The sequence below is a fragment of the Rana temporaria genome, chromosome 10 (assembly GCF_905171775.1).
Source record: "Rana temporaria chromosome 10, aRanTem1.1, whole genome shotgun sequence".
NCBI classification, from domain to species: Eukaryota; Metazoa; Chordata; class Amphibia; order Anura; family Ranidae; genus Rana; species Rana temporaria.
The window spans coordinates 11,573,216-11,645,304 of record NC_053498.1 but is presented as its reverse complement, the minus strand read 5'-3'; the positions used below and the strand labels follow the sequence as shown (position 1 = coordinate 11,645,304).

At 42.8% G+C, this 72,089-nt stretch overlaps 2 protein-coding genes across 2 annotated transcripts; both read left to right on the top strand.

Moving 5' to 3' along the window:
• Window positions 1-10,345: 10,345 nt before the first annotated feature.
• On the top strand, window positions 10,346-35,702 carry LOC120916319 (phospholipase A2 inhibitor and Ly6/PLAUR domain-containing protein-like). The gene is made up of 5 exons (XM_040327224.1): window positions 10,346-10,451; window positions 25,041-25,157; window positions 26,090-26,239; window positions 32,394-32,543; window positions 35,143-35,702. Exons 1-5 carry the CDS (start codon window positions 10,400-10,402, stop codon window positions 35,343-35,345), a joined length of 672 nt encoding a protein of 223 aa, XP_040183158.1. The 5' UTR covers window positions 10,346-10,399; the 3' UTR covers window positions 35,346-35,702.
• A 10,087-nt stretch (window positions 35,703-45,789) lies between these two features.
• On the top strand, window positions 45,790-64,954 carry LOC120916320 (phospholipase A2 inhibitor and Ly6/PLAUR domain-containing protein-like). The gene is made up of 5 exons (XM_040327225.1): window positions 45,790-45,897; window positions 56,769-56,888; window positions 58,917-59,066; window positions 61,486-61,626; window positions 64,202-64,954. Exons 1-5 carry the CDS (start codon window positions 45,846-45,848, stop codon window positions 64,402-64,404), a joined length of 666 nt encoding a protein of 221 aa, XP_040183159.1. The 5' UTR covers window positions 45,790-45,845; the 3' UTR covers window positions 64,405-64,954.
• The last annotated feature ends 7,135 nt before the right edge of the window (window positions 64,955-72,089 follow it).

The window sequence follows — 72,089 nt, the reverse complement described above, 5'->3', positions numbered from 1 at the left end:
TGCAGCCATGTCCCTCTAGCCATGTCCCTCTAGCCATGTCCCTCACATATGCAGCCATGTCCCTCTAGCCATGTCCCTCACATATGCAGCCATGTCCCTCTAGCCATGTCCCTCACATATGCAGCCATGTCCCTCTAGCCATGTCCCTCACATATGCAGCCATGTCCCTCTAGCCATGTCCCTCACATATGCAGCAATGTCCCTCTAGCCATGTCCCTCACATATGCAGCAATGTCCCTCTAGCCATGTCCCTCACATATGCAGCAATGTCCCTCTAGCCATGTCCCTCACATATGCAGCCATGTCCCTCTAGCCATGTCCCTCACATATGCAGCCATGTCCCTCACATATGCAGCAATGTCCCTCTAGCCATGTCCCTCACATATGCAGCAATGTCCCTCTAGCCATGTCCCTCGATGCGGCGGCGTGATTCGGCGGCAGCGGCGGGGGGGGGGAAAGGGGGGGGAAAGTATTCTATTTAGGTATCGGGGGTATTTGCGTGAGTACGAGTACTCCCGCAAATACTCGGTATCGGTCCCGATACCGATACTGGTATCGGTATCTGGACAACCCTAATCTTTACCCTAATGCCCTGTACACACGACCGGGTTTTCCGACGGGAAAACTGCGAGGAGAGATTTTGGCTGGGAATCCCGGCCGCGTGTATGCTCCCTCGCAGTTTTTTCGACGGGAAAACTGCCAAACCCGCCGGCCAAAAAAAAAGAGAACCAGCTCTCTTTTTTCCCGCCTGGGATTCCCAACTGACTTTTTTCCGTCAGAAAACCCAGCCGTGTGTAGCCGAAAACGGACATTTTTGGTAGTTTTCCTGAGGGGGAAAAACTCAGATGGAGCATAAAACACGGTCGGCATTCCCGAGGAAAAGCTCTCATCTGAGTTTTCCCGAAGGGGGTAAAGTAGTGGGTCAAAATAAAGAGAGGGTCCTCGGTTTCCCCCTTTCGGGATTTTCAACTGACCTTTTCCCATCGGGAATCCCGGTCATGTGTACGCGGTATAAGACAATCATAAAGCCCTTTTCCATCCTACAACAGAAATTCAATCTCCCATCCTCTGAATTACAAATAAACAGCAGGCGATTGCGCTGCCCAAATAATAAAATAATAACTGTTATCAATCCTCAATCAAAAAATGACAAGTAACATCAAACGTGCCGGGTACATAAATAAAATATTAGTGGAAAAAACTTAAAAAGCCCAAATCAAAAGAAAAAAAAATGAAAAACAGAAGAAAAGAGTCCCAAAAATCCCCCAAAAATCCTCCAGTAAAGTATCTTCCCCTGAAGAAAATATTGCATAAGAATTTCCTGGATCTCCTCCGTGCCCCAGCAAAACATTCAATAGGGCGCCACCACCAAGTAAAATGGACGCTCATCTATGGGCCAACACAGATTTCACCGGGGATTTCACAACGATTGACTGATGGAGGTTTCCTTGAAGGTTCGGCAATGGGTTTTCCACTTCAACAAGTCAGACCGGTTGTGCGGAAGCAAACAGTGATACGGGCATACCAGAGCAATGCGCGTGACTCTATTGTTTCTGGTTTAAAGCATAGATGGTGTGCATAAGATGATGGAAAAAAGTACGAGGAAAGATTGTAGCTAATCACACATAGCACATGATACACAGATTGACACTATAGGTCAGTGGTCTCCAAACTGCGGCCCGGGGGCCGAATGCGGCCCGGGGGCCGAATGCGGCTCAGGGCCCGGATGCATCCCTTTGCTTGCTTTTATCTGGCCCTTGGAGCACTATTTCGTCCATTGACACCAATTATGGGGCTCAAGTCCTCCCAATGACTCCAACGATGGGGCACAATTTCTACCAATGACAGGGCACAATTCCTTTCCAATGAAACCAAAGACGGAGCACAATTACTGCCAATAACACCAACAATGGGGCACAATTCCTGCCAATTCCAGCAATGATGGGTAAAAATTTCTTTCCAATGACACCAAAGAAAGGGCACAATTCCTCCCAATGACACCAACAATATGGCACAATTCCTGACAATTACACCAACGATGGGGCACAATTCCGCCCAATGACACCAACAATGGGTCACAATTCCTCCCAATGCCACTAACGACAGGGCTCAATTCCTCCCTCCTCATCTTCTAAAAGGACAACGACCCTAAGCACACGGCCAAGATTACAAAGGAGTGGCTACGGGACAACTCTGTAAATGTCCTTGAGTGGCTCAGCCAGAGACCAGACTTGAACGTGATTGAACATCTCTGGAGAGATCTGAAAATGGCTGTGCACCGACTCTCTTCATCCAACCTGAGCTTGTGAGGACCTGCAAAGAAGAATAGGAGAAACTGCCCAACAATAGGAGTGCCAAGCTTGTAGCATCATATTCAGAAACACTGGAGGCTGTAATTGGTGCCAAAGGAGCTTCACCAAAGTATTGAGCAAAGGCTGTGAATACTTAGAGCCCATTCACACAGGGGCAACACGACTTCCAGCACGACTTTAGGAGGCAACTTGGACACGACTTGAGTATGAATTAGCAGGCAACTTACAAGGCAACTTCAAGTTGCCTTTCAGGACAGTACAAGGCAACTTCAAGTCGCCTCCAGGACAGGAGGCTTTCCAGTGGCCAATCAAACAACAATCAGCTCTGTGGGAGGGAGGGAGGGAGGGAGGGATTTTCCTGAGAAATGTATGTTATCTTCCTGTATTGTTGCTTCAGTTAAGACAGTGATCCAACTTCTGAGGTGACTTTCATTGAAATCAATGGGTACAAGTTGCCTACAAGTCGCCTAGAAGTCGGATTGAAGTAGTACAGGAACCTTTTCTGAAGTCGGAGCGACTTCAGTAGTGTACATTAAGACGGCTCCCATTCACTTCCATTCATTTTCTCGACCGCACGACTTGGGGCAACTTGGGGCGACTTGAAGTCAGATCCCAGGTTGCCCCAGTGTGAACCGGCTCTTAGTGTATGTACGTGGGATTTTGTTTTTGTTTTTACATTCTTAATAAATTTGCAAAGAATTCTAACAAACTTTTTTCACGTTGTTATTATGGGGTGTTGTTTGTAGAGTTTTGAGGAAAATAACGAATTTAATCCATTTTGGAATAAGGCTGTAACATAGTTACATAGTTACATAGTTAGTCAAGTTGAAAAAAGACACAAGTCCATCCAGTTCAACCACAAAAAACTAAACAAACAAAATAAAAAACACAGTACAATCCCATACACCCAACTCCATACCCACAGTTGATCCAGAGGAAGGCGAAAAACCCCAGCAGAGCCATAATCCAATTTGCTACAGCAGGGGAAAAAATTCCTTCCTGATCCCCCGAGAGGCAATCGCATTTACCCTGGATCAACTTTACCATGACAAAATGCGGAAAAAGTGAAGCACTGTGAATATTTTCCGGATTCCCCAATAAGGGAAGTCAATTTAGCTGCAGCAAACCACACACAAGGGTTTTCTTTATTCATTGTTTACTGTATATGGTTTGTATTGCGCCAGCGACACACAATACACAGGGTCACACTGCATACGATTGTTTCCAGAGTTAAACTGTTGTATATTATTTCCTGATGGAAAGCATATTACAGTATACCTTACTCCTCTGCTGCCATTGTATTATTTTTAAAAGGTCAATCAAAACTATTGCAACCATTGGGTTCTCAAATTTCCTGCTGGGTTCAGTAAATGTGCAGGAAGCCGAACTTAGCTCAGTTTGTACCACGTACCTGGTGACGACTGGAATGTTGTGGAGGCCTCTTTTGCACCTCCTGGCCAACACTCCTGTAACTGGAGACAGAGGGCTAGATTCAGCAAAGAATTACGCCGGCGTATCCATAGATACGCCGCGTAAATTCAAAGCTGCGCCGGCGTATCTACTTTTTGTATTCAGAAAGCTAGATACGCCGGCATTAGCCTAAGATACGACTGGCATAAGTCTCTTACGCCGTCGTATCTTAGGGTGCATTCTGACGCTGGCCGTTAGGTGGCACTCCCGTCCTTTTCGGCAGAGAGTATGCAAATTACCTAGATACGCCGATTCACAAACGTACGTGCATCCGGCGTTCGTTTTTTACGTCGTTTGCGTAAGGCTTTTTCGGCGTAACGTTGTGCCTGCTTCTATGAGGCGCACTCAATGTTAAGTATGGACGTCGTTCCCGCTTCGATTTTTGAATTTTTTACGTCGTTTGCGTAAGTCGTTCGCGAATAGGGCTGGACGTAATTTACGTTCAAGTCGAAACCACGTCATTTGGAGCAATGCACACTGGGATATGTACAGGGACGGCGCATGCACCATTCATAAAACACGTCAATCACGTCAGGTCATCACACATTAGCATAAAACACGCCCCCCCTTCCACATTTGAATTACGCAGGCTTACGCCGGCCCCATTTACGCTACGCCGCCTTAACTTACGGAACAAGTGCTTTGTGAATACTGCACTTGCTCCTGTAAGTTGCGTCGGCGTAGCATAAATACAATACGCTGCGCCGCGTAACTAGGCGCGCAGGTACCTGAATCTGCCCCACAGGGTGTGAGGGCACAGAGTGGCATGAGTGCCGGAGTAGCTGGCAGGTGAAGTCTGCTCTTAGGTGGATGAAGCTAAGGCTTATGCTCCGTACACACGAAGGAAGGCAAAAGTCCGATGTGAGCTTTTGAATGGAAATTCCGACCGTGTGAAGACTCCATCGGACTTTTGCTGGCGGAATTTCCACCAACAAAAGATTGGGAGCTTGTTCTCAAATTTTCAGACGGAAAAAATTCCTTCTCCATCTGTAGCATGCTCGGCAACAATTTGACACATGCTCGGAAGCATTGAACTCCATTTTCTCGGCTCGTCGTAGTGTTGTACTTCACCGCGTTCTTGACGGACGAAAGTTCAGAGAACTTTTGTGTGACGTGTGTATGCCAGCCAAGCTTGAGCGGAATTCCGTCGGAAAAAGCATCCAAGGTTTTTCCGACGGAAAATCCGATCGTGTGTACGGGGCATTACAGTCCTAAGAACAGGATACTGAAGAGGCTTGGTACCAGAGCAGGAGACGGCAGCAGAGCCAGTATGCAGGCGGTGACCAGCAGCAGCCGGGTAACAAGGGACCGAGTCCAGGGCTCAAGTCCTGCGGGAACGCGTGGGAATGGAGTTCCTGCACTTTTTTCACAGCAGGAACTCAGTTCCCTTTGCAGAGCAGTCGAGAGCAGCCGAGCCGCCCGAGCCAATCCTTCACTAAGCGGCGATGCCCAGCTCGAGTCACTGTCAGGGGCAGGCGAACCTTAGTAATCCTTTATGTTACTGGCTGCTTCCTGTATATGGATTCATCGGGTAGTGTGTGGGTATTCCGTCACTTCCTCGATGCCGCAATGTCTCCTGGGAGCTTTTGTCATTGTTCCCAGGAGACATTGCGGAGGTCTGCCTCAAGTTATCGCGGGATTTAGAAAGAACTTGCGTCTTTTTTCGGAAAAAAACAAAAACATACAGGGCCAGATTCACAAAGAGATACGACGGTGTATCTACAGATACACCATCGTATCTCTGACTTACACTGGTCCTATCTATGCGCCTGATTCATAGAATCAGATACGCATAGATAGGGCTAGATCCGACAGTGTTACACTGTGTTACACTGTCGGATCTTTTTTTCAATTTAAAAATGGCGCCGGGGGCGTTCCCGCTGATTTACGATAAATAATATGTAAATCAGCGAGATACGCAAATTCACGAACGTACGCGGACCCGACGCAGTCTTCTTACGACGTTTCCGTAGCGGCGTACCCGTCGTATACTTACCCCTGCTTTTATCAGGCGCAGCCAATGTTAAGTATAGCCGGCGTTCCCGCGTCGAATTTGAATTTTCTAACGTCGTTTGCGTACGCCGATTCACAAACACGCGCGTCGCAAATCACGCTCACGTCGAAACCACTGACGTCCTAGTGACGTCAGTGGGAGCAATGCACGCCGGGAAATTCCCCGGATGGCGCATGCGCATTTAAATCGGCGTGGGAACGCGCCTGATTTAAACAGTACACTCCCCCTAGCCGCGGAATTTGAATTCCGCCGGGGGATTTAGGATCCGCCGTCGCAAGTTTGGAGGTAAGTGGTTTGTGAATTAGCCACTTGCCTCTTAAACTTGCGGGAGCGGATCTTAATTCACGTAGATCGAGCGGATCTATAGATCCGCTGAGCTACGTGAATCTGGCCCACGGTTTAGTAATTATGCATATGAGCGTATCATTTTTTTTTTTTTTTGGTGGGGGAGTGGATCTTGGGTGGGAGTTCCCACACTTTTTTCCCCAGGACTTGACCCCTGAGTCCGAGTCAGCAGGCAGAGCAAGTCTAGGAAGCAGGCCATGGTCAGTAACAGCCAGGCGGCACAGTACAGAATCAGCAGGCAAAGATGAGTCCAGTAAACAGGCCGAGGTCAGAGAGATCAGGTGAACAAGGTTAATGCAGGAACAAAGGCAAAGTCCAGGAGAAAGTCGGGTCATACACGGGTAAGCAGGTTCAACGGATCATGTCACATAAATACAGGTACAAGCTGAAGTCCATTGAGCAACTGCTCATGGTGACAGGCCAGTTGAAATAGGCAACTGGGCACCAAGTACGCATGCGCACGTGCATGTGTACGTGTGCGAGTGCGCGCATAAATGCGAGCACGAATGCAAGCACGATGAACTGGAATAGTACATCTATTGTCTCTTTGCCTACAAGTATTAGCACGGGAGAAATGCACATGTGCACAAATATGAACATAATCCCGCATTGGTTTTCTGGTGCTGGGAATCTGGTTTAACTCACAGTTTGCTCATCTCTATTGATCACAAAGGATAAAGGAAAATTGCAATTTACATGTAATAAAATAGAGAGCTTCCCCACTATCACTCTAAAGCAGGAGTCCCAAACTGGCGGCCCTCCAGCTGTTGCGAAACTACAAGTCCCATCAGGCCTCTGTCTGAGGGAATCATGCTTATAACTGTCAGCCTTGCAATGCCTCATGGGACTTGTAGTTTCCCAACCGGTGGAGTTTGAGACCCCTGCTCTAAAGTCACCAAAATCTGGAATCCTAGTTACAATTTTAAGCTGCATTGCCATCTGCTGGTGAAATCTGGTGTTACCATATGACCATATTTATACAGAGGCATGAGTGTTCATGCATTTTAACCGCTACCAGACTGCCCACTGTACATATACTGCGGCCGGGTGGTTCTGCTGCCTGAATCTGGAAGCCCCCTTTTAACAAGGCGGCCCCCAGATCCTGCTATTTAATAACTAAGGGGTGGGGTGATGTCACCTGGTGAACCCGCCCCCTTGTGACGTCATTGACTGAGGGCATGCTGGATCATTGACGTCACAAGGGATGGTGTCACCGATATTCACTAGTTGTTAGGGACGCTGGTGGCCCCTCCCCTGAGTCAGGGCTCTTAAACACTGCCTGAGCACAGCAGCGGCAGCGTTAAGGTTTCCTGTCCCTCAAAAGTGGGGTAATGCATTGGGTAAGTTAGGCGCGAGGCCATGAGGCCCCTGTGAGTGCGAGGCCTTAGGTGACCGCCTAATTTGCCTAATTAAAGAGCCACCTCTGCCTCTACCAATCAGCAGATCTGGCAACCGTGATGGCCCGCTACCTGCTGATCATTCACAGGAGACACAGATCATCGGTGTGCCTATGTAAACAAGGCAAACCACTGATCTGTCAGTGAGTAAAAGAGAGATCTTCTGTTTCAGCTAAGCTGAAATACAATCTCTGTTTTTGTCCAGTGTATCCATCCCCCACACAGTTAGAAAGCACCTCCCTAGGACACACTTTACCCCTTGATCACCCCCTAGGGTTAACCCCTTCCCTGCCAGTGTAATTTATACATGGATCAGTAAAAAAAAATTGCATTGATAACTGTATTGGTGTCACTGGTCCCCAAAAACTGTGACTTAGGGTCAGATTTGTCCACCACAATGTCGCGATCCCACTAAAAATCGTCGATCGTCACCATTACTAGTAAAACAAATAATAATGCCCTAAATCTAACCCTCTAACCTCGCTCATCCATGTCTTTATGGACCTTGCTTTGTGCACTGGTGAGCAGCCATGTTGGAACAGGAAGGGGCCGTCCCCAAACTGTTCCCACAAAGTTTGAAGCATAAAATTGTCCAACGCCTTAAGAGTTCCCTTCACTGGAACTAAGGGGCCAAGCCCAACCCCTGAAAAACAACCCCCACACCATAATCCCCCCTCCACCAAATGATTTGCACCAGTGCTCAAAGCAAGGTCCAAAAACACTTGGAGGAGCGAGTTTGGGGTGGAGGAACTTGACTGGCCTGACCTCAACACGATAGAACACCTTTTTTCACCCAACATGAGTGCCTGACCTCACAAATGCTCCTCTGGAAGAATGGTCAAACATTCCCATAGACACACTCCTAAACCTTGTGGACGGCCTTCCCAGAAGAGTTGAAGCTGCAAAGGGTGGGCCAACTCAATATTGAACCCTACGGACTAAGACTGGGAAGCCATTAAGGTTCATGTGTGTGTAAAGGTAGGCGTACCAATACATTTGGTAATATGGGGTAGATTCACGTACCTTTAGGCGGGCGTAGCGTATCTCCTATACGCTACACCGCCGTAACTTTGAGAGGCGAGTTTGGTATTTTCAAAGATTTTGCCGCCGTAACTTAGTTACGGCGGCGTAGCGTATTAGGGCCGGCGTAAGCCCGCCTAATTCAAATGTTGAAGCTGTGGGCGTGTTTTATGTATATTGAATGAATGAATGAATGTATGACTTGTAAAGCGCAACTCATGCAAACTGAATCACCTCTGGGCGCTTTTTCCAGCCAGAGTCTGCTTGGCTGGTGCGGTCATTTTACCCCGTAGGATCGTGATATTAACTGTGACCCCACGTAAATGACGTTTCGATCGAACGACGCATGCGTCGTCCGTGGACGTATCCCAGTGCGCATGCTCCAAATGACGTCGGCAAATCGTCATGCTTTCGACGTGAACGTAAATTACGGCCAGCCCCATTCACGGACGAGCTACGCAAACGACGTAAAATTTGAAAAATTCTACGCGGTTCCGATGTCCATACTTAACATTGGCTGCGCCATGTTTTTGGTGGTTTATCTTTACGCCTGAAAACCCCTTACGTAAACGGCGTATCTTTACTGCGACGGCCGGGCGTACGTTCGTGAATAGGCGTATCTAGCTGATTTACATATTTCTAGGCGTAAATCAGCGTACACGCCCCTAGCGGCCAGCGTACATATGCAGTTAAGATACGACGGCGTAGGAGAGTTACGCCGGTCGTATCTTAGCAATATTTAAGCGTATCTCAGTTTGAGAATATGCTTAAATATACGACGGCGGGGATTCGGACTTACGACAACGTATCTACTGATATGCCCGTCGTAAGTCTTTATGGGCCAGATTCACATAAGAGATACGACGGCGTATCTGCTGATACGCCATCGTATCTCTGTTTCTATCTATGCGACTGATTCATAGAAGATCCGACATGTGTAATTGTTTTACACTGTCGGATCTTAGGATGCAATACTGCGGCCGCCGCTGGGGGGAGTTTGCGTCGTAAACCAGCGTCGGGTATGCAAATTAGGAGTTACGGCGATTCCCGGCGGATTTTCGATACGTCGCCGCTAGTCTAGTTTCCCGTCGCAAAGTTAGTCGTCGTTTTAGGTGCCCTTACTTTAGTCAGCAAGCGTATTGCTGTCTAAAGTATGGCCGTCGTTCCCGCGTCGAAATTTAAAAAATAACATCGTTTGCGTAAGCCGTCTGGGAATACAGAATTACGCTACGTGCGTCGCCGTTCGAAAAAATGACGTCACGGCGCGCAAAGCACGACGGGAATTACGAAACGAAGCGTGCGCAGTAGGTCCGGCGCGGGAGCGCGCCTAATTTAAATGGCACACGCCCATTTAAATTGACCCGCCTTGCGCCGAAGGCCGCCGGCGGAGGATTTCATTGCAAATGCTTGGTGAAGCACTACGATACGTTACGCCGCCGCAGTTATATGTGAATCTGGCCCTATGAATCTACCCCATAGTGTTTTCTTTGTTGGATATACTTTACTATGCAGTAGTTATTTGTATTTTTTTGTTTGACTGTTGCTTGTGTTGAGGGGCCTGGTGGAGCACAAGGAAAATAATGAGTGCACCGCAGCAACTGTCACTACACAGCGAGCTTTTGTCTTCAAGTAACGAGGCTTAAAGTTGAGTTTGTGTCACCTCGGTGCAAAATTCTTCATTAACAGACACATGATCCCAACATATAAAGTGTTTGTAACTATGATGCAAACAACACAGACAAACAAAGACAGTATTTCACCTCCCTCCACCCCACTCGGTGTATATAACAAGAGGTTTTGGAAACAAGCCTGCACTGGCTGAAATTCAGGGTCCTTCCATCATGACAATGGCTTTAGTAGGTCTGCTGGTTCTCTTTGCTCTCGTACCATCAGGTAAGGAGTCCAATGATTTTAAAACATTCAATGAACAAATAATTAATAATTTTGTCCAAAGTATTATTTTTTTAATTATTTTTTTTTTTAGATAGTGATTTGCGGCATGAACGGAAAATAAAATAAAAAAATAGCTAACAATTTTTTTCTTTCAATGTACATCTTTTATTCAACAATGTAACTTCCTATAGATACACATTTGTGATATAAAACATGGTATCATATTCAAATAATTCATAAGCATGCTGCAAAAATATTTTCACTGTATGATTTCATTTAAAGTAGAACTACATTATAGGCAAAACGTTTATTTTCTCCCTTTTAATAGAAATAAGCGTGACAGGTCCTCTTTTTTTAAAAAGATCTGGGGTCATAAAGGACCTCAGATCTCTAATTTACTTTTTAAAAGCAAAAAATAAATAAAAAATGAGGTAAGGAGTCCAATGATTTTGAACTTTAAATGAACAAATAGTTAATACTTTTGTCCAAAGTATTATTTATATATATATATATATATATATATATATATATATATATATATATATATATATATATATATATATATATATATGGTAAAAGGTGGTAAAATTAGGAAACCCTAGTCCCCCTTTGGGCTTTGGAAGGTGTGTTTGGGCAGACGCAGTTTCAAGTAGAACTACAGTATAGGCAAAACTTTTATTTTCTCCCTTTTACCTGTAATAGAAATAAGCGTGACAGGTCCTCTTTTTAAAAAAGATCTGGGGTCAAAAAGGACCTCAGATCTCTAATTTACCTTTTAAAAGCAAAAAAAATAAAATCAGGTAAGGAGTCCAATGATTTTGAACATTAAATAATTAATACTTTTGTCCAAAGTATTATTTTATATATATATACACAGGGATTTTTTTCAGGGGGAACTTGGGGGAACTCGGTTCCACCACCTCTGGCTTAGACCCTTTGGTGCCTGCTCACCACAATCACTTGTAAACACAGAAATCTGGTTTCTGTGTTTACAAGTGCCAGCTCTGCACTCTGTGTGTAACCCCCCTGAACTCTGCACTCTGTATGTAATGCAATTCTGGTATTTAATGCCCCTTTAAGACCCTTCTACTATTTGTGAAATCTGAACAGGTCGTGGTTGAGTTCCTGCACCTATTTTCTGAGAAAAAAAGCTCTGTATATACATATACATATACATATATATATATATATATATATATATATATATATATATATATATATATATATATATATATATATATATATATATATATATTTATTTAGATAGTGATTTGTGGTATGAACTAAAAAAAAATGTACACCTTTTATTTAACAATGTAACTTCCTATAGATACACATTTGTGATATAAAACATGGTATCATATTCAAATAATTTATAAGCATGCTGCAAAAATATGTTCACTGTATGATTTTATTTAAAGTAGAACTACAGTATAGGCAAAACTTTTATTTCCTCCCTTTTAATAGAAATTAGCGTGACAGGTTCTCTTTTTAAAAAAGATCTGGGGTCAAAAAGGACCTCAGATCTCTAATTTACCTTTTAAAAGCAAAAAAAAAAAAAAAAAAATCAGGTAAGGAGTCCAATGATTTTGAACATTAAATTAACAAATAGTTAATTCTTTTGTCCAAAGTATTATTTTTATATATATATATATATATATATATATATATATATATATATATATATATATATATATATATATATATATATATACATATATATATATATATATATATATATATATATATATATATATATATATATATATATATATATATATAGGTAAGGAGTCCAATGATTTTGAACATTAAATGAATAAATAATTAATACTTTTGTCCAAAGTATTATTTTATATATATATATATATATACATATATATTCATACATACATATATTCATACATACATATATATATATAGATAGTGATTTGTGGTATGAACTAAAAATAAAATAAAAAAATAGCTAACAATTTTTTTTTTCAATGCACACCTTTTATTTAACAATGTAACTTCCTATAGATACACATTTGTGATATAAAACACGGTATCTTATTCAAATAATTCATAAGCATGCTGCAAAAATATTTTCACTGTATGATTTTATTAAAAGTAGAACTACAGTATAGGCAAAACTTGTATTTCCTCCCTTTTAATAGAAATAACAGGTCCTCTTTTTAAAAAAGATCTGGGGTCAAAAAGGACCTCAGATCTCTAATTTACTTTTTAAAAGCAAAAAAAAATTAAAAATGAGGTAAGGAGTCCAATGATTTTGAACATTAAATTAACAAATAGTTAATACTTTTGTCCAAAGTATTATTTTTATATATATATTTAGATAGTGATTTGTGGTATGAACTAAAAATAACATAAACAAATAGCTAACAATTTTTTTCTTTCAATGTACACCTTTTATTCAACAATGTAACTTCCTATAGATACACATGGGTGATTATAAAACATGGTATCATATTCAAATAATTCATAAGCATGCTGCAAAAATATTTTCACTGTATGATTTTATTTAAAGTAGAACTACAGTATAGGCAAAACTTTTATTTTCTCCCTTTTAATAGAAATAAGCGTGACAGGTCCTCTTTTTTAAAAAAAAGATCTGGGGTCATAAAGGACCTCAGATCTCTAATTTACCTTTTAAAAGCAAAAAAAAAAAATCAGGTAAGAAGTCCAATGATTTTGAACATTAAATGAACAAATAATTAATACTTTTGTCCAAAGTATTATTTTTATATATATATATATATATATATATATATATATATATATATATATATATATATATATATATATATATATATATATATATATTTTCAATGCACACCTTTTATTTAACAATGTAACTTCCTATAGATACGCATGTGTGATTATAAAACATGGTATCATATTCAAATAATTCATAAGCATGCTGCAAAAATGTTTTCACTGTATGATTTTATTTAAAGTAGAACTACAGTATAGGCAAAACATTTATTTCCTCCCTTTTAATAGAAATAAGCGTGACAGGTCCTCTTTTTTTAAAAGATCTGGGGTCAAAAAGGACCTCAGATCTCTAATTTACTTTTTAAAAGCAAAAAAAAATTAAAAATTAGGTAAGGAGTCCAATGATTTTGAACATTAAATTAACAAATAGTTAATACTTTTGTCCAAAGTATTATTTATATATATATATATATATATATATATATATATATATATATATATATATATATATATATATATAAGGAGTCCAATGATTTTGAACATTAAATGAATAAATAATTAATACTTTTGTCCAATGTATTTTTTTATATATATATATATATATATATTTAAATAGTGATTTGTGGTATGAACTAAAAATAACATAAAAAAATAGCTAACAATTTTTTTTTTCAATGCACACCTTTTATTCAACAATGTAACTTCCTATAGATACAAATTTGTGATATAAAACATGGTATCATATTCAAATAATTCATAAGCATGCTACAAAAATATTTTCACTGTATGATTTTATTTAAAGTAGAACTACAGTATAGGCAAAACTTTTATTTCCTCCCTTTTAATAGAAATAAGCGTGACAGGTCCTCTTTTTAAAAAAGATCTGGGGTCAAAAAGGACCTTAGATCTCTAATTTACTTTTTAAAAGCAAAAAAAAAATAGGTAAGGAGTCCAATGATTTGGAACATTAATTTAACAAATAGTTAATACTTTTGTCCAAAGTATTATTTGTATATATATATATAGGTAAGGAGTCCAATGATTTTGAACATTAAATGAATAAATAATTAATACTTTTGTCCAAAGTATTATATATATATATATATATATATATATATATATATATATATATATATATATATATATATTTATATTTAGATAGTGATTTGTGGTATGAACTAAAAATAAAATAAAAAAATAGCTAACAATTTTTTTTTTCAATGCACGCCTTTTATTCAACAATGTAACTTCCTATAGATACACATTTGTGATATAAAACATGGTATTATATTCAAATAATTCATAAGCATGCTGCAAAAATATTTTCACTGTATGATTTTATTTAAAGTAGAACTACAGTATAGGCAAAACTTTTATTTCCTCCCTTTTAATAGAAATAAGCGTGACAGGTCCTCTTTTTTTAAAAAGATCTGGGGTCATAAAGGACCTCAGATCTCTAATTTACTTTTTAAAAGCAAAAAATAAATAAAAAATGAGGTAAGGAGTCCAATGATTTTGAACTTTAAATGAACAAATAGTTAATACTTTTGTCCAAAGTATTATTTATATATATATATATATATATATATATATATATATATATATATATATATATATATATATATATATGGTAAAAGGTGGTAAAATTAGGAAACCCTAGTCCCCCTTTGGGCTTTGGAAGGTGTGTTTGGGCAGACGCGGTTTCAAGGAGCCCCAAACGAAAGTTAATGCCTTACGTTGTAGAATTTTGAGAAAGTATTCTGGAACAGAGATAGGTAAAACTCAAAAAAGATAATGAATTTTGGGCAGTATAGGCATCTTTATTACATTAATTTTACCTATCCAAGATAATGGTAGAGGACCATTGGGTTTTTATTGGAAGCACCCGATTGGGATAAGATTTGGATCACAACTAAGTCCTCCTCACAAAATATGTCTTAGGCGGCGTACACGCATTCGGTCCATCCGATGAGAACGGTCCGAAGGACCGTTCTCATCGGTTAACCGATGAAGCTGACTGATAGTCTGATGTGCCTCCACACCATAGGTTAAATAACCAATGGTGTCAGAACGCGGTGACGTAAAACACAACGACGTGCTGAAAAAAACGAAGTTCAATGCTTCCAAGCATGCGTCGACTTGATTCTGAGCATGCGTGGATTTTTATCCGATGCTTTTGCATACTAACCGTCGGTTTTGACCTATCAGTCAGGCGTCCATCGGTTCAATTTTAAAGCAAGTTCTACATTTTTTGACCAAAGGATAACTGACCGATAGGGCCCACACACGGTCGGTTTGGTCCGATGAAAAGGTCCTTCAGTCCGTTTTCATCGGTTTTGACCGACCGTGTGTACGCGGCCTTAGAGACAAATTACAAAGATTAGATATTTGACGCAAAATTGGAGGCTAATTGGCAGTGAAAATATCAGAAAGATTGGGTGTGAGAGTTATCCCTGGTAAAGGAGGCGTGAAGTGGAACATGAGAAAGGGAGGGATGTTTGCGCTTGTTGTAAAACATGATATATTTATGACTGTAGATTTTTGAGAGTTAATAATTAGACCAGATACGTGGGCAAAGTGTTCACGTTTACTTTATTTGACATAAAGATTAAGATATCGGCAAATAGGCAAAGTTTATGATGGTGACCGGCTAATTCTAATCCTTTACTAGAGGGGTCAGTACGGATTGATTGAGCAAGGGGTCTAATAAGTAGGGCCAATAAGAGGGGGGAAAGTGGACATCCCAGACGCGTACCCTTACAGATGTCAAATAGGTTTGATTTATATCCAGCATATTTAACATAAGCTTTGGGATTTTTATATAATGAGATCCAGCTAAGAAAATGAGGACCAAGGCCCAGATTAACAAAAGAGATACGACAGCGTTTCTCTGAAATGAAATGAATAGGAGATAGCGCTAATATTAACTAGTGCTGAGTGAATACAGTAAAAAAGTGTGATTGTATTAATCATAAACAGTGAATAATATGACTAGGAAACAACAACACTTATGAAAAAATACTCTATCCAATGAGATAATGAAGTGAGTTCATTATGGGTTAAAACGGAATAGACCCATATGCAGCCCTAAGGTGATCAGCTGGCGTCTCCTCCTCACTGCTTCTCATTAGACAGAAATCGACCTTCCCAAAAAGATCCAGGCAGAAATGCTCCAATATAAGGAAAAGAGAAAAAAGAGAGAGGACAAGCCTCATAGTACAATATTGTGTGGCAAAGGACAATGGACAAGAGACTACACCGACGGTGTATAAACTCACAAAACCGCCGATTGACACAGGCTCTGAGGTTGCCGCTCAGTGTGATGTCTCCTCACTAGGATCGTAGTCCCGTCACATAGGCTCCTCCCCCACGCGTTACGTCACTAGGCACGTGACTTAGTCATGGGTCTCTAAATGACTGTGAGAGACGGCTGAGCTTTTAACAGAGCCGCTGCGTGTCATTCAAACAGGAAGTGAAACCACAAAAAAGAAGGGAGCTGACATCTACATCATTGCTGGCAAAAACACGAGCACTATGCAATGCAAAGCAGATTTTGGCGCTCGCTACATATAAAACAATGTACGATACAAAGTGTTTTAATACAGAGAAAAATTAAAAAAGAACTATATTCTGTCAACACAATTTGAATTATACTCTCTTGCTGACATAAAAGGAACATTAAAAAAGGAGGAACATGCCTTCTTAGTAGGTTAAAAACACACATCGCCCCCTTCTTGTAGTCAATACATACTACATAAAAAGATATAATATAGAGACGTACGCACATACTCTATAAATTCATGCATTTTGAAGGGGTATGTAGAAATGCTGACTGCATAATAATAAATCCACATTAAAAAAAACATAATGTTAATATATAAATAATATGAAAATAAATTGCATTGTGTATTACAATTGCAAAAAAATGCATTAAAAAAAGGGGGTTGAATTCCTGTGTATATATATACACTCCCAGGCCCTCACCATAAGAGCGTGGGTTTGAGCGAAAAAACGCCCATTCAAGATGCAAATTCACAACCAAAAATGCAAAAAAGATTTTACAAAACATTTTTTCTGGACCAATCCGATCACTACACAATCAAAAATTATGCAGAATAAAAAACATAAAAATGTGTTAAAAAATCTACTCAAACTAAAAATCTGAAATGAAACAATTCAAATCAAATTCTACATTGAGCCCATTGGGCACTAAGGAGCGCATTTCATGTATCCATCTGGATTCGCTTTTACTAAGCTCGCGAACTTTATGGCTGCCTCTCCAGTGAGGGTTGTATTTCTCAATGGCCCAGAACTTTAAATGTTTGGGATCTTTATTATGACACAATGCGAAATGACGCGAGACATTATGATCGGGGTACCCCTTCTCAATGTTTTGAACATGTTCTCTTATGCGTTTCCACATTGGTCTTTTAGTACGGCCTATGTATTGGAGTGAGCAAGAACACTGTAGGGCATACACCACGCCTTCTGTTCGGCATGTAATGAGATCTTTGATCTCATATTCTTTTTGGGTCACGTGGAACATGAATTTAGAACATTTGTGTCCATTGAGGTTCGTTTTTTTACAAGCATAACACCGCTTGCAGGGGAAAAACCCCTTTCCCTGATAGAAAGTTAATTGATTGTGTTTTGTTGGAGGGTCCGGAACATTTTTCGCTACCAAGTCCCTTAGGGTAGGGGCTCTTCTGTATACTATCTTCGGAATACTTGGCAGCATAGCTTGTAACTGCCTGTCAGCTTGTAGTATAGGCCAATGTGTTCTAAATATCTTTTCCAACTTTTTGTGTTGAACACTATAGTTAAGAATAATGGGTAATTCCATTCCAACTCCATTATTTTTGATCTTATCCTGTATGAGAGATTCTCTAGGTGTATCATATACTTTTGAGATTTGAGTTTGTATGAAATCTTCATCATACCCCTTATTCACAAATTTCTTTCCCAGCATATTAGCTTGTTCCAAAAAGACATTAGGATCCGAACAGTTTCTCCGGATTCTTATCATTTGCCCTTTGGGGATGTTGATCAACCAGGGATCATGATGACAGCTATCTGTTGGTATATAACTGTTTCTTTCTACTGGTTTGAAATATGTTTTTGTAGTTATTTTTAGGGGTTCCAAAGTGATTTCCAAATCCAGAAATTGAATCGATTTATCACTAATTGCGTACGAAAGCTTGATGTTCTTCAGATTCTGGTTCAAATTATTAAAGAATTGTGTAAGGGAGGCCTCATCCCCACTCCAGATGATGATGCAATCATCTATGTATCTTCTGTACAAAACTAGGTGATGCGGCATATTTTCATAGATAGCCATTTCCTCCCATTCGGACATAAACACATTTGCGACACTTGGCGCGTATTTTGCGCCCATCCCTATTCCATTTAATTGCCGATAAAAATCAGACTTGTACCAGAAATAATTATGCTGAAGGCCATAGGCCAAACACCTCAAGACAAAACGTTTCTGTTTGGAAATTAAAAGACCATACTTATTTAGGGCCCACTTGGTTGCCCCAATTGCCTCTTCATGATTAATTATGGTGTAAAGTGATGCCACATCAGCTGTGGCTAACAAATATTTCGCATTTGTGTTTATCACTAATTCATCAAGAATCTGAATAAGATGCTTAGTATCTCTCAGATAGGCCTTTGTTAAAGGCACTAGGGGCTGAATGAACTTATCAACATATTCTCCCAAACGGGAGTTAATTGATTGTATCCCATTTATAATGGGTCTACCCGGTGGTCTGATTTGATCCTTATGAATTTTGGGTATTGTGTATATAATTGGAACCCTGCATACTTCTGGAATCAGGTATTTTTCTTCTCTTTTGTTGAGAATACCTCTTTCTCTTCCTCGATAGATAAGTTCCGAAAGTTCCTCTTTATATTCACTCGTGGGATTTCCCCTGAGCTTAAAGCGGATGTGCCACTAAAACAATATATTAAAAGCTAGCAGCTACAAATACTGCAGCTGCTGACTTTTAATATAAGGACACTTACCTGTCCTGGAGTCCAGCGGTGATCGCAGCAGAGGATGAGCCGATCGCTCGTCACCCTGCTGCTCCCCCCTCCATCCACGGTGAGGGAACCAGGAAGTGAAGCGCTGCGGCTTCACTGCCCGGTTCCCTACGGCGCATGCGCGAGTCGCGCTGCGCCCGCCGATTGGCTCACACGCTGTGTGCTGGGAGCCGAGTGTTCCCAGCACACAACGGGCGACAGACGGGATGTGACGGAATGCCCGTCTTTCGCCCGTAGCGTGTGGCCGGAAGTGGGTGCAAATACCTGTCTTTAGACAGGTGTCTGCACCCCCCTCCCCCCTGAAAGGTGTCAAATGTGACACCGGAGGGGGGGAGGGTTCCGATCAGCGGGACTCCACTTTAGGGTGGAGGACCGCTTTAATATAAGTATTGACGTCACTGAGCTGATTCTGCAGTTCTTCATGATAATACTCTTTAGACAATACTACAATGGCCCCCCCCTTATCTGCCGGCCTAATAATGATTTGTTTATTCTCCTCAAGCTCTTTAATCCCCTTATGGATGACTTTAGGATCCGGCATTTTTTTGATTTTCAATTGATCCAAATCTCTAAGGCCCCGTACACACGATAGAATCCATCCGCAGATAAATCCCAGCAAATGGGTTTCTGCGGATAGATCCTATGGTGTGTACACGCCAGCGGATCTGTTTCCGCGGAGAAATCTCCTCTGGGATGGATTCCAGCAGATCGGATATTTGCTGTGCTGCACAACATATCCATCTGCTGGAATCCATTCCAACGGATGGATCCGCTCGTCTGTACAGACTTACCGGATCCATTCGTCCAAAGGGATTCCCCGCACGCGTCGTAATGAATTGACGCATGCGTGGAATTCCTTATATGACAGCGTCGCGCCCGTCGCCGCGTCATAATCGCGGCGACAGCGCGACACGTCATCGGCAGAGGATTTCCGCGCGGATTTAAGAAAATGAGGACCAAGGCCCAGATTAACAAAAGAGATACGACAGCGTTTCTCTGAAATGAAATGAATAGGAGATAGCGCTAATATTAACTAGTGCTGAGTGAATACAGTAAAAAAGTGTGATTGTATTAATCATAAACAGTGAATAATATGACTAGGAAACAACAACACTTATGAAAAAATACTCTATCCAATGAGATAATGAAGTGAGTTCATTATGGGTTAAAACGGAATAGACCCATATGCAGCCCTAAGGTGATCAGCTGGCGTCTCCTCCTCACTGCTTCTCATTAGACAGAAATCGACCTTCCCAAAAAGATCCAGGCAGAAATGCTCCAATATAAGGAAAAGAGAAAAAAGAGAGAGGACAAGCCTCATAGTACAATATTGTGTGGCAAAGGACAATGGACAAGAGACTACACCGACGGTGTATAAACTCACAAAACCGCCGATTGACACAGGCTCTGAGGTTGCCGCTCAGTGTGATGTCTCCTCACTAGGATCGTAGTCCCGTCACATAGGCTCCTCCCCCACGCGTTACGTCACTAGGCACGTGACTTAGTCATGGGTCTCTAAATGACTGTGAGAGACGGCTGAGCTTTTAACAGAGCCGCTGCGTGTCATTCAAACAGGAAGTGAAACCACAAAAAAGAAGGGAGCTGACATCTACATCATTGCTGGCAAAAACACGAGCACTATGCAATGCAAAGCAGATTTTGGCGCTCGCTACATATAAAACAATGTACGATACAAAGTGTTTTAATACAGAGAAAAATTAAAAAAGAACTATATTCTGTCAACACAATTTGAATTATACTCTCTTGCTGACATAAAAGGAACATTAAAAAAGGAGGAACATGCCTTCTTAGTAGGTTAAAAACACACATCGCCCCCTTCTTGTAGTCAATACATACTACATAAAAAGATATAATATAGAGACGTACGCACATACTCTATAAATTCATGCATTTTGAAGGGGTATGTAGAAATGCTGACTGCATAATAATAAATCCACATTAAAAAAAACATAATGTTAATATATAAATAATATGAAAATAAATTGCATTGTGTATTACAATTGCAAAAAAATGCATTAAAAAAAGGGGGTTGAATTCCTGTGTATATATATACACTCCCAGGCCCTCACCATAAGAGCGTGGGTTTGAGCGAAAAAACGCCCATTCAAGATGCAAATTCACAACCAAAAATGCAAAAAAGATTTTACAAAACATTTTTTCTGGACCAATCCGATCACTACACAATCAAAAATTATGCAGAATAAAAAACATAAAAATGTGTTAAAAAATCTACTCAAACTAAAAATCTGAAATGAAACAATTCAAATCAAATTCTACATTGAGCCCATTGGGCACTAAGGAGCGCATTTCATGTATCCATCTGGATTCGCTTTTACTAAGCTCGCGAACTTTATGGCTGCCTCTCCAGTGAGGGTTGTATTTCTCAATGGCCCAGAACTTTAAATGTTTGGGATCTTTATTATGACACAATGCGAAATGACGCGAGACATTATGATCGGGGTACCCCTTCTCAATGTTTTGAACATGTTCTCTTATGCGTTTCCACATTGGTCTTTTAGTACGGCCTATGTATTGGAGTGAGCAAGAACACTGTAGGGCATACACCACGCCTTCTGTTCGGCATGTAATGAGATCTTTGATCTCATATTCTTTTTGGGTCACGTGGGACATGAATTTAGAACATTTGTGTCCATTGAGGTTCGTTTTTTAACAAGCATAACACCGCTTGCAGGGGAAAAACCCCTTTCCCTGATAGAAAGTTAATTGGTTATGTTTTGTTGGAGGGTCCGGAACATTTTTCGCTACCAAGTCCCGTAGGGTAGGGGCTCTTCTGTATACTATCTTTGGGATACTTGGCAGTATACCTTGTAACTGCCTGTCAGCTTGTAGTATAGGCCAGTGTTTTCTAAAGATCTTTTCTAACTTTTTATGCTGAACACTATAGTTAAAAATAATGGGTAATTCCATTCCAACTCCATTATTTTTGATCTTATCCTGTATGAGAGATTCTCTAGGTGTATCATATACTTTTGAGATTTGAGTTTGTATGAAATCTTCATCATACCCCTTATTCACAAATTTCTTTCCCAGCATATTAGCTTGTTCCAAAAAGACATTAGGATCCGAACAGTTTCTCCGGATTCTTATCATTTGCCCTTTGGGGATGTTGATCAACCAGGGATCATGATGACAGCTATCTGTTGGTATATAACTGTTTCTTTCTACTGGTTTGAAATATGTTTTTGTAGTTATTTTTAGGGGTTCCAAAGTGATTTCCAAATCCAGAAATTGAATCGATTTATCACTAATTGCGTACGTAAGCTTGATGTTCTTCTGATTCTGGTTCAAATTATTAAAGAATTGTGTAAGGGAGGCCTCATCCCCACTCCAGATGATGATGCAATCATCTATGTATCTTCTGTACAAAACTAGGTGATGCGGCATATTTTCATAGATAGCCATTTCCTCCCATTCGGACATAAACACATTTGCGACACTTGGCGCGTATTTTGCGCCCATCCCTATTCCATTTAATTGCCGATAAAAATCGGACTTGTACCAGAAATAATTATGCTGAAGGCCATAGGCCAAACGCCTCAAGACAAAACGTTTCTGTTTGGAAATTAAAAGACCATGCTTATTTAGGGCCCACTTGGTTGCCCCAATTGCCTCTTCATGATTAATTATGGTGTAAAGTGATGCCACATCAGCTGTGGCTAACAAATATTTCGCATTTGTGTTTATCACTAATTCATCAAGAATCTGAATAAGATGCTTAGTATCTCTCAGATAGGCCTTTGTTAAAGGCACTAGGGGCTGAATGAACTTATCAACATATTCTCCCAAACGGGAGTTAATTGATTGTATCCCATTTATAATGGGTCTACCCGGTGGTCTGATTTGATCCTTATGAATTTTGGGTATTGTGTATATAATTGGAACCCTGCATACTTCTGGAATAAGGTATTTTTCTTCTCTTTTGTTGAGAATACCTCTTTCTCTTCCTCGATAGATAAGTTCCGAAAGTTCCTCTTTATATTCACTCGTGGGATTTCCCCTGAGCTTAATATAAGTATTGACTTCACTGAGCTGATTCTGCAGTTCTTCATGATAATACTCTTTAGACAATACTACAATGGCCCCCCCCTTATCTGCCGGTCTAATAATGATTTGTTTATTCTCCTCAAGCTCTTTAATCCCCTTATGGATGACTTTAGGATCCGGCATTTTTTTGATTTTCAATTGATCCAAATCTCTAAGAACCATTTTATTAAATACTTCTATATGATGGTTGTTCTTTACTTGGGGATTAAATAAGGATTTATTTCTCAATTGACTGTGTGTGACTCTTCCCAGCAAATTACTTCTATAAGCTTGATTGTTAATAGGTTGGTTTAATATATATTTTTTGATGTTCAACTTTCTTGTGAATTTTCTAATGTCCACATAGGCATCAAATTTACTGAGATTCCTTTTGGGGGCGAACTTGAGACCCTTATCCAGTTATCAGTGCCTTGTCCAGTGTTTCTCTGAAATGCCGTCGTATCTCTTAGGCCGGGTACTCACGACCAAACATGTATGGTGAAAGCGGTCCGTCGGACCGTTTTCACCATACATGTCTGCCAGAGGGCTTCTGTACGATGGTTGTACACACCATCGTACAGAAGTCCGCGCGTAAACAATACGCGGGGCGTGTCCGCGGTGTCGCCGCGTCGATGACGCGGTGTCGCCGCGACAATGACGCGGCGACATGGGCGGCCCGCCTTTAAAATGCTTCCACGCATGCGTCGAAGTCATTCGACGCATGCGAGGGACGGCGGGCGCCTGGACATGTACGGTAGGTCTGTACTGACGACCGTACATGTCCGAGCGGGCAGAATTCCAGCGGGCTGTTTTAAAACAAGTCCAGGAATATTTGTCTGCTGGGAAAAGGCCCGGCGGGCAAATGTTTGCTGGAATTCGGCCTGCTCGCGCCCACACACGACCAAACATGTCTGCTGAAACTGGCCTGCGGGCCAGTTTCAGCAGACATGTTTGCTCGTGAGTATGGGGCCTAAGAGTATCTATGCGGCTGATTCATAGAATCAGTTACGCATAGATAGCCCTTAGATCCGACAGGTGTGATTGTTTTACACTGTCGGATCTTAGGATGCAATACCGCGGCCGCCGCTGGGTGGAGTTTGCGTCGTATTCCAGCGTCGGGTATGCAAATGAGGTTTTACAGCGATCCACGACGGTTTTTCACGTTCGGTACGTCGTCGCTAGTCTAGTTTCCCGTCGCAAAGTTAGTCGTCGTTTTAGCTGCCCTAACTTTACACAGCACACGTATGTGCTGTATAAAGTATGGCCGTCGTTCCCGCGTCGGAATAAAAAAAAAAATTCTTGCGTAAGACGTCCGGGAATACGAAAGTACGCTACGCACGTCGCCGTTCGAAAAAATGACGTCATTTTTGCGTGGATTTTTAACCGATGGTTGTGCCTACTAACGGTCAGTTTTGACAGTTAGTAGGCACAACTTCGTCTGACAGCCGGGTGAGTGGAAGATCACTGCTTTTTATAATGTGTCAGCGCTCACCCCCCCCCCCCCCATTCCCTGTCAGAGACAGCCCAGAGGGACCTATGGTAAGGCCAGCCCTGGGCACTCCAGCACTCCAGTCCTCCAAGGGCATAGAGCCAAGTAGGGTCCATCTTCCCCTGCGGAGCCACGGATCTCGAAGCCGGTCAGGATTTTTTTTTTTTGGGGGGGGTGTGTGGTCCTGAGCAGAAAATTGCTCAGGTGGGAATGGGGCCTTACTAGTGTATAATGTATATTAGACCTAAATTTGTGTCCTTTGTATTTTTTTTTAGGGTTTTCACTCTCCTGCATTAAATGTATAAATTTTAGTGGAACAATCTGCACAGGAAATACGGAGACCTGCACGTCGGGATCCAGTTGTGCCACCTCATTATCTACGACAACTCTAGGTACGTGATTTGTATTAACTGATAAACCACAGGAGGATTATTATTATTAGGAACAATTGTATCAGCCGCACTTCGCTTATAAGCAGTCCATAGATTAGGCAATTCCCGTTCCTTCCACCATGGGTGGGGAGAAAGAAAATCACCCCAACCCCCCATCAATTCAAACAGTGTTAGCCACATGCAGGGCCGCCATCAGGGGGGTACAGGCATTACACCTGTAAGGGGCCAGATGGTCCCCAGGGGCCCGGCTGGCCCCCTCCCATTTTTTTTTTTTGCATTACACCTGTAAGGGGCCCGATGGTTCCCTAGGGCCCTTTACAGGCCTGGCTTGCCCCCCTCCCGGTTTTGTTTTTTGCATTACACCTATAAGGGGCCCGATGGTCCCCAGGAGCACGGCTGGCCCCCCTCCGTTATTTTAATTTTTTTTGCATTACACCTATAAGGGGCACGATGGTCCCCAGGGCCCTTTACAGTCCTGGCTCGCCTATTTTCAGGCGTATCTAGTTTTGTGGGCACGGCGCACAGATACGACGGCGCATAGTTACACTTACGCGACGAATACGTCGGCGTAAATGCTTTGTGAATCCGGGCCAAGATCTTTGCTTTGTCCTGTCACAGAATGGCGATCTGCCTTGTTTACATAGGCAGACCGTCCTTCTGTCTGCCTTGGGAGCGATCAGTGGGTCTCGGCGGACATCGGGGTCCTCCGGACCCGCTGATTGGCTCCCGATGTGCCCAATCACAGCGGGAGCTGGTCGCCAACGGCGCATATGCCCCAGACCCGGGAGTTAAAATCACGTACAGGTACGTGATTTATAGCGCTAAAGGGCGGCCTTCCGGGGGGTCTGGAAGTGGTGAAATCCAATACATAAATTGTGTTTTTTCTATGATGCATGCTGACCGACATATATTTACTAACGATTTGAATTCAGGTTCGACTGTTGCGTCTTCAACTCTCACACGAGGATGCTCCCCCATCAACCAATGCAACATCACTGGAAGCCTAACCTTTACAGGGGGCAATGTCGCAATCGCAACCGTGTGCTGTGACACCGACAGCTGTGCGTCCGCCATACCGACTTGTAAGTACACATCGGAAATTTCCTTCCTGCCTCTACCATAGATGTGATAGTTACATAGCTGGGAGGGTTTAACAAAGAGACCAGTCTAGCCAGTTCAACCAGAGGGTGTGTATGTGTTTATCTATGCTCATATGTATTACTAGTTCCTGTATATATAACCCCTTCCAACCTTTTTATTTTATTTTTTTGATTTACTGACATTCTAAATGCAACAGTCGATACATATGAAACGCCAATGTACAAACATGTTTTCCCAGCATCGTATATACCAGTGGTCTCCAAACTGCAGCCCGAGGGCCGGATGCGGCCCTTTGCTTGCCTTTATCCGGCCCTTGGGGCACTATGCCTCCCACTGATACGAGACACTATTCTGCCATCTGACACCGACAATGGAGCACCATTTCTTCCAGACACAACAAATAGAGCACCACTATTCCTCCCTATGATACCAGCAATGGGGCACTATACCTCCCCCCTAATACCAGATGTTTACTAACAATGATGCCAGGAAAATTTCCACTCCCACTGGCCAAAGTCCGGTCCTCCAAGAGTCTGAAGGACAATAAACCGGCCCTTTGTTTAGAATGTGTAGCGTTACACCGCAGGAGCAGCTGGTTGTTTTAGGATTGGCATACTAAGTTACCTCTTAGGCCTAGTACACACGGGAGGATTTATCCTCCGGACCGTTTCCGCGGATAAATCCTCTGGCGGATTTTGATCTGATGGTTGTACTAACCATCATATCAAAATCCGCGCGGAATTCCCTCCGCGGTGACATGTCGCGCCGTCGCCGCGATGATGACGCTGCGACGTGCGCGACGCTGTAATATAAGGACTTCCACGCATGCGTCGAATCATTACGACGTATGCGAGGGAGGGAATCAGACGGATTGATCCGGTGAGTCTGTACAGACCATCGGATCAATCCGCTGGACTGGATTCCAGCGGATCGATTTCTTAGCATGCTAAGAAATTTTGATCCGCTGGAAAACCATCGGCCCGAAAAATATCCGCAGGGTTAAATATCCGCTGGGTTGAACACACCAGCGGATCTATCCGCTGGAAGTGATCCTCGGATAAATTCCAGCGGATAGATCCTCTCGTGTGTACGGGGCCTTACCGTTGTCTAGGGGTGAAGTTGAAGAGTAGATTAGTAAGCGAAGGTCCAGTCAATAAATAAAGGTTTTCTGAATGCTTTATTCTAAGCCCAACATGACCAACATCAACATGAAGTATAGAGGAAAGGTTGATGAAGCGATAGAGAACTTTGCAGTATCAGGCCTGGATATGAAAAAGAGCAATCCTGCTCTCAGTAGTAGTAAATACAGATCGTCGCCACTCTAGCCAGAGTGGGTGAAGGGCCCCCGAACAGACTCCTGCCACGAGCCTGGCAGCCGAAGTGTCACTCTAAGTTGCTGGGAGCAACAGGTCTCTGCCACAGACCTGGCTCTAGGGACCTCTGCCACATGCCTAGTACTTGGATGAGCTGCATGGATTGAGCGAATCCTCCCAGTAGATTAAGTCAGGGTCACCAGTTGACAGTGGAAGTGTACCTGTCAATTTCCCGGTCACCAGATCCCCGAAGGTTCGCTCCAGCCCTCTTGGAGAACCTGCCTCCGGGTTCCCCTCAAGCCGATCCCCCACCGAACGGCACACAGCCTGGGATCTCCTCAGTAGACGGGGGACCCAGTAAGTCACTGGGGACCCTTTGTAGCCTCAGTCACTCCAGGCCAGGAGGGCCCAGAGTCTGGAACTCCGCGTAGCGCGTGACCCCAGGCCAGGTAGGCCATAGTGGTGGGGCCCGCGATGTGCGCACACCCTGAAGGTGGGTGCCGCACCTGGAACCAGGAACCCGCGATAGACCAAAAAGAATGGCGTCCGCCACAGATATACTCTCCCCCAGCATGCTCCGTCAGGGAAAACTCCTCTAATTGGCTGCTCTGCCAGAACCCCTCTAGCGCCAACTGTCGCCCAGGGATGGGATCGCATCCCTGGAGCGCAGACTGACCTACAGGACAGTTTGGGAATGACAGCAGCCCAAAATTTAACAAATTATGAATGGGAGCAAAATAACTCTCCCATTCCTCCACTAACTTTAGCGTAGTGCCCATACTAAAAGTAAGGGGGCGCTACATATGTTTGGAGACCCTTGGTATATCCAAAAATAAATAAATATATATACTAAATATACAGTGGAACCTACAGCATGACCCCCAAAGGCTGAGGAATGATGGGACGACTCGTAGGTTGAGCGCCGACGGCCAAGTACAAATGTTCAAATCACTCCAAGACTTGTTTGACATTTTTATTGGTTAACAGCATCAAATACACCAATGCTTTTCAGGGGGAAAGGCCTCTTCCTCCCTATTGTGCAAACAAACGATATAAAAAGTGAAACATATCATAAATATCTCAAAACAATCATTTGTATGAGATATTTATGATATGCTTCACTTTTATAGATCTTTTGCACATTAGCCCTAAGGAGGGGGAGGCCTTTTCCACGAAACGCGTTGGATGTACAGTATTTGATGCTCTTAACCAATAAACATTTCAATTCTGAGTGATATAAACTTTTTTATTAGGCGCACCTCAATACCCACCCCCAGAGTTCTCGCATGTGATTAAATATCACCACATTCACTAAGCTCTGGGTAGAAATTCCCTTGCAAAGTGCTTTTTTCCCCCATCTAAATTGCCTTTCGTAAAAGCGACTCAAGATTTCTGAAAGGAACTGCAGGATTTTTTTTCTAAAATTCCAGAAAATGCTCTAAGCGATAAAACGAACCACTACATCCAAGGACCAGTAAGTTGCAATATACAACTGCCCCAGAGCACCCAACCCCCCCATGTTGAGGGCATTCGGCCTGGTACGGCTCAGGAGGGGGGGGGCGCTCGCTCGTCCCCACTCCCTTCCTGACCGGCCGGGCGGCGTGCTTGGATACGGGTCTAGTATGGATTGTGGGGGGACCCCCACGCCGTTTTTTTCAGCATAGGGGGTTCTCCTTACAATCCATACCAGACCTAAGGACCTGGTATGCCCCTGGGGGGGAACCCATGCCGGTTTTTTATTTAAAATTTGGCATGGAGTTCCCCCTCATGATTCATACCAAACGCCGCTGCTAGAATTGGCGGGAATCCAAGTCGGTTTCCCCGTCGCTTCTATGACGCTCTCGCTGGAATGTGCTTTTCCTATTCCAGCGAGATGTCGGCACCATGTCGCCGAGAATCAGCGCCATGCCGTCGTGCTGGAAACACATTCTCGGTGACAGGGACTGTATTACAATTGTGTCTTAAGCCTGGTACACACGATTGGATTTCCCGCGGACAAAGCGTAGGACTTTTGTCCGAAGGGCGTTGGCCGTGAACTTGTATTGCCTACAAATGGCAAAGAATTGTCGGTCAACAAACACGGAGCTACGTGTTTTTCAGCTCTTTAGCGCCACCCTTTGGGCAACTTCTGCTAATGTTGTGTAATGGTTAGCATTGCTTCTGAGCATGCGTGTTTGTACTTTGGAGTTTTGTCCGAAGAACACACAATGGGATAATCCAACAACACACATTTGTTGTCAGAAAATTTTAAAGCATGCTATCCAAGATTTGTTGGCGGAAAAATCCAACAACAATTGTCCGATGGAGCGTACAAACGGTTGGATTTTCCGACACTTCCTGTCGGAAAATGTGATTGTGTTGTACGGGCCTTACGAGTTTAGATTTAATTTATGGATACTTTAACCACTTAAGACCTGGACCTTTAGGCAGCTAAAGGAGCCGGCAAGTTTTTGTGATTCAGCACTGCTTCGCTATAACTAATAATTGCGCGGTCGTGCGATGTGGCTCCCAAACAAAATTGGCGTCCTTTTTTTTCCACAAATAGAGCTTTCTTTTGGTGGTATTTGATCACCTCTGCGTTTTTTTTTTTTTGCGCTATAAACAAAAATAGAGCGACAATTTTGAAAAAAAATCTATATTTTTTACTTTTTGCTATAATAAATATCCCCCAAAAATATATAAAAAAAAAATTTCCTCTGTTTAGGCCGATACGTATTCTTCTACCTATTTTTGGTAAAAAAATCGCAATAAGCGTTTATCGGTTGGTTTGCACAAAATGTATAGCGTTTACAAAAAAGGGGATAGTTTTATTGCATTTTTATAATTTCTTTTTTTTTTTACTACAAATGGCGGCGATCAGCGATTTTTTTCATGACTGCGACATTATGGCGGACACATCGGACAATTTTTACACATTTTTGGGACCATTGTCATTTTCACAGCAAAAAATGCATTAAAAATGCACTGATTACTGTGAAAATGACAATTGCAGTTTGGGAGTTAACCACAAGGGGGCGCTGAAGGGGTTATGTATGACCTCATCTGTGTTTTTTAACTGTAGGGGGGGTGGCTGAAGTTGTGATGTCATTGATTGTGGTTCGCTATATAAGGGAACACACGATCGATGACGGCGCCACAGTGAAGAACGGGGAAGCTGTGTTTACACACAGCTCTCCCCGTTCTTCAGCTCCGGGGACCGATCGCGGGACTCCAGCAGCAATCGGGTCCGCGAGTCCTGCGCCCGCGGTCACGGAGCTTCGGACCGGGTCGCGTGCACGCGCCCGCGGCGCGCGCGACCCCACAGCTAGGCTTAAAGAGCCACGTACATGTACGTGGATGTGCCCAGCCGTGCCATTCTGCCGACGTATATCGGCGTGAAGGGGTCCCTAAGTGGTTAAGTAATAGACAATTATTTTAGCTGATTCATAGTTTTCAGTATCTATAGCCCAGGGATCTTCAAACTACGGACCTCCAGCTCTTGCAGAACTACACATCCCATGAGGCATTGTAAAACTCTGAAATTCACAGACATGACTAGGCATGATGGGAATTGTAGTTCCTGAACAACTGGAGGGACATAGTTTTGGGACCCCTGCTATAGCCAAACCAGGGTTTTCCAATGGGAACCGGTAATAAAGCTACACCTTGACTTCCTTGTCCCCGTTTGTCATGATCTCAAATTACTGTGAAAACGTTTTTTTTTTGGTCGCGGATACCCCAACTTAAATATAGCACCACATCCCTGAATTAAATAGATAGACAAGGAAGATATTGAGATTTTTTAGGTGCAAAAATTATATCAAATATATTATTTAAAATGAATTTCTTTTTCATTTTGACAAACAAAATAAAAAATGTTTTAAAAATAAAACAGTTGGCAAGTACAATAAATCACATTGATATCAGGGCAGTTTTATGGATTCCCAACATGTTTCGCCCATAAATCTGGCTTCTTCAGAGGAGGACTGTCCAATTTTGAAGTACAAGCCTTCTGTATCACCCGGTATGGGTACAACCTGTCGCCACACTTTCTAGATGGCTAACTGCGCCAGGGGGACCACATGTGACCAGCAGCCACAGGGGGAACAAAAGGACCAGAAATATGAACTCTGCGATGAGTTTAGTTCCATGGGATTATAAAACGCTGTCAGTTATCTCTAGCAGGGGTCAAGTCCTGTGGAAAAAAGTGTGGGAACTCCCACCCAAGATCCACTCCCCCACCAAAAAAAAAAGCAAGTTCTTTCTAAATCTCGCGATAAGTCGCGGCAGACCTCCGCAATGTCTCCTGGGAACAATGACAAAAGCTCCCAGGAGACATTGCGGCATCGAGGAAGTGACGGAATACCCACACACTACCCGATGGATCCATATACAGGAAGCAGCCTGTAACATAAAGGATTACTAAGGTTCGCCTGCCCCTGACAGTGACTAGAGCTGGGCACGGCCACTTAGTGAAGGATTGGCTCGGGCGGCTCAGCTACTCTCGGCTGCTTTAGTCCTGCAAAGGGAACTGAGTTCCTGCTGTGAAAAAAGTGCAGGAACTCCGTTCCCACGCGTTCCCGCAGGACTTGAGCCCTGATCTCTAGTGTTGATCTCTGATATAGAATCACAGCATAGAATATCCCAGGGGCTCCAGCAGCCTTATGAGTTTAGATTTTATTCATGGATACTTCAAGTTATAGACTATTTTAGCCGATTCATAGTTTTCGGTATCTATAGCCAAATCAGGGTTTTCCAATGGGAACCGGTAATAAAGCTACCCCTTGACTTCCTTGTCCCCATTTGTGATCATCTCAAACTAATAATTCTTCTTTTTCCGCAGTGCCAACAGCTTCGACTACCTCAAACAACCAGACGTGTAGCACCTGCGCCTCAAGTACAAATGACTATTGTAGTTCTTCTGACACCCTGCAGTGTAAAGGCCTTGAGACACAATGCGGACGACTGTCTACATCTGTTAAATCTACTACAGGTACATCTTCTGTTGTGTGACTTCCAGAAGCCTTGGCTCCTGGGTGATCGGTCTGCAACTGTTGTTGTAGTATGGCATTGAAGGGAATCTGTGCCTTAATGGCCAAACACCTTTGGTTCAATAGAAACCGGCCGGCATTTGGCCATGTGTACGACAGCTGGCCCAACGTCCGCCTTCTGACGAAGGGACATGACCGACTAAGGTCTGGTGATCAGCATTTGTTCAGTGCTCTCAGCCAATGGCTAAGAGCGACGGCAGGTGTGCTCTGGTGGGGGGGGCCGTCCCCCTGTCAGAACACAATAGCTTGCTGTACTATCGTTGGATAGTTAGTACAGGCAGGGCCGGATTTGCTCTCCCTGCTGCCCCAAGGCCAGGTTCCACAATGCACCCCCTCCCTGACAACCGAACCACCCCCCCCCCCCCAAATCAACGGAGAATGGCAACTGGTTAGTTCAAATATTTTTTGTTTCTTTCTTTTTTTTTTTTATCACTTTTTTTATTTTGTAGCTTGTTGTTTACTTTTTTTTATTTTTGTATAATTTCCTCATTTATTTTAATATTATTTTTCTTATTCTTCACTTTTTAATTAATTTTTTATTTTTATAATTTAATTATTATTTCTTATTTTTATTTTTTTTATCAATTTTTTTCACTTCACTTAATTGCTATCACACAGGAGAAAGCAATTCCCTGTGTGATGGCAATTGGAGGTGTCAGGCTCTCTTTATTGACCCTGTCACCTCCAAAACAGGAGTCCTAGCACTGTGCTAGAACTCCTGTCACAGCTGAGATGGGAAGAGCACAGCTCACCCCTCTCACTGTGTACATCGGTGGCAGGGACAGTGACAGGAGACAAACTCGGTGGCCTGGGGGAGGATGGAGTCCCAAAGACAGAGCCAGTAGAGAGAGGTATGTGGGGGGGAGGGGAGGACGGACGACAGCACACATTTTACAAGTGATTGTGGCGACATCGCCAAAATCACTTATTAACGAGCGAGCGGATTCCAGGAAGCAACTTACCGCCCTTAACTAGCTGTCGGGGCATTCCATGCCACTGCCGCCCCTCTGCACCCTGCTGCCCCAAGGCCCGGCCTTGGTGGCCTTGTGGGAAATCCGGGCCTGAATACAGGACCTCCTCCCGAACTCTTCAGTTTTTTTTTTCGTTTAGCCCACTGGGTTGAATGAAAAATAAAACTGGTAGTGTGTACTAGGCTTTCCTTCTGGGCACCCCCTGTTTTAAAAAAAAAAGTTTCACTCCATAATAATGTAGCACCCTTTAGTGTGCTAGATGTAAATAGGTTTGTTAGTGTAGGAAAATTGGTTTGGCTGAAGGCCAGGCATGGGTTGAATCTGGGTCAGGGTTGAGTGACTCAGGGAGGCTGGATGACTCAGCAGACAGCTCTTCTGGTGCCTCCCCCTGTTTTTTGGAACCTTGGAGAAGCTTCCAGATGCAGTGGGTGGAAGCTTCAAGGGGCTGTTTTGAATATTTATGAGGGCACCAGCCAATCCCCAGCAGAAAGGGGTTGGATGCGGGCATAAATAGTCACGAGTCTTGCCAGTAGGGGCAGTCGATGGAAGATGGAGATGGAGTGCCGAGGAGGCAGTTGGTGGACCTTAAGGGAGCCCCCTAGTCTGGGGGGGGGGTGATATCAGGCCTGGGGCTCGGGTGCTGGAGGGACCCTCTACAACACATGGAGTAAAACTTTCCTGGAGGCACGGGAGCAAGTGAGAGGACAGCAGGAGCAGGTCAGCACGTCCGGGAGATCTCCTGAGAAGTCTGCCGGGTGGGCTGGTGAGTGTTAAGTCTGGGAGGACTGTGGAAAAGTTAGCCTGGAGGGCTGGTGAAAGGGACAGCTGCAGCCAGGTGGGCTGGCAGAGCCTGAAGAGGTGGCTCTGGGCTCAGTGAACCAAGTATAAGGTCTGTAATGGCCCATTTCCACAAATCCTTTTAAAAGGATTTCTGCAAGCAAGAGAGTGCTTGGCGGAAAAAGAGGGAGTATATATAGGAAAAGTTGTCCCTGAAGTTGTTTAAAGTGAAGTGGGCATCCCATAACCTCCAATCCCTATCCAAGTTATTACCCCTCAATTAAACAAAAAACAATGTTTTTTAGCTCAAATATGCCCCCCGATCACCCCTACTAGCAAACCCCCCTCAAAAAAAGTTTCCCGACCTAGCACCAATCCCCTCCCCCCTCTACTATATCACATATTGTAGCACAAACACCCCTAATCCCCACTCATAGCACAAATCCTCCGACCCCATCCCCCTATTAACACAAATCCCCCAAATCATCTTTCCTAACACCCCCCCCCCCCCCCCCAATTTAACCTCCTCAAACAATTCTTACCCCCTGCTACACACCAAATTCCCCATACAACACAAATCCCCCCCAACATGCTTGTGCTACCCCCCACTTCACATGACACCACAGTGCCCAGGGCAGCCAACCCATCTTTCCCACCCCTTGTCCCAGCCCTGCATGTGAGTCATTTTGTATAGGTGGTATCGCGGTTTTAGAGGCAGTGCCTTGCAAGCGCTTGTATTTTCCATTTTTATTTATTTCTTTGTTTTTTCATGGTGTTTTTTTTAATTCCACAGGATCTCCAATATCTACATCCGTCATTCGCGGCTGTGCCACGCCAAGTGTCTGCAACTTGCTCGGAAATCAGCAGGTGACATATTCAGACCAAAGTGTAAACGTGGCCGTGACAACCTTCTGCAGTAATGGAAGCTTCAACCTCCGCGGCTCATTTTACTTGCCCGCCTTCACCGCTTTCTTCTTATTCAAATTCTTATTTTAAAGATGTTCTTGTGTCTACACATGCATTTCCTAATGTGAATATTTTATAGTTATAACAAATTGTTTCAAATATAACAACTTGCTCTGGAAATTTTAGAAATGGGCAACTCCTATCCTCCTATTGATTGGTGGTTCCAAATTAATAATAACTACTGCAGTAGGGAAAAGACACAAATAGATACAGCATCTTTCCAAAATAACTTTTCTGTTTTATTTGACGCAATTGAAGGTTTTTATACACATGATTACGTAGGTATCACATTATTATTACAAATGTACTTGTATGGTAACAAGGGGCGTAACATAGGCAGGCTAAATTCTAATCAGGACTCAATTTACTAAAACTGGTGCATTTAGGTGAAAAAAACATCCAATGCTAACAAGCCCCCCCCCCCCAATTGGATGATTGATAGCAGTGCAGCCATTGGCTCCCGCTGCTGTCAATCAAATCAATGATGCAGCGCTCCGGGGGCAGGCCGAGTGATACATTCGGCGGCTATTCGCGCCGGTTGTATCACGAGAGCGCACCCACAAGCTAACCCCCTTGGGAGAGCGCTTCCCAGAACGGGGGTTAGCTCTTGCGGGGAGGAGCCGAGACGGCCGCCGAGGGACCCCAGAAGACGAGGATCGGGGCCACTCTGTGCAAAACGAACTACACAGAGGAGGTAAGTATGACATGCTTGTTAATAAAAAAAAAACGGGAACCTTTACTAACCCTTTAAGCTTTGAAAGAAAAAAAAACTGGAAGCTGATTGGTTAAAATACAGAGTTGCACCAGATTTTGCACTCTCCCGTTTTGATTAATACTCCTCACAGTTTTGCAACTTTGACATGTGCTAGTAAATTAAGTGTTGTTCCCATACCGTTTACCGGCGAGTATGAGTACTGATACTTTGGGTTATTTACTCGCCGATACCGAGTACCGATACCTTTGCGGCGCGATTTGATCCCATACAAAATGAATGGGCTCAAATCACACTCAAATGCGATTTAAACAGGAATGTGGTGCAATTTCTGTTTGAATTGCATATGGCTTCCCGCACCACTTCTGTGTGAACCCAAAAAAAAAACAATCAAATAGTGAAAACTTTAACGGTACCAACATACAAAAAAAAAATTATATAAAATGTCAAATTGTATTTCTACAAATGTTAAAAATGATGTTGCTTAGTTAGTTTTAGTTTATTTAAAAAAAAAAAATTAAAGAAAAACAAAAACAAATTAAAAGAAGTAATCATTCAATAGTAGCCAATCACAAAACAATTAGTTACAAGAAAAGAAGAAAAAAACTATAAAAATGTTGTTTACATATCTGAAAAGGAGGGGGAAGAAGTACATACTTATTTAATCCCACCCCTTCTCCATAATTAAAAATAAATTATTCAGAGTGTTTAGAATCACAAATAGTGAAAACTATCAGGACTTTAACGGTACCAACATACAAAAAACATTATATAAAATGTCAAATTTTATTTCTACACATGTTAAAAATTATGTTGCTTTGTTAGTTTTAGTTTAAAAAAAAAAAAAAAACTAATAATAATTAAAAGAAGAAATCATTCAATAGTAGCCAATCACAAAACAATTAGTTACAAGAGAAGAAGAAAAAAAAAACTATAAAAATGTTGTTTACATAGATGAAAAGGAGTGGGAAGAGGTACATACTTATTTAATCCCACCCCTTCTCCATAATTAAAAATAAATTATTCAGAGTGTTTAGAATCACAAATAGTGAAAACTATCAGGACTTTAACGGTACCAACATACAAAAATTTTTTATAAAATGACACATTTTATTTCTACAAATGTTAAAAATTATGTTGCTTAGTTAGTTTTAGTTTATTTAAAAAATATATAAAATAAAAAAAAAATAATTAAAGGAAGTAATCATTCAATAGTAGCCAATCACAAAACAATTAGTTACAAGAGAAGAAGAAAAAAAAACCTATAAAAATGTTGTTTACATATCTGAAAAGGAGGGCTAAGAAGTACATACGTATTTAATCCTACCCCTTCTCCATAATTAAAAATAAATTATTCAGAGTGTTTAGAATCACAAATAGTGAAAACTATCAGGACTTTAACGGTACCAACATACAAAAAAAAATTATATAAAATGTCAAATTTTATTTCTACACATGTTAAAAATGATGTTGCTTTGTTAGTTTTAGTTTATTAAAAAAAAAAAAAATAATAATAATTAAAAGAAGTAATCATTCAATAGTAGCCAATCACATAACAATTAGTTACAAGAGAAGAAGAAGTAAAAAAAAATTATAAAAATATTGTTTACATATCTGAAAAGGAGTGGGAAGAGGTACATACGTATTTAATCCCACCCCTTCTCCATAATTAAAACTAAAGTATTCAGAGTGTTTAGAATCAAAAATAGTAAAAACTATCAGGACTTTAACGGTACTAACATACAAAAAAATGTATATAATATTTTTTATTTTATTTCTACAATAGTTAAAAATGAAAAGAAGTAATCATTCAATAGTAGCCAATCACAAAACAATTATTTACAAGAGAAGAAGAAAAAAAAACTATGAAAATGTTTTTTAAATATCTGAAAAAGGAGGGGTAAGAAGTACATACTTATTTAATCCCACCCCTTCTCCAAAATTAAAAATAAATTATTCAGAGTGTTTAGAATCACAAATATTAAAAACTATCAGGACTTTAATGGTACCAACATAGAAAAAAAATTATATAAAATGTCAAATTTTATTTCTACAAATGTTAAAAACTATGTTGCTTAGTTAGTTTTAGTTTATTAAAAAATAATAATAATAATAATAATAATAATTAAAAGAAGTAATCATTCAATAGTAGCCAATCACATAACAATCAGTTACAAGAGAAGATTTTTTTTTAATAAAAATATTGTTTACATATCTGAAAAGGAGTGGGAAGAAGTACATACGTATTTAATCCCACCCCTTCTCCATAATTAAATATAAATTATTCTTTCTTGTGAAAAAAAATATATAAATTATTCAGAATGTTTAAAATCACCAATACGTATAGTGACCTATTAAAGATACAATGATCATCTCCTACAATTGTTACATTATATTCCCCCCATCATCCGCATTGGAAATAGGTTGATGGCTTACTTTCTATTTCTTCAACGTGTTTCACTGGTCATAGGCGCGCTTCATCAGGAAGACAAGCAATAACAATGAATCTCTAAAATTATAAGAAAATTCATATAAAAAATGTAAAAACAAAAAGAGGTGGAATCGACATAAGGTGCACCTACCATCATAAACATATTCACACATATATATATAATGCCGATTGTAGATGAATCGGTTATTTAGTAAAAGCAAAAAGACATTACAGCCAAAAATCACAATATCATGGGGAGAATGGATCCAAAAGGGGCTGAGATGTGTTCCATCAGGCCGCCAGAAAAAGATGGTCTCAGATTAAGGAGTCAGTTCTACAAAGTGTATTGAAAAAAAAGGCGAGGTTTATGTAATAGGGTACAATGTACCACCATTAACATGTCCTCTAATAATATGTATATTGCAAGAATCAAATTGTAGATCTTTGGACCCCATTACTTCCTCAAAGTTGCAGTTGGTGATAATGGGGTCCATAGATCTACCAATTGATAGGTTCGGTAATTCTCTAAAAGGGGTGGTACTGGGAGGTGCGTAGGTGGTGGAACCAAGGGATGGTGCTCCGAGGTAGGTGGTGAGGGGGGATATCAAGGGGTGACTCAGGCCCCATACACACCATAGAATCTATCCGCAGATAAATCCCATCAAATGGGTTTCTGCGGATAGATCCTATGGTGTGTACACGCCAACGGATATTTATCCGCAGAGAAATCTCCCCTGGGATGGATTTCCAGCAGATGGATATTTGCTGACATGCACAACAAATCCATCTGCTGGAATCCATTCCAACGGATGGATCCGCTCGTCTGTACAGACTTACCGGATCCATCCGTCTAAAGGGATTCCCCGCACGCGTCGTAATGATTTGACGCATGCGTGGAATTCCTTATATGACAGCGTCGCGCCCGTCGCCGCGTCATAATAGCGGCGACGGCGCGACACGTCATCGGCAGAGGATTTCAGCGCGGATTTCAATGCGATGGTGTGTACACGCCATCGCATAGAAATCCTCTGAAATCCTCGAGAGGATTTATCCGCGGATACGGTCCGCTGGACCGTATCTGCGGATAAATCCTCTCGTGTGTATGGGGCCTCAGAAGGGGGGGTACCTGCACCTACTCTCTGAGAAAAAAAAGCCCTGCCTAAAATACACTGACCTTGACCTTTGCCCTAAATCTTTCACCCTGACTTTTGACTCATATTATTATTATTTAGATTTTTTCTTTACTCAATGTTCTTTTGTTTTAATTTTCCTCTTTTACCAAGGAGAAAAAGATGCAATGTGTCTTTTTCTCCATTCAAGAGGAGAAAAAAGGGGTGAGCTGTACAAGCTATCACAGCGATCACATCTTTGACTCATTTAGTTTACCTAATTGAAGGGAATGTGTAGGAGTTTTGTAAATGTATTCTTTACTTATAATGAAATAAAAATAAAAAATGTTAAAAAAAAAGATTTTTTTATTATTATTTTTTAGTCAAATATTGCGTTTTTGTGTTATCCTTGTGTGTCTGTGCTATGTGAAGGCATTCAAGTTGCGGTTCAACAACCATTTTGTCTCTTTCTGCACTTGCTGAACAATTTTTCAAAAAGATTTCACAAAATGTATTTTTTTCAAGAAACTAGGCTAGGCTGGAGTCATTCATTTTAAAGTAAATCTAAATTAATCCCAATTACTTCTGAGAAGGACAAAAAAAAATCTCAATCTGTAAAACGTGTAATAAACTACATTGGGTTTCACTCTGAGTCTTCTTAACCACTTAACCCCCGGACCATATTGCCGGTCAAAGACCAGAGCACTTGTTTGCGATTCGGCACTGCGTCGCTTTAACTGACAATTGCGCGGTCGTGCGACGTGGCTCGCAAACAAAATTGGCGTCCTTTTTCCCCCACAAATAGAGCTTTTCTCTCCCTGACAGGACCGGGAGCTGTGTGTGGGCCTGCGCGAGAGCCGACGTCATATTACGTGCTCTCGCGCAGGGGGGCTGACCTGCCGCCGTAAAACGATGGCGGCTGGTCGGCAACCAGTTAAGGAGGTGACACTGCCTGTGACTCTTGTTGAACCATTTAGTTTCCAACACAGACTAGTTCTCTCCCTCCCTCCTCAATCATATCAGGCCACGTGTCCTCAGTATTGGGGGGTTTCTCTTGCTAGGGTGGTTCTCCTTGGCAAGGCACCCTGCCCCAATACCGATCAGGACAAGGGCTCTATCCCTACATACCTGAGCAAATGTGGAGGTCAGCAGTAGGGAACTTATCAGAATCTTGAAGTCCCCTTTAGAATAATGAGGCCTGTAGGTTAGGGTGACCAGACATCCCCCGTTTTCGGGAACACTGCCCGGATTGAGGACACTGCCCCCGGAACCAAGTCTGTCCCCAGTTTTGTCCCCGGATTGGATTTGAAAAGGGGCTGGAGCAATTTCAAAGACAGTCAGTGCAGAATTAAAATAAATAATTCAGAATTAGGTAAGTTGGGTTCCACAAGCCCTCCACCCAAAGTGACTCCCGTCACACACTGCGTTTGCAATCTACATTTGGGGATAACAATATATCATCACCCACAGCAGATCACAAAGGCCGTGAGTTTTGAACATGGTGCAGGAAACACACACGAAACATTGATTTCTCTGCCGACACAGTGAAAGAGAAGAGCATAAACCTCTCTTATGGCAGAGCCGGTAAAAGGAAGATCTTTCCCGTGTTCTTGCTGATACACAGAACTATAATACTAATGTGCATGGGGTGATTAGGGTGTGCCCAGCCACACCCGGCACACCCTGTGCACACGCCTATGCGACCGGCCTAACATAACATAATATAAATGGTCAAATAAAGCAAATTAAATATGAAAATGGCCGCAATGTACACAGTCCCTTTGGCAGATAGAGTAGTAGTAAGAGAAACCAGTATCATAGACTTGGGTGCTTGAAGCTTTGTAACTATATTTCATCAAAATGATACAATTGTACCAGGAAGTGTGCCTCCCGGTGGCCAATTGGACCCAGAATCAGGGCAGAGACATTGAGCTAATGCATATTAGGATATTCACATATCCCCTTTCTGCGAGCACCACTTCTCCTCCCTTCCCTCTCCGTGGTCACCCTATCTATGGATAGGAAGGGGAAGAAGGAGAAGGGGAGGGAGGAGAGCTGGGCGAGGGTCAAAGAGCACTGGTTGACAGACTCTTGAAACCCACTTCCCAGGGAACATGCCCTGCCTCCGGTCGATCAGGGAGGCATAAATCAATGAGAGACAGTGATGGGTCGACTCTTGCCTATGGCATATGTCAGTGGCGGCTGGTGCTCAAAATTTTTGAGGGGGCGCAAACAAACTGTCCCATCAAACGCAGCCACTGTGCCCATGAAACGAAGCCACTGTGCCATGAAACGCAGCCACTTTACCCATCAAACGCAGCCACTTTACCCATCAAACGCAGCCACTGTGCCCATGAAACGAAGCCACTGTGCCATGAAACGCAGCCACTTTACCCATCAAACGCAGCCACTTTACCCATCAAACGCAGCCACTGTGCCCATTAACCGCAGCCACTGTGCCATCAAACGCAGCCACTTTTCCCATCAAACGCAGTCACTGTGCCATCAAACGCAGCCACTGTGCCCATCAAACGCAGCCACTGTGCCATCAAACGCAGCCACTTTTCCCATCAAACGCAGCCACTGTGCCCATCAATTGCAGCCACTGTGCCATCAAACGCAGACACTTTGCCCATTAAATGCAGCCACTGTGCCTATCAAACGCTCCCACTGTGCCCCAAGTCCTGCCACTGTGCCCCAAGTGTTGCCAGTTGTGCCCCAAATGTTGCCACTGTGCCCCAAATGTTGCCACTGTGTCCCAAGTGCTGCCACTGTGCCCCAAGTTTTGCCACTGTTCCCCAAGTGTTGCCACTGTGCCCCAAGTGTTGCCACTGTGCCCCAAATGTTGCCACTGTGCCCCAAGTGCTGCCACTGTGCCTCAAATGTTGCCACTGTGCCCCCCGCCCTGCCCAGCACTTTAACTTGTCTCGGGTGGGCAGCGGGTGATGGAGGCAGGCGGCGAGCAGTGTCCGGTGTCCTACATTTCTTCTCCGACCGCGATGTCTTCTCCTGCCCGCTCCTCCTCTCGTCCTCTGCTGTGATTGGACACCTGATAGGCGTCCAATCACAGCGCCTGTCGTTTCAGCACAGACTCGGTGCACCTGATTAGCTGAGAGGCGGTTTAATGTTAGGATAGCAAATTCCTTTGCTTTCCTAACATACAGCTGAATGAGAAGCGAACGCACAGCGTTGCGCCCGCTTCTCACATTTTTGGGTGGCTATTAGAGCCTATGGCTCTAATCAGGTGCATCCAAAAAACACCCCCACCGCTGTAATTCAGGTGCCCGGTGCCTGAAAAGGGTCCGGACACCTGAATAGGGGGTGTTAGCATCGACCATAGGTAGATTCATGTAATGCATGAATCTATCTATGGTAATTAGAGCGGTGCAGGAGAGTGGGGGCGGCGCTCATGCACCCTGTATGGATGCACCGCCGCAATAAAAATAAAAAAATAAACCTCTGGGCCCTTTAATAAAAAATAAATAAAAAAAATATATATAAAAAAATAAATAAAAATAAACATTTATAAAAAATAAAAAAAAGGGGGGGTTGCCATCCGGGACCTCTGGGCCCTTTAATAAAAATAAAAAAGGAAACCTCTCTTCCCTTTAATAAAAAATAAATAAAAAAATATATAAAAAAAATAATAAAAATAAACATTTATAAAAAAAAAGAAAAAAGGGGGGGTTGCCATCCGGGACCTCTGGCCCTTTAATAAAAATAAAAAAATAAACCTCTGGGCCCTTTAATAAAAAAAAAATTAAAAAAATATAAAAATAAATAAAAATAAACATTTATAAAAAAAGAAAAGAAAAAGGGGGGTTGCCATCCGGGACCTCTAGGCCCTTTAATAAAAATACAAAAAGAAACCTCTGGGCCCTTTAATAAAAAATAAACAAAAAAAATATATAAAAAAATAAATAAAAATAAACATTTATAAAAAAAAATAAAAAAAAGGGGGTTGCCATCCGGGGCCCTGGGGGCCTCCGGGCCCCTGGGGACCTCTAAAAAATAAAAATAAAATATGAAAAGGTGATTGGCATCTATGGCCCTGGGGACCTCCGGACCCCTAAAAAAAAAAATTGTCCCTTTAATAAATATATATATATATATATATATATATATCTATATATATATATATATATATAAAACACATTTTATAAAAAATAAAAAAAAGGAGGATTGCCATCTAATTGCCACATAATCAACAAATGAAAGTAAAAGTGACAAGCCAATTAAATTAAATTAATGTGCTGCGCTATCTCACCCAAAAAATAAAAACCGCAGAGGTGATCAAATACCATCAAAAGAAAGCTCTATTTGTGGGGGAAAAGGGAAAAAAACATTGTATTTGTGTACAGCGTCGCACGACAGCGCAGTTGTGATTTAAAGTTACGCAGTGCCGTATCGCACTGGCCCGGTCATGAAGGGAGGTAAATCTTCCAGGGGCTGAAGTGGTTAAAAATAAATGAAACGGCACTTTCAGTTTGCGGGGCTCAGATACAGTTTAGTTCTACTTTAAGGATGTTTTCCTAGTTAAATGTATTTATTGAGTTTTCACGAGAAAAAAAAAAAAAGAATATAAACATGGATACATGGGATACATTTCAAGTACTTTGTATTATAACAGTAAATATAGAACTATCTTATCACTGTGTTTGACTTTAAGGATATTTTTAACACAAATTAAAACGTTTGGTAAAATAAAATGTAAGTTTTATACAAATGTACAATTGTCTGTATTGTATTTGTGCATCTAAAACGTCTGTCTTGTTTATGTTTATTTCTTTTTTTTTCTTTGTTTTTTGATATACATTACTACACAATCAGTGTTTGTATTTTATATATATATATATATATATATATATATATATATATATATATATATATATATATATATATATATATATATAATGCATATTCATTTATTTTTTATACTGCTTATGCTTTTTTTTTTTTATACTGCTTATGCAGTTTTATTTCTATATTGCTTATGCAGTTTGTTTGTTTTTTACACTGCTTATGCAGTTTGTTTTTTTATATACTGTTTATGCATTTTTTTTTGTTTTTGTTTTTTATTATGCTTATGCTTTTTTTTCTTTTTTTTTATACTGCTTATGCTTTTTTTTTCTTTTTTATACTGCTTATGCTTTTTTTTGCTTTTTTTTATACTGCTTATGCTTTTTTTTTTGCTTTTTTTTATACTGCTTATGCTTTTTATATATATATATATATATATATATATATATATATATATATATATATATATATATATATATATATATATATATATACTGCTTATACAGTTTTTTTTGTTTGTTTTTTGTTATGCTTATGCTTTTTTTTTCTTTTTTTTTTTTGCAGTTTTATTTCTATATTGCTTATGCAGTTTGTTTGTTTTTTACACTGCTTATGCGGTTTGTTTTTTTATATACTATTTATGCATTTTTTTTGTTTTTGTTTTTTATTATGCTTATGCTTTTTTTTCTTTTTTTTTATACTGCTTATGCTTTTTTTTTCTTTTTTTTATACTGCTTATGCTTTTTTTTTCTTTTTTTTATACTGCTTATGCTTTTATATATATATATATATATATATATATATATATATATATATATATATATATATATATATATATATATATATATATATATATATATATATATATATACTGCTTATGCAGTTTTTTTTGTTTGTTTTTTATTATGCTTATGCTTTTTTTTTCTTTTTTGTTTCTTATACTGCTTATGCTTTTTTTTTTCTTTTTTTTATACTGCTTATGCTTTTTTTTTATATACATATATATATATATACTGCTTATGCATTTTTTTTTATACTGCTTATGCAGTTTTTTTTTTTATTTGTTTTTTATTATGCTTATGCTTTTTTTTGCTTTTTTCTTTTTTATACTGCTTATGCTTTTTTTTTGCTTTTTTTATACTGCTTATGCTCAGGAGTCTTGAGGAACAAGGATCTTGAAAAAAGAAAAATAGTATCAAACGCCACAGGCAGCTCTTAAGGCGTGACCGCACAGGGAGTTTTTGTTTAAAAAAGCAAAACTGGAAAAAAGGTTTGTCTATACATTTGGTCATAGGCAGACACACGATCGTGACGTAAGCAGAATGGAAAAATGACTGTGCAAAGTACACAGAAAGATAGTATGTCAATTATGTTAATGAGGGATCTTGACCCCTCCCCCCACCCCACCCTCAGTGTAGTATATAAGAAGAGGTATTGGAAACAAGCCTGCACTGGCTGAAATCCAATATCCTTCCATCATGACAATGGCTGTAGCAGGTCTGCTGGTTCTCTTTGCTCTCGTACCGTCAGGTAAGGGATCCAAACTTTTTGAAATTTCAATCGGCAAATGTATTCAATTGTTTTTCCCCCCAATGCATTTATTTTTAATTGATTAGATTCTTTTGTATAGTGGTTTGTGGTATAAACCATCACATATGGTGTACTCTTTTTATTTACAATTTTTTTTTTTTTCTTTCAATGTTTCTCAGCTCCATTCCTCAAGGTGCCCCAACAGGTCATGTTTTCAGGCTCTCCATTATTTTTGAACAGGTGATTTGATCAGTTTCGCTGCCTTTAAATCCTGAAAACATGACCTGTTGGGGTGCCTTGAGGAATGGAGTTGAGCAACACTGCTCTATATACGGTATTTATCGCGGCATAACGCGCTCCTGCGTATACCGCGCACCCCTAAAGTTGCCCTCAAACCTCTGGAGAATTTTTTTTTATGTACTTCCAGTTTTGGTGTCTTGCGCAGCGTCAATCGGTGGCCTCGTCCGGCGTCCTTCTTCGGGTGTCCTCTTCATTGGGTCCGGCGTCCTTCTGCGGCTTCGGGTGTCCTCTTCGTCGGGTGCTGCGTCCTCCCCGCTCGTTTCCCGCGCCGAGTTTGAATACTGCGCCGACCTATACAGAGCGCAGTACACTCGTGTATTGTCGGCAACTCTCGCGCTGACATCCTGTACGTTCAGGACGTGAGCGCGGAAGGACCCGAGACTGCCTGACTATACCCGAGTGTACTGCGCTCGATATATGTCGGCGCAGTATTCAAAACTCGGCGCGGGTATCGGCGTATACCGCGCACCCACGATTTTGCCCTGATTTTCAGGGCAAAAAAGTGCGCGGTATACGCCGATAAATACGGTACATGCTGAAAAGCGTCTGTCTTAACGTTTTTTTTTTGTTTTTTTGGTCAAAACCCATGTATTTCAATGGTCCCCTGTTCTAATGGGTGTGACTCAAGTTGCAGTACTTTGTTCTGACTTCAGTGCGACTTGTTTTCACTGGTTGCATGATTTTTGGTGTTGCCTTGTACAGAAAAAATTATAACAAATGAATTGAACATGCTGGCAGGTTAATGGTCTTCTGTCGAAATTGGCCCTAGTACAGTATATGAATGTGAGTTGGTGATCTTAGATTGTAAGCTCCTTGAGAGTGGAGACTGATGTGGATGTACAATATAGATGTAAAGCGTTGCGTAAATTGACAGTGCTATATAAATAATAAAAATCTAGGCCCCTTTCACACTGAGGAGTTTTTCAGGCGGTATAGCGCTAAAAATGGTGCCTGAGAAACTCCTGCCCAGCCTTCTCAATGTGAAAGCCCGAGGGCTGACAGGAGAGAAAAATCTCTGCAGAGGCGCATTGCGGGCGGTATTAACTTTTTTTTTTTTTTTGGCCAATAGCAGGGGTTAATACCACACTGCTAGCGGCCGAATCTCGCGGCAATTGCAACGGTATAGCCCCGCTATTTTCAGCAGCGCTATACCGCCACTGCACCTCTGCTGCCCTGTCCAATCGGCTGATTAATTTTGTGCTGGGGGGGTTGGATTGCTGGTGAAGTGCAATCCTCAGAACTGAGTGGGAGGATGTTGTGTTTGAGCTGAGAAGAGTTCAGGGGTCTCAAACTGGCGGCCCTCCAGCCAGGGTCGTCTTAATGGCATCATGGGCCCCTGGGCAAAGTAATGCTCTGAGGCCCCTACAATGGAGTGTTTAGGTAAACCGATATCAAGTAGGTAGGAGGCAGACAAGCAGAGCTTCCCCTTTTATGTGGTGCTCCGCATTAACTATATAAACAATCATTCTGTACAGCAAACAGTGGAAAAAATACTACATACAGCATATAAAGTAACAAATATGTCCTGTGCATATAATATATCTACTAAATTGATGCCTCCCCATCACTTTGGCCCCTCTGCACCGCTACCAGCTTGCCTCCCCTGTGTATCCATCACTCTCAGTGCCGCCATGGGGCCCCCAATTTGGGGGCAGCGTGAGCTCAAGGACCAGCTGCTTTGGGGAATGTTCAGGGGCCCCCTATGCAGCTGGTTGTGTGAAATTATAATTCCCATGAGGCATTTCAAAGCTGACAGTTACAAGTCTGACCCCCACAGGCATGATGTGTGTGTGTGTGTGTGTGTGTGTGTGTGTGTGTAGAGCCACACCTGAGTTTTGCACTCCAGTTTTAGTAAATCCACCCCACTGACTTTACTTGCTGGTTTGGCAAGGGATTTTTTTTTTTCTCTTTCCAATCGAGCAACGTAACCACTCGCTGACTGTTTCCTCATTTTTAGACAGGAAATGTGTAATGATTCATATTTCATCTGTATGCCTTTAGTCACGCATAAGTTGCAGTTGAAAGTTTGCTTGTTTGTCAGATAAATGTAAAAATGTGTCAAGTGAGTACACCCCTCAGATTTTTGTAAATATTTTATTTTCTATCTTTTCATGTGACAACACTGAAGAAATTACATTTTGCTACAATGTTGTGTAGTGAGTGTACAGCTTGTATAACGGTGTCAATTTGCTGTCCCCTCAAAATAACTCAACACACAGCCATTAATGTCTAAACTGCTGGCAAAAAGTGAGTACACCCCTAAGTGAAAATGTCCAAATTTGGCCCAAAGTGTCAATATTTTGTGGCCACCACTATTTCCCAGCACTGCCTTAACCTTCTTAATCATGGAGGTCACCAGAGCATCACAGGTCACCACTGGAGTCCTCTTCTCCTCCTCCATGATGACATCACAGAGCTGGTGGATGTTATAGACCTTGTGCTCCTCCACCTTCTGTTTGAGGATGTCCCACAGATGATCAATAGGGTTTAGGTCTGGAGACATGCTTGGCCAGTCCATCACCTTTAGCCTAGGTTCACACTGCTGCGAATTCAAAATCGCGGTAAAATGTGCAATTTTACCGCGATTTCGCGGCTCGCAAAAAGTAGTACAGGAACTACTTTTTGAAATCGCAGATGCGGCGTCGCACTGATTAGGACAGTGCCATTGCCGACAATTGCCGCCGATTTGAGATGCGATTTGACATGTCAAATCGCATCTCAAATCGTTCCAAATCGTACCCAGTGTGAACCAGGGCTTACCCTCAGCTTCTTTAGCAAGGCAGTGGTCGTCTTGGAGGTGTGTTTGGGGTCATTATCATGTTGGAATACTGCCCTGCGGCCCAGTCTCTGATGGGAGGGGATCATTCTCTGCTTCAGTATGTCAGTTGGGGATGAGCTTCGTATGTTCGACCGTTTGTCAAATATGAACGCTACGGGCTGTTCGCGCCAAATTTAAGTGGCGCGTCATGGCCCATAATTCACTGCAGCATCGCAATGCGTTGCTGGCTGATTGGCCAAGCATGCACTATGGCGCGCATGCTTGGCCAATCACAGCGCGCATAAAACGGAGAGCCATAATTGGCCAAAGCCAGGGTGGCTTTGGCCAATTATGGCTCAGGGGGTTTAGTACACGCCCCACACTATAAAAGGCCGCCTGCAGGTCAGCCTTGTGTAGTGTGTTGCAGCAGAGGTTAAAGACAGACGGTGTCTTTTTATTTTTTTTTATTTTTTTTCTAGGTAGAGGATATATATGCATCCCAGGTGTTATACATATATTTATACACTGTATAGTTTAGCTAGATCAGTTCTTCCTAATTTACTGGCAGGCAGGTGATTGTGCTAGCTGCAGTATTCTCACATGGTGTATTGCCTGTGTCCTCTGTAGTTTGCACCTAAAGCTAATTTGGTATGTACTGGCCGTGTCCTCTGTAGTTTGCACCTAAAGCTACTTGGTGTGTGTACTGCCTTTGTCATCTGCAGGCCATTAGTATGTCTGGAAGGACAACAAGGAGAGGCAGAGAGTCACGAGGGCAAGCAGGCTCTGCTTCTAGGGGCAACAGTGCTGGTCGTGAACACGGTGCATCCTCTTCAGCACGTGGCCGTTGGACACGCTCATCCTTGTTTTCAGCAGCTGGCCGTGTTGAGCCGCAGCATGCCGAAGACTTGGTAGAGTGGATGACCAAGCCGTCCTCATCCTCTCACCCAGGCTCAGGGTACTTTGTCTGGCAAAGCAGCTACCAAGGCGTCCTCTTCCCTCTGCTCAATGGTATCAGTCACTCCTTCCCTAGCCCAACCATGTCCTCCTGAGGAGTCCCCTGAACTGTTTGACCACAGTGTTGGGTACATGCTGCATGAGGATGCGCAGCGTTTTGAAGGCTCTGATGATGGTACAGCTAGAGGAAGGCAGTAATGTGAGCCCAGAGAGGGGGTGCCCAAGAAGGACAGCAATCTGGCAGTCATGTACCCCCAGCTGCAGTATACTGCCAGGTTTTCTACAGTGATTAGGGAGGGGATGAGGTCACTGACTCTACCTGGGTGCCTGGGAGGAGGAGGCACAGGCACATCTCCAACGAGGCAGGATGCCCTCCAGGGGCCAGCTTAAGGGGCAGCACACCGACTGCATCACAACGCAGACCACCATGCGAGCTCTCGCATGACTGGTTACTAATTGCGGGGAGGACCAGAGACAGCCACCAAGGGACCCCAGAAGACATGGATCGGGGCCACTCTGTGCAAAACGAACTGCACAGTGGAGGAAAGTATGACAAGTCTGTTTAAACGAAAAACATGTTTTTCCTGTACAAACGCTTGAACACTCACTACTTTACATTGTAGCAAAGCATCATTTCTTCAGTGTTGTCACATGAAAAGATAGAATAAAATATTTACAAAAATGTTTCCTTTTTTGTTTCTAGCAATGAGGTGTTTGTTTATTTTCTGCCGCAATATCGCATTCCAAGTGACACTTTTTGGGGACCAGTGACGCTAATGCAGTGATCAGTGCTAAAAGATTTTCACTAGTGATGAGACTGGCTAGGAAGGGGTTAACATCGGGGACAATTAGTCAAATGTGTGCCTGAGTTGTGTTTGCTCAATGCTTTGACTGAGGCTCGGTTCACTGGTGCGATGCAGGAATCCTGCGGGTTCCCGCATCACATCCGACTCGCAAGGCAGTTCACACTGCTTTTTGTGAACCACTGTTTGTCTAAACAAAGTGAATGACACCCAGATCGGTTCACAGATCGCAGTGCAAACTGTCAGTTCGGACATGACTTGAATCCCATGCGATCAGATTCTGCTGAGGACCAGAAAAATCCTGTTTGGTGTGGATGCGAATTCAGCCATACGATCTGTATGACTGAAATTGCATCGCACAGACTTTGCATGTGACTTGCACTGCGAATCGCATACACAATAACACTGCATCAGTGTGAACCCAGCCCAAGGGATGGCAAAGATCTGTGTTCCTGCTTTGCAGAAACAAAGGATCAGCCACCTTCCCCTCTGACAGAACAACAATCTGCCTTGTTTACATAGGCAGGTTGTCATTCTCCCTGTGTATTCAGCGGGTGCTGGCGGACATCAAGTCTGTGGTACCCACTGCTGGGCTCCCGCTGTGTATAATGGCTGCTCGCAGGCGGCCTGCCCCAGATTTGTAAGTGTCAGCTTACGTGATCTGGTGCAGAGCGGCCGCAGTAAATGTACGGTGGGCTGTCTGCAACTGGTTAATTTCAGTGCTGGCTGGGATGCCCAAAAGCTTTGCTGGCAATAAGGGTTTTTCAGGGATTAAATGTGAACTTCAGCGGGGGTTCTCGCAACTGGCTATGAATGGGTGGCCCCATTGAAAGCAAAGGGAGGCTACCGCCTCTCACTAATCATGCCTACTTGCATGTAATATTTTCCTGCTTTCATCACGTGCAATTTGCCCTGGGCACAGACTGCCCACATCCATGCCCTGGGCACAGGGTGCATCCACGGTTCTAAATTCACCCTTGGTCTCCTGTACACGGCTAAACAAATTTTTTAATGCACATCCTGCAAAGGGAATTGGCAACAATAATGATCCCGATTGTTTCCTCCTGTAGAGGTGATGCCAGCTTACTTAATTGGAAATGTCATTGGCAAGTATTGTAGTCAGGGCAGCCATCAAATTGTGGGGCCCCTTACAGCTTTAGGCCTGGGGGGGGGGGGCCCTGAGCCTGACCACCAGCATTCCCCAGGGCCCGGCCGCTAGCCATCCCACCAAGTCCTTCTGGGCCTCAGCCCCCCTTCACAAATTTATAGCTATACAAATTCACACCCCTCACTTGTAAGGTGGTCCTAGTCTTAGCTCTTGTTTCCACATGTGGCTGAGACAGATGGGAGCTGCAGTCCAGGATACAGTAAAACCTTGGATTGCAAGCATAATTTGATTCGGGAACCATGCTTGTAATCCTAAAGCACTTGTATATCAAAGCAAATTTTCCCATAAGAAATGATGCAAACTCAGATGATTCGTTCCACAACCATTTATTCACAAATCCTTCCGTTTAGAGTCCATATAAAAAGATTATAGCGATGTGATGGGTTGTGTTACCATAAAATGTCCATCCACCAATGGAAGCCTCCACAAGGGGATCTGAGCGTAGCAATATGGTTATGTTTAGCAACTCGCATGGTTGAGTAAAAGGCACATCCAGGGTAAAGCTGTCCACATGGACCATCCCCTGGACCACCGGCTCTTACCACTGTCAGTCCAATTGTGACCAGGAAAACTACCCTGCAGTAGAGCGATCAAAAGGGAGACTTGAATCGCTCGTGGAGCATGGAAGGGGTGATGTGGAGGACTGTCTGTGGACAGCCTTACCCCAGATGCCTGCATACTTGGATGTGCCTATTTTAATCAACCATGTGAGTTATTAAATGTAACCATATTGATACATTTGGAGGTGGGGGTTTTTTTTTTTTTTTTTTTTTTTTTTTTTTTTCATACTCAGTTTTAACATGACGCTACTCTTGTATCAAGACATTGCTTGTATATCAAGGCAAAATTGATAAAGTTTGCTTGTCTTGCAAAACGCTCTCAAACTAAGGTTTTACTATAAAGTACAGGAAGCTCACATGAGGGGTGCACATGCAGGAATGGCCAGAGGTGGCAGCAAAGAGCCTGATGTGGGCTCAATGACAGAGCAGCAGCTGCCGACACGCATACAGAAGCATTCAGAGCTTCTCTGCACTTGCCGCTGCCTTCTTGCATCCCTGCAGACAGCTGGGCCCCTTACTGGACCCTTTAGTGTATGGGCTGTACCTCCCCGATGACACGGCCCTGACTGTAGTCCTTAAAGTGGTTGTAAAGGCTGAATGTTTTTAACCTTCATGCATTGGCTAAGATGGCAACAGGAGCCGATGGCTCCTGCTGCTGTCAATCATAGCCAGTGGATGGAGGGGGCACTGAATGAAGACAGAGCCTCTTGGGTGCCCTATTGCAAGCGGCTTGCTCTGTGGGCACTTGGCAGGACGGAGGGGCCAGGGAGGCTGGTGGGGGACTCAAGAAGAGGATCTGGGCTGTTCTGTGCAAAACCTCTATACAGCAGAGTGAAGTATAACCTGATAAAGTATCCCTTTTAATACAGCACTGGATTTGTTATCTTCACATGGACAGATTTTTCCAGGTTTAAATTGCCTTACTGGATTCCCTAATGGGCCCCCTTCCACCCCACTGCTATGGCCATTGGTAGCTGCTCCAAGACCCATCTGAACTGGTGGAGAAGCCACCACTATTTTATTCCTATGGCCAACTTCTATGGTCCTGGTTTTTCTTTTGGAATATACACTATATTACTAAAAGTATTGGGACGCCTGCCTTTACAAGCATGTGGACTTTAATGGCATCCCAGTCTTAGTCCATAGGGTTCAATATTGAATCAGCCCTGCCCTTCGCAGCTATAACAGCTTTAACTCTTCTGGGAAGGCTGTCCACAAGGTTCAGGAGTGTCTATGGGAATGTTTGATCTTCCAGAAGAACATTTGTGAGGTCAGGCACTGATGGATGAGAAGGCCTGGTTCAGTCTCTGCGCTAATTCATCCAAAAGTTCTGTCAGGTTGAGGCCAAACATCCCATAGACACACTCCTAAACCTTGTGGACGGCCTTCCCAGAAGAGTTGAAGCTGTTATAGCTGCAAAGGGCGGGGCCAACTCAATATTGAACCCAACAGACTAAGACTGGTATGCCATTAAAGTTTGTGTGCGTAAAAGGCAGGTGTCCCAATACTTTCGGTAATCTAGTGTATCTATGTCAATTGGTACACCACTGGTTAACAAAAAAAGTGCGACATGTCTTAAATCTAGCTAACTTCATGGTTAATTTGCTTCTGCCGGTTCAACAAACTTAACAGGTTAAACAAACCCTCTTAAGCCTTGTACGCGCGATTGCATTTTCCGCAGACAAAGCATCGGCATTTTGCCCGCAGGGCGTGTGCCTGGTTTTTGTCTTGCACACAATTGTGGGCCAACAAACACGTGTAGTGATGTACTATGTGGTTTTTCAGCTCTTTTGGGCACCTTCTGCTAATGTTTGAGCATTGCTTCTGAGCATGCGTGTTTGTACTATGGACTTGTGTACACGCGCACAATTCAATTGTCCTTGGAAAATTTTAAAGCCTGCCATCCAACATTTTTTTTGTCCACGAAAAATCTGACAATTGTCCGATGGAGCATGCAAACGGTCAGATTTTCGGCCAACAGTCTCAACACACAATTCCCGTCAGAAAATCTGATCCTGTGTACAAGGCTTTAGAAATGTCTTCTAAATCCTCTGACTTGTTATAAATGGAAATACTGTAATGCGCAACCTGGGGATTGCAAAAAAGATAAGTGATTGAGACACACACAAACCTTGCAACTTGAATAAGACGGATTGAGTGATGCATGTCTTAATACACAACTCGGCAACCTGGATGTAATAACTTCAATAAACTTTTTGGTGTCAATATAAAGTCCATATAATAGCTGCAAAGAGTCGGTTAAAGACACAGGAGCAGGGGTACAAATCTTCGTCTTATGCTTCCGTCAGATAAACCGGTACATAGATTGGCTGCTTACCGGGTCAGCTGGATCTCTATTATGGAGATCAGATGGGCTCGGCATATGGGGTTAATCTACGACAGGAATCGTGCACTCACTCCGGTCCTTCACCTCTCCAAGGGATGCAAACGATCTCGGGATCAGCTGGATCTCTCTCCAAGGGATACAAATGATCTTGGGATCAGCTGGATCTCTCTCCAAGGATACAAACACACTCCTCCCGGGATTGTAACAGGTAAAGCCATTCATAAGGTATATTGGGAGTAAGGGGGGAAAAAAGGGCTTCATGGTGCAGAAAGTTCATAAAAAAAACAAAACACCCTTTATTGAGTTTTGGGTTACTGACATCCAAAGAAAAAAGTTTGTCCCAGTGGACGCCACATATGGAGAAACGCAGCGTCGGGTGGAGCTAAGGACACTGACGTCACCACACTCCAGCTAACTTTTTTTTTTTTTTGGATGTCAGTAACCCGTAGGTGTAATGCCTGTAACCCCCCTGGGGGGGGGGGAATCGGGGGTCACCATCCATCTGGATATCAGATGGCAGTGGGTGTCAGTGGACATCCGCCACTCTGAGATGAATGGGATGTCCAACACTGACAGGTGGACCTGAAGGGACCCAAGGAAGTCCTATGTATGTGGTAGCCTCCGGGAGAAGTTGCAGCACAAAGGTGGATAGGATCACAAAAAAATTGAGCCAATAGAAACCAGTACAGTTATGTATCCAAATCATTGTAACGAGCATAGTAAAATTATTCGCATGTCCGTTAAGACGTGCCCAACACTGGGGCAGCATCATGGCTATGTGGTTGGCACTTCCACCTAGCAGCACTGTGGTTGTCAGTTCAAATCCCAACCATGGCACTACCTAGAGTTTGCATGGTCTCCCTGTGCCTGCATGGGTTCACTCCCACACTTCATAGACCTGCTGGAAGGTGAATTGGCCCAGGAGTGACGTCATCGAGGCTCCGCCATTCAAGCGGTCGGCGCCCGCAAAAGTTGAAGGATGGCCAGGTGAAGATGGAAGCCCTGACAGCGGTGAAATACCGCTGGAAGGCTTAATTTTTTTCCAGGTAAATCTTTCATAATGTACTAGTATGCAATGCATACTAGCACATTATGACATTTCTGTGTATGTATAGTGTAGGTTTTATGTATATGGTGTAGCTTTTTACGTGTATGGTGTGGGTTTTATTATACATGTGTTTGTATATGGTGTGTTTTTTTTTGGTGGTATTTGAGATAATATATATATATATATATATATATATATATATATATATATATATATATATATATATATATATATATATATATATATATATATATATATATATATATATATATATATATATATATATATATATATATATAAAAACTAGTGTATGTGATCCAATACCACCAAAAGAGCATTGTGTGAAGAAAACGATAAATATTTTGTTTGCATCAGCGTTGCATGACCACACAACAAAATATTTATAATTTTCTTCACACAAATGGTGCTCTTTTGGTGTTGTTGGATCAGGTGTTTTTATATATATATATATATATATATATATATATATATATATATATATATATATATATATATATATATATATATATATATATATATATATATATATATATATATATATATAATTTTATTTACAAAAATTAAAGTATAGATGTGTATCAAAAAAAAATAGCTGTGATAAAATGCCACCAAAAGAGCTCTATTTGTGTGAATAGAATGATAAATTGTTTGCATGACCACACAATTGCCAGTAAATGGCCTGGTCATGAAGGGGGGGTAAAATCCTCCACAGCTGAAGGAGATGGTGGCCTTGGGGCTCCAAGTACAGGAATTCAGGTTTCCCAGAAGTTTTCTGAGTTGCCAAAATGTTCAATGGGTGTTTTCTAGCAGTTATTTTAAATGTGCAATTTAATGGTAATGAGACATTGTAGATGTATTGGTTTAAAAAATACACTTGTGTTAATTTTTTTTTTCTTCTTTTTTTTTTTTTAGGGTATTCACTCACCTGCACTAAATGTATTGTTTTTAGTAATGCTAACTGCTCAGGAAGCACGGAGACCTGCCTGTCGGGGGCATACAGTTGCGCTACCTCAATATCTGTGAATACACCAAGTATGTGAACTCTATTATCTTTAACAGAATAATTGTGTGTGTGTGTGTTTTTGCATCAAAAATGAGCTATTAGCCAGGCCTCAAGGGTTACTCGCCAGCAGTTGTCCGCCCCTAAACACGCCCTCTTAAAATGACACTCAAATGTATTATGCAGAATTAAGTTGTTAAAATGAATATTGACTGTATCCGTGTCCACCATGCAGCTGTGTGTCCACCATGCAGCCGTGTGTCCACCATGCAGCCGTGTGTCCACCATGCAGCCGTGTGTCCACCATGCAGCCGTGTGTCCACCATGCAGCCGTGTGTCCACCATGCAGCCGTGTGTCCACCATGCAGCCGTGTGTCCACCATGCAGCCGTGTGTCCACCATGCAGCCGTGTGTCCACCATGCAGCCGTGTGTCCACCATGGAGCCGTGTGTCCACCATGGAGCCGTGTGTCCACCATGGAGCCGTGTGTCCACCATGGAGCCGTGTGTCCACCATGGAGCCGTGTGTCCACCATGGAGCCGTGTGTCCACCATGCAGCCGTGTGTCCACCATGCAGCCGTGTGTCCACCATGCAGCCGTGTGTCCACCATGCAGCTGTGTGCCCAGTAATGCATTCTTGTGTCCACCATGGAGCATTGTGCCCAGTAATGCATTTTTGTGCCCACCATGGAGCCTTGTGTCCACCATGGAGCCGTGTGCCCAGTAATGCATTGTGTCCACCATGCAGCCGTGTGACCAGTAATGCAGCCTTGTGTCCACCATGGAGCCTTGTGTCCACCATGGAGCCTTGTGTCCACCATGGAGCCTTGTGTCCACCATGGAGCCTTGTGTCCACCATGGAGCCTTGTGTCCACCATTTAGCTGTGTGTCCACCATGGAGCCTTGTGTCCACCTTGCAGCCTACCTGTGCAGGAGAGGAACAGAAGGCCGCCCAGGTGTTCAGAGCGCAGCGGCGGGGACAGTGATAACGGCTTTCATTTCAATAGCAGTGTTTCCGCCGTGCAACGTCATATACAGCCTCTGTCTCTCGGGAGACGGACTCCCATTTGACACAGGCTGACAGCTCGCCCTTCCTCGCCAGACCTCAGAATCCATTTGCAAAATGCAAGCAGGCGAGTGGTTTTTTTTTTTTTTTTGAGGGCAGCAAAAAACAACCCCAGGGGTGGTTAAATGCCGCCAAAAGAAGGCTCTATTTGTGCGAACAAATTCAGGGGTCGCTGTACAGTCGCCAGATCGCATTTTTTTTTGGAAAGCCAACGGCCAGCTTGCAGTGTGTGTAAAACCACCTTTGGCCATACAATGTATGGAGGTAAAAATGGGTTAATGGCATTTCTTCCAGTGTGACTGCCAGCAGCTGGTTTGGCAGCATTTTAGGTAGGGGGTGGATGCAGAGAAGATAGATATATCTATCTCCTCGTACACACGTTCGGATTTTCCGCGGACAAAGTGTAGGACTTTTTGTGCAAAGGGTGTTGGCCGTGAACTTGTATTGCATACAAATTTCTTTTTTTTTTTTTTTTTGCCACCCTTTGGGCAACTTCTGCTAATGTTTTATGTTTAGCATTGCTTCCGAGCATGCAAGTTTGCACTTTGGATTTTTTTCCCGACGGACGTTTGTTGTTGGCAAATCCCGACAACGGCTGACCGATGGCGCATAAAAACGGTTGGATTATTCAACAACATTCTGTCATCGCACAATTCCCATCGGAAAATCCTGTGTGGCTTTACATAACAGTTTGTGTAGAGGGCTAAGGGGAGGGTCAGTAGCTGGGCCAGCAGCACTGAATGGAATTGGTCACTCCCACGTGGGAAGAGGGGTGCTAGGAATAGAATCTAAAGTTTGCCGGCAAGTTCAAAGACACATTGTGCTGAAAGTAAATATATAAAGTTGTTTTTTGTGTTACTGACAATTCTTTTTTTTTTTTTTTTAATGGTCGGTGACAGGGTCTCTTTAAAGTCGATACTAATGTGCATTTTTTTATTTTTTTCTATCATGATGCATGCTGACAGACTAATATTCACAAACTATTTGTATTCAGCTTCAGGCAGCCAGTCTTCAACTGTCACACGAGGATGTGCCCCAAACAACCAATGCAACATCACTGGAAGTCTGACCTACACAGGTGGCAATGTCGCAATTGCAACCGCGTGCTGTGACAGCGACAACTGTACATCCGCCATACCGCCTTGTAAGTACATTCCTAAATTTTCTTTCTCTACCATAGTTGCATAGATGGTAAGGTTGAACAAAGACGCAAGTCTATCTACACCCCATGGAATGCCTGTGTATAGCAGACTTTTGTTTTATTTTATTTTTTTTTCTCAGCATCGTGTGTGATATCTTACATTTATTTTATTTTTCTCTCCACGCTGTATAGCAGAATGACCACCAAAGTGGTTGTGTTATCCTGACTGGCCGTCATGGTCAGCAGGATAAGCCTTGTGTGTGCTTCCGCGGGGGCGGGCAGCCCGCCCGCCCTACAGCATGCATACCTCCCCAACTTTTGGAGATGGGAATGAGGGATACCTATCGGCAAAAGTATGCAGGCATAGGACACACCCCTTGTCACGCCCCCTTAAAGGAGAATTTTACAAAAAACAAGATTGGTTAAACCCACAAGTGCTTTTTTTTTTTTTTTTTTTTCTCCCCCACTACTATTCCTTTATATTGGCTTTTGGAATTTACTAATGCAGCAATTTAGAAATCGGATGAAAGGTTTATCACTGGGAAACACTTTTTGATAGATAAAAAGTGCATTTGAGAGGGATGGTTATGATCGGACCAAAATGAGGGGACAGGCAGGGATGGACTGGCCATTGGGACTACAGGGAGTTTCCCGGTGGGCCGATGGCTCAGTGGGCCGGCTTCAGTGACAGCGGACCGCCGCTCTTCTGTCTCTCCCTGCCCACAGCGCTCACCTTGGGGAAACAAAGAAGCAGACGGAGGAGCAGGGGGAACGACAGAGGAGCATGGGGGAGGGGCCAGACAGCTGACTCAACAGCTATGGCCTGGGAGTTTCTCACTTCTGCCTAATCTTGTCCCATAAGGGGGGGGGGCACCAAACTGATTCTTTGCCCCGGGTGAAATAATGTCTAGCTTTCCCACTGGTACTGCCTATAAGAGTACCAGCCGATCTACTCTAATAAAGTAGAATGGCTAGTGAAGCGGGAGAGGGGGCTTGGGTTGCCGGGGGGGGGGGGGGGTGCAGGAGTTGTCCGGCCACCGTGGGAAAGACCTGTCAAAGTGGGCCAGTCTGGATGAAGTCCAGGGCCAAATTTTTGTCCCAGTCCAGCCCTGGGGACAGGGGGACATTGCTCCAAATCGGGGACAGTTGGGAGCTATGCAGCAGGGCGCTGTGTGGTCAGTCTGATCTCTATGAAGAGCCCATGATGTAGGCTTTTTACCACGTGATCAGCTGTGTCCAGTCTCGGCATAACCAGGAAGTGTCTGTCGGCTTTTGCTTATTCACGCTGACGAGGTGCCGATCGGCTGCTCTCCTGATGGGGGGGGGGGGGGGTCTCTGCGCTAATCAGCGCATTGGCATCCTCAATGGACCTGCACTGATGATCAATCGGTGCCCGTCGAAGGAGAAATCTTGCTCATTAAGGGCCCTTTCTCACACACACGGACAAACGGTCCGTTTATTACAAGTCCGTTTACGGACTTGTAATGTATCCCTATGGGATTGCAGACGTTAGCAGATGATGCATCCGCTAACGTCCGACCATCCGCGTCCGCAAAATTCCGCTTTTGCGGACGGAAGAAAACCCTATTTTTCTTCCGTCCGGCGGAACGGATGAATACGGACACACGGTCCGTGTTCATCCGATTCCCCATAGGGGAGAGCGGAGGAGAGACAGGGCGGTCTCTGCACTGTGTGCGGGGACCGCCCTGTCCGCCGACAGCTCAGCCATTTGGCCTTTTGGTAAATAAACCCCAAGATTTCATGCAGGATTTTTCAGAATTTACAGAAAATTCTGTTGGCATAAGAGAATACCAATGACGCCACATCGAAGGACCAGTAAGCTGCAATATTTGTAACGTTTGCATGCAGTGCTGAAACAAGGTCATTTACAGACAAGGGCAAACATAACCTGCCCCCCCCCCCAATGTATGAGCATTTCATGTCTGCAAATACCCCCCCCTCCTCCTCCCAGTACAAATCTGCCCCCTGTTGCAATCCCCTTCCCAGCACAAATCCCTGCTTCCCAAACCTCCCCTTCTGGCAAAAATCTTCTTCTATCCCCCATATTTCCCCTCATGGCACTTGTCCTCCTCCCCACCCTCCTAGCATACAGCAAATGCTTTCCCCCTTGACTTCTCCCTCCCAATACAAATCTCCTGGCAGCAACCCCCCCAGCTCGCATGATGCCACAGTGCCCGGGCCAGCTGTCCCTTCTGCCCACCCTTTGTCCCGGCCCTGTTGGCATATGTAGGTTTAGCTATAATTCATGGATGCCTCAGGTAACAGACTATTTTAGTGGATTTGTAGTCAAATGTGAAACCACAAATAAAACTATTGTGTATTCTGACTTCTGTGACAAGTCCAAATTGTGACCATTTCAAATTTTTATAACTTTTTTTTTTTTTTTTTTTTTGTTTTGCAGTGCCAGCAGCTAATAGTACCTCAAACAGTCTGAGCTGTAGTACATGTGCCTCGGGTTCAAGTGATTATTGTAGCTCCTCAAACACCCTGTCGTGTACAGGCCTCGCGACACAATGCGGGCGAATGTCTACAACTGTTACAGGTACATTCTATGTTTTGTGACGAGCAGAATCATGCCTTGGGCTTCCAGGGGAATAATTTGTTTATTGACATTGATGGGAATCTGTCTTCTGGGCACATACAATGTACCCCTTACCAATTCACATGGGGGGGCTGGATCCGGGGGTCCCTTTTTGTTAAAGGGGCTTCCAGATTCCGATAAGCACCCCGCTCACAGACCCCCCCCCCACAACAACCGGACAAGGGTTGTGGGGGTGAGGCCCTTGTCCCCATCAACATGGAGACGAGGTGCTTTGGGGGCAACTCCAAAGCACCCTTGCCATGTTGAGGGCTTGTGGCCTGGTGTGGTTCAGTGGGGGAAACACTCTCTCGTCCCCCTTTTCCTGCCAGGTTGGATGCTCTGATAGTGGTCTGGAATTTGGGGGGACATTTTCTTACATTTGGCACAGGATTCACCTTAATATCCATACCAGGCCTGGTATGGATTTTTTTGGGGGGGGCACTACATATATGGCAAGATAAGCAGGGTTCTTGTACTTTTTTTAATCTCTAAAAAATTTATACCAGAGCGATCGGGACACAGGAGATGAACGAGGAGAGGAGTGTAAACACACCTTCCCCGTTCTTCTCTGTGGCAATATCAGTGATTGTCTGTTCCCTGTTATAGGGAATGGCGATCACTGACGTCGCATGTCCAGCCCTGTGAAAATTACGATGGTCCCAAAAATGTGTCAAAAGTGTCCGCCATAATGTCGCAGTCACACAAAAAATCGCTGATCACCACCATTGGTAAAAAAAAAAAAAAAAAATTATAAATATACCATAAAACTATGCCCTATTTTGCACAAACCAATCAATTTTTTTTTTTTTTTTTTTTTTTTTTACACCAAAAATATGTAGAATACGTATCGGCCTAAACTGAGGGAAAATTTATTTTTATTTTTGGGGGATATTTATTATAGCAAAGTAAAAAAATTCGCTTTTTTCAAAATTGTCGCTCTATTTATAGCGCAAAAAATAAAAACCGCAGAGGTGATCAAATACCACCAAAAAGCTTATTTTTTTTGTGGGGGGGGGGGGGGGGGGAGAGACGCTTTTTTTGTTTGTTGGCCACGTCGCATGACTGTGCAATAGGCACGCAGTGCCGAATCGCAAAAAAAGGTCCTTAACCTGCATATTGGTCTGGGTCTTAACCAGTTAAGCATTTAATAAAGTCCCAAAAACTTTTTTCATTGTTGAGGGACCCAGGTCCCCAAAAAAATATATATATATATATATATATAAAAAAATTTTTTCAATAACTTGCATATAAGCCTTTAAAATGAGCACTTGGTTTTTTCATGTTGGTGTCCCATAGACTTTAACTACTTGCCGACCAGCCGCCGCAGTTCTACGGCGGCAGGTCGGCTCCCCTGCGCAAGAGCCCGTGGCCACTAGGGGCGCGTGCCCTGACTCCTGTGCCCGGCAGGCACGATCGTCGCCGGGCACCCGCGATTGCTCGTTGCAGAGCGAGGACCGGGAGCGGTAAACACACAGCTCCGCTTCCTGTCAGGGGAGAAATGCCTGACCGTCTGTTCATACAACGTATGAACAGCGATCAGTCAATTCCCCTACTGAGGCCCCCCCCTAAAGTTAGAACACACCCAGGGGACATACTTAACCCTTAGTAGACATGTGCATTCGTTTTCGTTGGAATGCATTTTCGTCCGAAAATCGTGTTTTTTCGTTATCGTTTTAACAAACGATAACTAAAGTGCAAGAAACGAAAACCAAAAGATCCGACATAAAAAATGCTTTTTCGTTTTCGTTGCGGTAAAAATTCGATATAGAGAGATTCGACATTGGGAAAAGATTCGACATTGGGAAAAGATTCGACATTATAGAAATAATAGATTCGACTTTATGAGAAATAATAGATTCGACATTATTACTAGTCATACAACATTAGAATTCCTGTAGGTGGAATATTCGAACGGAGATGGGACGATTCGGCGTAAAGATTCGACGTTCCGGCGAATATTCTTTTGACCATTCGACAAACCAAGTATTATTGGATTTTCGGACGAAAGCTATTCCCCCCCCCCAACAAAAAACAAAATAAATCAAAACTCTTTTCGGGAGTAACTAAATAAATTTTCCAAACAAACGAAAAAAACGAAACGAAATATTCCAGTCTGCACATGTCTAACCCCTAGTGTTAACCCCTTCCCTGCCGGTGGCATTTTTATAGTAATCCAATGCATTTTTATAGCACTGATCGCTATAAAAATGCCAATGGTCCCAAAAATTTGTCAAGTGTCCGCCATAATGTCGCAGTACCAAAAAAAAAACGCTGATCGCTGCCATCACTAGTAAAAAAATGTTTTTAAAAAAAATGCCATAACTACCCCCTATTTTGTAAACGCTATAACTTTTGCGCAAAGAAATAAAACGTTTGTTTCGACTTATTTTTCGTAAAAAAAAATGGGGGGGGGGGGGGGTGAGTCAAACATCTAATTATACATGTGAGTAATTTTTTTATATAGGTGGCATCTTTTTGTTTTGGCGTTTATTGCCTTGCAAGCTTTTTAAATTGTTTCACGTTTTTAACCCCACAGGATCTGTGTCGTCGATATCCACCGTCCGCGGCTGTGCCACGCCAAGTGTCTGTAACTTGCTCGGAAACCAGAATGTGGTATATGCAGACACAAATGTAAACACAGTCGTGACAACCTACTGCAGCAATGGAAGCTTCAACCTCCGCGGATCATTTTATCTGCCCGCCTTCTTGGCTTTCCTCTTATTTAAATTCTTGTTTTAAAGACATTCTTGTCTGCACATACATATGGTAAAGGTAAAATTTATTTTTCAATAAAAAAAAACAATTTCTTAAAATACGGTATAACCCTTCCCTTTGGAGTGGAACTTTTTGGCATGAATTTAAGTCCAGCTAGATCACTTCATGCTGGTCTTTTTTTTTTTTTTTTTTATCGTTGTGTAAAACCATAAGTGCCTCTACGGATTAAAATCGAGCAACTCGCCCTTCTCTGCACATGCTCAGTTGCCCTTTATTTTTTTTATCAGCACTGTGCCTTAACTTTAGAGGCTGGTCTGCTGACGGCCTAAAGATTTGCTGCTGCTCAGGGGCTCTGGGCTTCAACAAATTGCAGCCTCCGGCAAGAAGAAACGGGAGCAATGCTGGAGGCAATAGACAGCATACATTAATGTTTGTAGCATAATTATTAATGTATGTTCCTTGCTAAAGAACATGATGCAAAAAATAACTTTGTTATGGAGAAAGTTCTGCTTTAAAGTCTAATTCAAAATGTTGGCTGTATATGTGTTTTGAAAATTCAATAAAAATAATTTTACAAATAAAAAAAAATGTTGGCAAAATCCACAATGAGGACACAAAATAAAAATGACGACTAAAGATTTTAATGGTAGAATAATCAACTATTCATGGAGAGAAAATTTACATTGCCAGATACCAAAAACTATCCAAAACGTGCTAAAAAATCAATAGGTTCCAAGACTTTAAAGGCTCTGTACCAGAGGTGAAAATAACAATTGGGAAGTGAAAAATACAATTTTTTTTTTTTTTTTATTATTATTAATCACAATACCTATTTAAAATGACCAATTGGAGTAAATGTGTGTCCATGATTTCCCATCTTAAAATGGTGCACCATCGGTGCTAAAAAAGATGTGATATTTTGCATTCTTCAAGTTTAAAGTCCACCGTGTTTCACAGCCTAAATGCTGCTTCTTCAGGAAAAGTCTGAACTCTTTAACAGCAAGTAGGTTTTATTAATGCATGTGGAGTGAGGGCCCCCCCCCCCCCCCGACATGTACTGTGGACTCCATAAGGGAGCCTTTGACGAGGATTGGTCTTATTGCTGGTTGATGTTTGCTTTTGTTGCTCCCCCCTGTGTGTAGTCGTGAGCCTACTTATTGGCAGGGGCGGACTGACCATTGAGTCACTCGGGCACTGCCCGAGGGCCCCATGCCACTAGGGGGCCCCATCAGGGTTGCCAGGCTCAGTAAAACCAGGGACAGTATGTAAAAATCTGTGTTTTTAGATCTGTCCCTGATATGTCCGAAACTGACATGCTTTTAATGTGAATATCCCGAGATTTTAGCTGCCCTGCCTCTGCACGGCCTCCTGGCGTGGTGGCCATCTGTAAGCCAGAGGGGCCCCAAAATCTTCTATTGCCTGGGGGCCCCATGAGTTGTCAGTCCGCCCCTGCTTATTGGTTGGAGACATGAGGTCGTCGTCCTTGCTGTTGGTAGCACTCTGATGCTAAGGGGTATTTAATAATTCCTACTTGCTGTTAAGAGTTGTAAGTCTTTTGTGTTTGGTCCCTGAAGAAGCAGTGATTCAGCTGTGAAACACGTGGACTTGGAACTTGAATGTGTAATAATATCACGTGGACTATGTTTAGATCTTTTAACCACTTACGGTGCACAATTTAAAAATTCCATGTGAAATCATGGCAGAATATTAATTAATTTGGCTCTTATTTTGGTGTGTAATATAATTTTTTATATATATATATATATATATATATATATATATATATATATATATATATATATATATATATATATATATATATATATATATAAAAAAAATTACCATACTTGCTTGTTTTGCCTCTGGTTAGATCCTTTAAAATCTCAGAGGGGTGTGTTTTTTAAATTAAATAAATTAAAAAAAAAATGTATTTCTTTATAGTGTGTTGAAAGATTTATCCCTTCTCAACTCTACCCAAAATAAAACAGTCTTGGTTGGAGTTGAGCCAATTTCATAATGCAATGTAAAATCTCAAAAGTTTTGGTATAATAAAAAAATAAAAATATAGGCTTTAAAATTTAAAATGCCCAAATGCAAAGTTGGCTGTTTATGTATATTGCCAATTCATAGCAATATACATAAACGGCCAACTTTGCATTTGGGCATTTTAAAGCTTATCTTTGTTTCTCTAAAATTGTCTGACTGGTTTTGTGTTGATCAGTAAATGGAATGTGTAGCATTTTTTGTAAATGTGTGTTTGTTTTTTTTTTAATGCTCGGGGTTAAAAAATAAAATGTTAAAAGTGTATGTGGTGTTTGTTTGTTTTTATTTTGTGGCTTAATATTGTGTGCGTCAAGGTCCATCACCCCTATTTGCTACACCCTAAACTTTTATTTTTCAGTCCCTGAAATTTACACACAATTTCTGTCTCTTCTTATTGCCAGTCTAGACTGAAGTCATTAACATTAGAGCGGTTGTAAACTCTATGTACCCAATGATGTGAATGGTCTCAGGTGATGCACAGAGGAAACAAATCTTCCTGCATACATTTTACTTGTTTATCTGCAGTCTTCTCTACCTTAGCCCCCATTCACATCTAGGCGTTTTTACGCCTGTAGCGCTATGCCGCTGCCGCCAGAGGGCTGGAAACACATGTCCCTCTATGGAGATGGTTCACATCTCCACGCCGAACACCTGCCGCCTGCAAAAAGGTCCCGGACCTTTTTTTCAGGCTGCGTTCGGCTAGGAGATGGGAAGCATCTCCATAGAGGGGGTCAATCTGGGGCACATCTAGGCGGACAATACCGGCGTTTTGTCGCCGCAAATCGCGGTACAAAACCCCGTGATTTGGTCCGCCTAGATGTGAATGGAGCCTTAGGCCCCTTTCAGACGGATGGCTGTTTTGCCGCAGTTAAAAGCACTACAAATGTTTTGTGAAATTCAAGGCTCCAGGCACTGCGATTAGCTGCATTTGCACATTGCGATTACATGCGTTTTACTGCAGTATTCATTTCCATAGCAACCATTTTTATTTTTGTTTGGGTCCCTTGAATTCTAAAACGCTGCTATCCGCAGTTGACAAAGACTGCGATTACCTGCGGTTATGTGCATATAGCTGCGCTACATCGCACCTGGGCGCATTCAATTCTATTTTTTCTATTCGCACCAAACTGCATGTAACGTAATCGTGCGTAAACGCTGTGTGTGTGAATGGGGGCCATAGGAAAACATTGTGCGCTTTTAGCTGCAGTAGAAAAATAGAAAATCCGCAGCTAAAAGCACCATTCTATCCGTCCGTCTGAAAGGGGCCTCACACCTCTTCAAGAGGGCATAGAAAGTGTTAAAGGGGTAGTAAAGCACACCTTTTAAAAAAACTTGCAGGGAAGTCACAATGTTCTAGTATGCAGGGCTGCCATCAGGGGGTGTACAGGCCTTACACCTGTAAGGGGCCCAGCTGGCCCTTTTTTTTGCATTACACCTGTAAGGGGCCAGATGGTCCCCAGGCCCCCCCCCCTGCTTACTCTCTTGCATCAGGAGAGAAGAGATTACACTTGGTTCTTTTCTCCAGGGGGCCTGCCTAAAGCTGTAAGGGGGCCCCAACATTTGTGATGGCTGCCCTGCTAGCATGCATCACATACTAGCACAATTTATGAAATATTTGCCTTGGAACGAAGCTCTCCAGCAGCACGCTGACAGGGCTTCCAGGTTTGTGCGATCTGGCCAAGCTGTGATGTCACTACCTCACATGTGTCCACGGCAGAGGCGGCTCTAGGCTTTGTGAGGCCTTAAGCAAAACTTAGACACAGGGGGCCCCACCATGCCCATAATGGGTAAAAAAAATTCAAGCAGAGGCAAATTGGGCAGCCATAAGGCCCCTGTGAGTGAGGCCTTAGGCAGCCGCCTCTGGTCCACGGAACGTAGCTCTGAAGGGACGGCGTGAGGAGGTCATCCCTTTAGAGTGCATGCGTAGGTGGCATCACAAGCTGCATGTAGTGTGAATGTCTCCTAAACGGTGCAAGTTTAGGCAACTTGCAGAGGAGGTCTAGTGCTAGAATTAGTCTAGTGCTGAGAGATTTTTGAATGAATGAATGACTTGTATAGCGCAACGCATGCGAACTGAATCGCCTCTGGGCGCTTTTTCCAGCCAGTATCTGCTTGGTTGGTGCGGTCATTTTTACCCCGTAGGATCATGACACTCTAGGGACACACAGTCATACACACATTTATACATATATACTGGGCCAATTTGGATGAGATCCAATTTACCTACCAGCATGTCTTTGGAGTGTGGGAGGAAACCGGAATACCCGGAGGAAACCCACGCAGACACAGGGAGAACATGCAAACTCCAGGCAGATGGTGTCTTGGTTGGGATTCGAACCAGCGAACCTTTTTGCTGCTAGGCGAAAGTGCTACTCACTGCACCACTGGATGTAAACTTTTTATTAAACTTGTACCTACAGGTAAGCCTATAAGGCTTGACTGTAGGTACTGAATGTACCTACAGTCAAGCCTTATTATACAGTAGGCTTACCTTACCTGTAGGTATAAGTTTAACAAGATTTACATCCATTTTAAAATCTCATCTGTCAAGAGCAGAGAGGAGGGAGTGGAAAGACTGCAGTAACAGTGTGTAAGAGGTGATTGGAGGAAAGGCACCCCCCCCCTCCCCACAGCAGAACTACTGTGTTTTGAATGGACAAGCTCCATTCGGAGCTCTCCCTCTTTTCTGACACAAATGTATCTACTGTGTCAGGAAAATGTCTCAGAAATGACTCGTGCTGATAACAGAGGAATAGAGCACCAGAGAGAAACTACACCAAGAGCTTTGGAAGGTGATGAGTAAGCACAGGAAATCATTTTAAAAGATCTATCTATGTGCTTTGTTTAGATTCCATGACTGGTGTTTACAAGTTGTAATAGGAATAAAAGTGATGAAATTGGACAGTGTTAAAAAAAAATATATATATTGTAAAGTGCTCCATCCTTCCGTCTTTCTTTGCAGAAGCGCAAACATACATAAGTTCCTCATGTGTATGTTAATGGTGTTTGCACCACACACGTGAGGTATTGCCACTAACATTAAAAAGTGCAATAATTCTAGCACTACACCTCCTCTGCAAGTATCAGTTTGTCCATTCCACAAATTTTATAGCATGACATGTTGGGTATCCATTTACTTGATGTAACATCTTTCATAAAAAGTGGGTATATATTGTGCGTGTTCACAAATTGTTTGAAAAACCACTGCGCAAGTACAGTATGACATAAAACAAATTGTAGAGGTCACCATTTTATTCTCTAGGGTCTTTGCTAAAAAAAATATAAAAATTGCAGGTTTTAAGTACATTTTTCTAGCAAAAATAGTTTTTTAAACTTGAAAAACAAAAGGTCTGGTCGGCAAGTGGATACAGAAGAGAAAAATAAATGAAACAATGCAGTTGTATCCCACCACATGCCACTAGAGGGAGCTGTGGTATTCTGTGTATTTTTAGGCTTCGTGCACATTTGCTCAGCTTTCTGAAATTGGTTAAATTGGCTAAAGTGCTAAATGTGCCTAAGATGAACATGCGTTTAGATGTCTAGACATAATTTTTTTTTGTATGGACACCTAGGTTAACCACTTAACACCCGGACCATATTGCTGCCCAAAAACCAGAGCACTTTTTGCGGTTCGGGACTGCGTTGCTTTAACTGACAATTGCGCGGTCATGCGGCGTGGCTCCCAAACAAAATTGGCGTCTTTTTTTTCCCCCCACAAATAGAGCTTTCTTTTGGTGGTATTTGATCACCTCTGCGGTTTTTATTTTTTGCGCTTTAAGCAAAAATAGAGCGACAATTTAGAAAAAATAATATTTTTTGCTATAATATCCCCCAAAAATATAATAAATTTTTTTCCTCAGTTTAGGACGATACGTATTCTTCTACATATTTTTTGTAAAAAAAAATCGCGATAAGCGTTTATTGATTGGTTTGTGCAAAAGTTACAGCGTTTAGAAAATAGGGGGTATTTTTATGGCATTTTTATTAATAATTTTTTATTTATTTTTTTACTAGTAATGGCGTCGATCAGCTTTTTTTTTATTTATTTTATTTTTTTTCTCCTCTCGGTACTGCGACATTATGGCGGACACTTTTGACACATTTTTGGAACCATTGGCATTTTTATAGCGATCGGTGCTATAAAAATGCATTGGATTACTATAAAAATGCCACTGGCAGTGAAGGGGTTAAGTATGTCCCTTGTGTGTTCGTTCTGTCGGGGGGGGGGGTGGCCTCACTAGGGGAAACACTGATCCTCTGTTCATACATTGTATGAACAGAGGATCAGCATTTTCCCACCACTCCCCACCCCCCCGACAGGTCCGGGAGCTGTGTGTTTACACATAGCTCCCGGTCCCTGCTCTGTAATGAGCAATCGCCGGTGCCCAGCGGCAATCGCGCTGGCCGGGCACCCGCACGGGAGTCACGGAGGAGCGCGCCCCTAGTGGCTGCAAAGAGCCGACGTAGTATGACTGGCTCTACCCCAGGAGAGCCGACCTGCCGCCGTAGAGTGACGTCGGCTGGTCGGCAAGTAGTTAAAGGGGTTGTAAAGGTTAATTTTTTTATTTTATAAATAGGTTCCTTTACGCTAGTGCATTGTTGGTTCACTTACCTTTTCCTTCCTTTTCTCTTCTAAATGTTTTGTTTTTTCTTTGTCTGAATTTCTCACTTCCTGTTCCTCCTCAGTAAGCTTGCCCCCATCATCCAAGCCATTCTGGCTTGGGGTTAGTTGCCGTGCTCGCCCCTCATCTTGGGGACTACATCCCTGCTGGGGGACGCAGTGAACACAACAATGTTGTCCCAAGGGAGGGGGCGAGCATGCCAACAAAACCCCAGTCAGAACAGCTCGGATGATGGGGGCAAGCTTACTGGGGAGGAACATTTAGAAGGAAAATTGAAGGAAAAGGTAAGTGAAGCAACAATGCATGAGCTTAAAGGAACATATTTAGAAAATAAAAACTAACCTTTACAACCCCTTTAACCACTTCCCGCCCGGCCTATGGCCGATTTACGTCCGGGAAGTGGTTTTGAAATCCTGACAGGACGTTCCTGGACATCCTGCAGGATTTCGTGCGGCGATCGGTGATGCGGGGTGTCAGTCTGACACGCTGCATCTCCGATCTCGGTAAAGAGCCTCCGGCGGAGGCTCTTTACCACGTGATCAGCCGTGTCCAATCACGGCTGATTACGATGTAAACAGGAAGAGCCGTCGATGGCGCTTCCTCACTTGTGTCTGACAGACGCGAGTATAAGAGATCCGATCGGCAGCTCTCCTGACAGGGGGGGTTTGCGCTGATTATCAGCGCAGCCCTCCCTCGGATCGCCGCACTGGACCACCAGGGTGGGCCAAACAAAATAAAAAAAGCCTGCAAAAAAAAATGCCAATCAGTGCCCACAAATGGGCACTGACTGGCAACCTGGTAAAATCAGTGCCGCCACAGTGTCCATCAGTGCCGCCCCACAGTGTCCATCAGTGCCATCCATGCCCAGTGCCCACCTATCAGTGCCACCCATAAGTATCCATCAGTGGTGCCTATGAGTGCCCAGTGCTGCCCATCAGTGCCGCCTATGAGTGCCCAGTGCTGCCCATCAGTGCTGCCTATGAGTGCCCAGTGCTGCCCATCAGTGCCGCCTATGAGTGCCCAGTGCTGCCCATCAGTGCCGCC

Coding starts and splice junctions, on each gene's coding strand:
- LOC120916319 (XM_040327224.1), top strand. CDS start 10,400: ATGACAATGGCTTTAGTAGGTCTGCTGGTTCTCTTTGCTCTCGTACCA. Junction 10,452..25,040: donor CTTTGCTCTCGTACCATCAG/GTAAGGAGTCCA, acceptor ATTTTTTTTTAG/GGTTTTCACTCTCCTGCATT. Junction 26,240..32,393: donor TGCGTCCGCCATACCGACTT/GTAAGTACACAT, acceptor CTTTTTCCGCAG/TGCCAACAGCTTCGACTACC.
- LOC120916320 (XM_040327225.1), top strand. CDS start 45,846: ATGACAATGGCTGTAGCAGGTCTGCTGGTTCTCTTTGCTCTCGTACCG. Junction 56,889..58,916: donor AATATCTGTGAATACACCAA/GTATGTGAACTC, acceptor ATTTGTATTCAG/CTTCAGGCAGCCAGTCTTCA. Junction 61,627..64,201: donor AATGTCTACAACTGTTACAG/GTACATTCTATG, acceptor TTAACCCCACAG/GATCTGTGTCGTCGATATCC.